Source organism: Phragmites australis, chromosome 6 (genome assembly GCF_958298935.1).
Source record: "Phragmites australis chromosome 6, lpPhrAust1.1, whole genome shotgun sequence".
Taxonomy (NCBI): domain Eukaryota; kingdom Viridiplantae; phylum Streptophyta; class Magnoliopsida; order Poales; family Poaceae; genus Phragmites; species Phragmites australis.
Window position 1 is genome coordinate 32381045 of NC_084926.1, and position 72089 is coordinate 32453133.

The window sequence follows — 72089 nt, forward strand, 5'->3', positions numbered from 1 at the left end:
GAATTTAGCGATCTATCGTCGAATCTCCGGGAGTGCACCGTCATCGAAAAAAGCTAAAATTCCTGCATAATTTAACACGTAATCAATGTTATGTTATCATGGAATTAAACTAATTACTGAAATTAGTTACGAATAATCTCGTATTGAACTTACATCAGGGGATTTGATATCCTTCATGCGGAGCGTGAAGAGCATGTTCCACACAACATAGAATCCGCAGACGTTTCCCGGTGGTTGCTAGTTGCACTGCTAAAAAGAAAATTTATTGTTAAATCAAAAGAAAAATAGCAAAAGAGAGTATTCGGTAATCTATTTGGTAACACTTACAGCGAACCCGGTCTTGTGTGTCATTCTATGGTCATCTTTCGAGTTGTAGTTAGGTTGAGTTCGAAAGTACTTATCAAAAGCCTTGCATAAAGAGGGACCGATTAGAGAGCAATTGAATGTTAAAAAAGTTAAATATGTAAACTAAATCAGACAGAACTTATGTGACGAGGAGTTATTTTACAACATTGTAATCACGCTATCTAAGTTTTCCTTTTGGTGCTACTAGTCTTGACGAGTCGAGGTATCACACCAAGTTCCACTTTAGATAAATAACCAGTAAGATTCAATGTCCACCAGTGTTGTGGGTGCCCAATAGATAGTATATTTTGGAATATTGTTGCATTACCATAACCATATGTTCACAACCTAGTCGGGGTGAAGTTGGATGACCGAAAATGTAATGGCCTTAGGGTCAAGAAATGCGATGGGCACATTGTTCTTCTTTGTTTCTTTCATCAAGTGTCTACAAATAAGAACATAGTTAGATTCAAGATTTAATGGTATTAATTAATGAATATACAATTTTAAGGGACTTACAATGTGAAGATCCATAATAACGATACGTCCAGACCATCAAAATTAAAGAGGTCATATAAATCATTGAAACCCACAATGAAGTAGTCATCGTCATTAGTTAAGAAGTGGTGTTGTTTTATCAATGGATTGAGCATTGCTGTTTCTAGCAGCCTACATGTAGTAATTATGTAGGTCGACAAATGTTTTTCCCACCCTTGCTAGGTCATCTACCCTCATCAAGGGCTTTCCGTATTGAAATTTTGTATTGGCACTAGTCCACGCTGCTCCAATATCCGTGGACTTCTTCGTCGGTACAATCGTATTCGACATCATTGGCATGTGCTTCTTAGAGCCTTTCTTCTTGGCTTCCTTTTCCTTCTTCTTTGGGCTCTTTGGGGGAGACGAAATTAGATCTAGAAGCAAGGCTACCGGATGTAGAGGAGAGGGCAGTGAAACCAGCTTCTCTGGAGGATGAGAAGACAGTGAAGCTGCCTTCTTTGGAAGTGAGGGGCGCAATGGTGGTGCACTTGAAGCTCGTTCAGACTGGGATGCATTGGACACCACGATAATATCCCTCTTCCACAAGATCATTTGACGAAGAGCTTCACCTAGAGTTGTTACTTCATCATTGGGGAGAGCTCCAACACGTGATCTATGGTATTGCTATGTACCATGTCCATCGTAACCACGACATAGCCATCACATATCGGGACCGTATGTAAGATACAAACATTTAGATGCACCTGGCCCTTTGCAACCTCGATGAGATACCCACCAGGCCTGATTACAAGGCTGCAGGGCGTGAGCCCTTCTAGCAGGTCAATCGTATCTGGCTCAGTCACAGCAGCAGCTACTTATTGATTGACCTTCTTGGAGGCGCAACTACTCTTCCCTGTAGCTCCAAGGCTAGCTTCATGTGGCATAGAAATCTCTATTTCCTATTATGCAAGTTGCCTCATGATCCTTGCATAAACTTTCGGTTGATATCCCATGTAATTGCATCCATGTTTACTACAGACCTCTTTCTATTCTTGTACATCCCGAGGTCTTCAGGAAAGCCGTATTTCCAGCCCTAAGAACTTGATACATCTCACACTCGACTTGGGTGCTCCGGGTTTCCCAGTGTCGCTGAGAGAATATCATGTTCCTTAACCACGGTGAAAGAAATTTGGCTAGCTTCAGCTGCCTTTTCTTTTACTTTTTCTGCGATTGACGGAGTTTCGCTGTTTCTGAATGTGATTTTCTCACTTTCAGACAGCTCACCCCTTGCATGCAAATATGATCGTGATCATCTCGGGAATTGCATCCAAGGATTCTCACGGCCTTCTCTGACTAACTTATCGTCCTCTACCTACCATTTCACCCTTTTCCCAGTGTACCCAGTTGTACTGGTCTTGTCGTTGTGCTTGTTCCTAGCCCAAAGCTATTTCTTCTCCTCACTCCTTTTTGAACTACACTGAGTTCTTCATCTGCACAAAAGTATCTCAATCTTCCTCTTTCAAGTGCTTCTAGCTCTCGAAGGGCGCCACCCCTTTAGCCAAGAACCGATTAACAAGCTTGCTCTTAAAGCTTCGATGAAGTTTCGCAATCGCTTTCATTACTGCATTGACCGTGACAATCGTTTGACACTCGCTCATGTTTCCAGGGTACTCCGGATATTCCTTGACGACATTATCGAATAAGTCTCTCTTTGCTTCGTCACTGAGGTCTTTGAACTTAATCGTTATCGGCACCCTCTCCTGAGCAATGAGTCATACGACCCTCCGGAATCTATTTAGAGCCTTTTCATCCATAGGTAGTTCGTCAGCATCGGTTCTCGTGATGATAACCTTGTCTGTCGGTCATTGTGTTTGTGACCTTGGTTTTCGAGCTCGTGTACCACTACTAGCTATCTGTCTTGGAGACTGCAATTCCTCCATCTAGAGAGAAAACCAGGGGAGTTGACATCAACAAAAAAATATTTCTCCATTCAAAAAGTATAAAATGTATTGACTCATATCAATACCTTTTCGGCGGAATTGTATTCTTCGCTTCTTGCCCAACGTCGGCACTCCTGCTCGCACGGAACAAAGGAAAAGGTGAAGCTTGCTCATATTTCTCAGATGACACATTCAATTTGAGGTTGACCAACTCAAAGAAAATAGTGTACAAACGGCATCGATGTTTTCTTCCCAGGAAGCACCCGTACCGAAACATAGACAAGCACTTTGATGGCATAAGGGAGAAAGCATTACCTTTGAGGTAGTTCAGCGGGGAAGATATCCATAATCAAGTTAAAAATATCAATATTGTCTTTGGCAAGCGATAAAAATCCTCTAAGGATGATAAACAAAAAGGAATGTGGAAAATGAAAAATATTATTCGAGCTAGCTAGAGTATTGACTCATATCAATACCTCTTCGGCGGGATTGTATTCTTCGCTACTTGTCTGACGTCGGCACTCCTGCTCGCACGAAATAGGGCTCGGGCTATGATACTAGCTTTCAGTGCTACCGGAGGAAGACGTTAGGTGCGGGTTTAGACTCCTATCCGTCCTATCTTGTACCAGGATGGCCTCTAGTTTTAGCATCCTCTATTCTTTTTGTTTTTGAGGGGTGACAATCCTTTTCTGCCCTATAGTTTTTTAGAGAAAAGAAAACGAATCAAAGTTAAAAACAAGATAGATTGTATATGTACAAAGCTACTTGTATATAAACGTTTGAAGGTGGGTTTGCCAATTGAGTACTTGTTATTACTTTCTAAAATCTTAAGTAACTTAACGACATATCTACTTTGCAACGCCTGTGTTCTTAGGTTCAACCCTCAACTTCTTTGAGGAATAGTCTAAAACTGTATTTATTTTATGCTCTAAATTAAGAATTCTTCATTCAAAAGAAATCATAACTCAAAACAAGATCTTGTACACTAAATACAGTTAAAGTATAAGTAATAAAGTATAATAGACTATACAATCAAAATATTAACTATCATACATATTTGCTATCATACATCTATTAAATAAAATCCAACTTTCAGAATATGGTTAGCTACTAGTGTGCTATTGGTGTGATGGTTGACCGACATCGATCTAGAAAGGTACTAGGCCAATAGGACCTATGTACGCTCCCTGAGTCAGTGATCCGTGAATCGATTGGTTTGGCGATGAGAAATGCTTCCAGTATCACGACCCACCACTGGTATATATGGCCCAATTAATTAAATACTAGAGCTTAACTATTTATTGCATATTCGTACTATTTTGCCTTTTATGTTTTACTACGTAGGAGTATTGTTCGAGAACGGGTGCTGTTAAATTCTACAAGTTTTTGCTACAAGTACATACAAAATTATATTGGGAAACTGTCTATCAAATTGCCACGATTTCAATATATTGTAAAGTTTCTGGTAGTGGTCAAAGACGTTAATTGGAGACAGGGTGGTGTCCTGAAGAACCAGTGAAAAGGAACTGAGGTACTTCTAGTATACAACACACATTTTCAATGACTCTACATTTTCTGCGGCTCCATATATATTTTTTAATTGATTTTGTGCATCTGAGTTGAATATCAGGGAAAAAGGACGATTCAACTACTCCCTCCATTCTACTTTGTTTATTTAACCATTAATAATCCAGATTATATATGAAAGTTATACTTATATATATGTCTGTATAAAGACTTTCATCATATTAATTATAGTTTACATTTTACAAGTGTAGATTGATCCTACAAAGTTATAAAAAAAGTAGTGATTAAAGGTACGTCTTAAAAACTACAAATAACATCAACCAAAAAGAGGAGGGAATAGTATTCTTATAAACCTTCTACTTGGAGGTTGGAATCAGAACCTGACTTTTATTACGAAAGATCACATCTGTTATGAGGTGTGTCAAAGTGCTCCTGCGATCTTACGAGTGAGCATACGGCATCGAGCGGGTTACTTGTACGGCTAAGACATGAACTTTGCCTACATGGTTCAGAATTAACATCAAATCGAGGACTCAAGGAAACTGCTGCCCCATCTATTTCTACCACTGCAGCTCCTACGTGCCTTCTCTCAAGGACAAGGATGCAAGTTGCACATACGAATTAATGATCCATGGAAAGATATATAATGGAAATGTTCTTCATTGCACTGCAGTGTGTTCCAGCCATAACAACACCACAATCACTTTCTCTAGTCGTGGATAAGTGTTTTGTCGGATATTTGACACGTGCAGATTATATTACAGAACACTTTGACTAGCAATTTATGGTAATATATTTGTAAAATCTGATAAGATGAGAGTTGTGATCTCAAAATATTTTCGATATAAATCTACCAATAAGATCATCTCATAGACCGATAATTAAAATCATCTAGTTACCGTGGACTTGATATCAATAGTAAGATCATAGTGATTAAACTGTCGAATTGAATAATGTTACCATCTTTGAGCATCAAAATGGACAAAATTTAAAACAAATTACTACGGCAGTTATCCCCAGCCTTTGATATCGACGTCACACAAACAACCAAGTTCTTACTGGAGTCACGGCGAGGGGGGGGGGGGGGGGAAGCGGGGAGGAGCGTGCGGCGGTCAACGGTCGTCGGGAAGGAGCGTGCGGTGTGGTCGGCGGTCGTCGGGGAGGAGGAAGCGGTGTGGTTGGCGGTCAGTGGTCGTCGGGGAAGAGCACGTGGTGGTCAGTAGTCAGCGGGGAGCTCCAGCTAGTGGAGAGGCAGCGAAGAGGCACCGGGTGAGGCGGCAGGGAGGCCCTGGGCAAGGCGGCAGAGAGGCTCTGGGTGGCAGAGAGGCTTGGTGGAGCGGAGCGACGGTGAATCCTAACACGAGCAGGTGATGTGGGCGAGTGAGATGGAGGCTAAGACTTAGACAAAATAAGACGGAGGAAAACTACCACCTATATATACAGTGGGTCATAGGTGACGGGTGAAAACTTTCACCTATCACTTATTATAATTCATAAGTGATGAGTAATACCAGTAACCCATCACCTATGACATGCAATAAGTGACGGGTGACGTGTACCACCCATCACTTATTATAATAATAGACGGGTGAACCGTATGGCCCGTCATCTTTTACTGCTGACACCTAAAATATAAATTTGATATTAATATTACAAATTCAAATAATTAGAAACATAAAATTTAAATTTGAAATTAATGTTACAAATTTGACAGCGATATTACAAATTTGACATTAATATTACAAATTTGACACTAATATTACAAATTTGACATTAATATTACAAATTTAATATATACAAATTCAAACTTGATATTAATATTACAAATTTAATGCTGAAATTCAATTTTTCTATTTTCATGCTTTCTTAACATGGATCCATTTGTTATGGTCGGAGCGTAGGTATGGAGTTTTCTTGGTTGGCAAAAGACGTTGCACGATTGTAGTAGCAAAAGGGGGGATTTCATCGAATTGATTGAACTCCTTCTCAATAATGATGTTTGCAACTCTAATTACACGTCTTTTCTTGGTGAGAACCGCATGGTGTTTCTTCTTTGTTGTGTCAATCACATAAAAGACTTGACGAGCATCTTTAGCGAGTACGAAGGGTTCAGACTTGTATCCGACATGTTTAAGATCAACGCTAGTGAATCCATACTTGTCATTAGTGACGCCATTTGCCCTATTTACCCAATGACACTGAAAAAGGGCTACCTTGAATCCCATACAGTGCAGCTTCCAGATCTTCTCTATTTGACCGTAGTATGTGCTCCTCTGCATGTCGTTGTCATAAGCATCTATATGGACACCACTGTTCTGGTATATGCTCTTCTCATCTTGGGCAACCGTGTAAAATGTGTACTCGTTTATATTGTACCTTTGATATGTCACAATTGTGTATATATGGTCCGATGCTATTTTTTATCAGAGCACTTGTAGGGGTACTCGATTGCCCGGTTCAATCTCAGAACCAAAGTCGTGAACTTTTGCATATGTTGCCTCGCAACCCAAGCTTCGGTCTGCCCCGAATTCTCTTCAAGTAGCATCTGCTTGTGCACATTGACATATGGACACACTTCACTCATTTGTTGCAGTACGAGGAAGTGAGCTTAGTCATATGCCTTCGGATCAGGAATTATTACCATTTCCCCTAAGACCCCTACTCCTACGAGCCTCCTTTTATGGCAAGACTTAGATATGCCAATTGGGTTATTTTGGTCAATGTAATTAATAGACTACTCTAATGCCTCCTCCATCGCATAACCCTACACGATACATCCCTCAGGAAAGGCTTGATTTCTTACGTACGACTTGAGAACACCTATATATCTTTCATATAGAAACAAGTGATGCAGGAACACGGAGCCAAGGTAGTGTATCTCCATCACAAAGTGAGCAGTGAGATGTACCATCGAAAAAAGATGGTGGGAAATACACCTTAAGAATAAATAGAGTCTCAAAGTTTCTTCTTTCTAGCTCCTTCAGCGAGTCTGGATCGAGCACCTTTTGTTCAATTGCATTGAAGAAAAAGCATAGGCTTAGGATAGCCTCATGAACCTTAATTGGGAGGATGTTCCTAATAGCTACTGCAAGTAGTGACATCATCATCACATGGTAATCATGTGACTTCATCAAGGTAAAATTCATTTTCAGCTCTTTCACTGAAACAAATCTTATAATGTTGGACGAGTAATCGGAGGGAACTTTCACACTGTGCAAGAATTCGCAAAATTATTTTTTCTCCTTCTTGGTGAGAGTGGTAGCTGGTGAGGGTAGGTGTTTTCCTTCGTCGGTATCATGTGCATGGAGCTCCAGCATTAAGCTCATTTCTTCAAGGTCAACTAGTGCGTTCTCATGATCCTTTCATTTTCATTTCATTTGGAGCAATGCACCAATCATACTCTCGCAGATATTCTTCTTTACATGCATATTGTCGATAGAGTGAAGAACATCTAATTTTTTCCAATACTCTAGCTCGAATAATATTGATTTCTTTTTCCATGTTCCTTTTTGTTCATCATCCTTAGAGGATTATTTTTGCTTGCCAAGGAAAATATTGATATTTTTAACCTGATTGTGGACATCTTCCCTGCTGAAATGCCTCAGAGGTAACGCTTTCTCACTTATGCCATCGAAGTGCTTGTCCATGTTTCAGTACGGGTGCTTCTTAGGAAGAAGACATCGATGCCGCATATACACTATTTTCTTTGAGTTGGTCAACCTCAAACTATATGTGTCATCTAAGTAACGTGGCAAGCTTCACCTTTTCTTTTGTTCTGACCTGACAAGTTACGAAGTGGTGGTAGATCATTGATGGTGATGAATAATATGGCATGCAATGTAAAGTACTCTTTCTTGTACTGATCCCAAACCTCGACGCCTTCCGACCAAAGTTTCTTAAGATCATTGACTAAAGGCTTGAGGTACGCATCAATATCGTTGTCAGGTTGTTTCAGTCCTGATATCATGATCGATAACATAATGTATTTCAACTTGTTACAAAGCCAAGGTGGAAGGTTATAGATTGATAATACAATATGTCAGGTGCTATGTGAGGTACTCATGTTACCGAACGGATTCATACCATCTGTACTTATAGCAAACCTAATATTTCTTAATTCTTTAACAAACCAACCAAATGTGGAATCAACGATTTGTTACTGAGCGAAATCTACCGGGTGACGTATTGTTATGTCATTCTTACGACCCTCCGTATACCAACACACTAATTGGGCCTCCTTTCTGTTGGCAATCAGACGCTTCAGACGGGGAATTACAGGAAAATACTACACCACCTTCCTAGGAGGCTATTTACTTTTCTTCCTCTGTCCTTGTCACCACCATCATTTCTACGCTTATATCACTGGGTTCCACACACGGGGCATTGATGTAGCTTTGCATACTCTCCACGAAATAAGATACAATCCTGCTTATATGCATGCATTTTTTCTATTTCTAATCATAAAGGATAAATTATCTTCTTCGCGTCGTAGTTGCCCTCGGGCATGATGTTCCTCTCTGGTAGCATGTCCCTTAGCAGATCCAGTAATACTTCAAAACTCTTATCAGTGTTGCCTTCAGTTGTAGAAGCTTTAGGTTCCCAAATATCCGTGTATAATTCTCATTACAGTTGGGATAAAGGAGCATCTTGGAATCCCTCACTAATTACTAGAATTTAGCCAACTCACTATTGTTATACTCGTTGTGCCGCTCTAGATCTTGTACCATCTGGTCTACATTCTCCACAAATTCCTCAAGATTATTATTATTAAAACTTAATATGTCATCGTCTCTAATATCATGATCCATTTCACTAGGTGTAAGTTCTTGATCCACACTGTTGGCATGGAGGGTCCGATCCATCTCTCCCTCGTTAAGGCCTTCCTCGCCATGTTTGTTTCAATATGAATAATTCCCTTTAAATCCACGTATGACCAAGTGTGCATAGATATTGTCTGGTTTCATGAACTTTTTATCATTCATGCAGTCGCGACATGAACAATTCATTGTCGTTTTACCATAATCTTTTATATCCACCAAGGCAGCACTCATGAAATTCTTCATCCCACTCAGGTACTCCGAACAAGTCTAGGTCTCAAGGTATATCCAACTTCTGTCTGTCATCTACAATTAATATAAAAACATTCATTCTTCATTAACAATTACCTTAATTTCGTGGTTCAGTATGCGATTAAAAATTCCATATAATTACACTAGATATGTGGCATCTCGTGGTAGATCGGGCAAACCTAGTACCAAATCTAACATAAATACAACTTACTTGTACTAAGATTTTGGATAAAGATGCAAAATAATCGACTACAACTCAAAACACAACAAATCTACCAAATAGGGATCAGAGGAGGAGGAAAGGGGGGAATGCAAACCTTCAAAGACCTAGCACCAATTCAAACTTTAGATCAACAAAATATTAGAGAGTTTCTAGGGGAACCGGAGAAAATCGATGATCTACTATGCAAGCACAGTGCTGGCCAGTCTAGGGGCATATAGTAGCAGGCCAGATCTTATAACAAATCCAAGTCATAAGTGACGGCTCATAAGTAGCAGGCCGGGTCGTAATGTGACCCATCACTTATAACTTGTACTGAGAGGCCCGTTACCTATGACCAGGTCATAAGTGATGGATTTAGTTATAACATGTCACCTATATCATAAGTGACGGACAATATTATAACTCGTCACCTATGACCTACAATCAGTGATGTGTCTATGCTTGGTCCCGACCGAGGCTATATAAGTGACGAATTATATAACGACCCGTCACTAAATCATGTCTTTATTATCCGTTTTTCACGTAGTGTAAGGTATCATAAGTTAAATTCAACAATCTATTGGTCTGAATATTTTCATCATTGTTTCATTAGGTGATTAAATTATGACCACTACCCTTAAGGGCTAATTTCGTCATGCCCGTCGGGAGCGCCATGGCGAGAGACCACTGCAGCACCTGCGCACCCGCCCTCGTCGCCCACCTCGCGCGCCAGCTGCAACTGTCCTCCGGGAACGCGCATAGATCCAGCAGTGGCATGAAGACACAGAAGCTCCGCGGCGTCACTACCACCATCGCACCAACCTCTCCCTCGCCTTCGACCAAGCCCTCCTCTGCGCCTTCATCCGACTCCCTGTTGCTGCATTCACTGGACGCCTCCCACTAGAGCTCGCCACCTTCTCTGCCCTTGACTCCCTCTACCTCGCCACAAACGCACTCTCCGGCCCACTCTCGCTCGAGCTCGTCAACGCACCCACGCTCTCTGTGCTCGACCTTACCAACAACGCCCTCTCCACTGCGCTCCCAACCTCCATATGGAACCTCTGCGACCGAATCACCAAGCAACGCCTCCACGGCAATGCACTCACCGGAGCCATCCCCACGCCGGCTGGGCCCAACACCACCTGCGACCGCCTCTACATCCTTGATACCAGTGCCAACTACTTCTCCGGTGACTTCCCCTCCTTCCTCACAGCGTTCCACGGCCTCCAATGCCTCGACCTCGGTGAGGACCGCTTCTCAGGGCCCATCCCGAAGGACCTCATCAGGATGACAGCCTAGCAGCTCCAGGCGCTCAACCTCTCCTCCAACAACTTCTTCGGCTAGCTGCCCCTGGGATTCGCCAACTCTAGCTTCACCGAGGAGTCGTTTCTTGGCAATGACCCCACATTGTGTAGCCTGTCGTTGCACCAGTGTGTGTTGGCTTCTGAGCTCAGCTCACATTTTTGTTACGTCTGATCTTTTTCAACTTGATTTCGATTTGGACTAACATGTGATGATGTTATATAGTTCTGGAGATGCATGTTTGCTGGTCTCATAGTGTGTAAATGATGGATACAATTTGGCGGTCGACGGTGGGTAATCGGGCCTAAGCCAGGTGCTTGGAGCCGAATGATCAAGGAGGCCAAGCGGAGTCAAGAATGATCCTATCGGTACACATGGACATCAAGCAAGGCAAGAGATGAAGGTTGATGAGGACGGCGTGTTGATAAAGTCAAGCGAAGGGGATACTGGAGCAAGTGATAATGTGGCACGAGGGATCAGAAGCAGGAGAGACTTGCCGGGGGTCGAGATTGCAAGACGGAGGACACGCGTCATCATCGGAGTGCTTGCTTCAGGTGGAAGCAAGTGACATCTAGTTACGCTTTGAGAAACGTGTTAGAGTTTCGCGGTTTGGCTTCAAAACCGTGGGAGGACTGGTGATCCATGTGGCATTATCATGAAGCTTGCGTCGAGGCGAAGCTAAGTCGTGAAGGAGCTACAGTTGTCCGATAGATGGAGGAGAAAATGGAATAAAATGCACTCAGTGGTAGGTATGAGTGTACTACAATAGAGTGGTATTTTGGGAACAACCAAGGAAAATTAGGGGTTAAATTTCCTAGACTATAAATAGAGAGGTATGACTGGTTGGGAAGCCCCCCACTTGAGCTATCAATATGAGAGACTTGTGCTATAATTTTAGAGGAGAGGGAGAAGAGTGGTTAGCTTATGTAATATGTGAGAGTTTTGAGAGATAAATCTTCGTAATCTGCCTAAAATAGGGTTGACCTCTTTGAGTAATAAAGTATAAGTTTTTGCACATGCTTGAATTGCCCTCCTTCTAATTTCCTTCTATTAGCTCTCTTACAAGTTTGTAAGTTCTTGGTGTTTTGTCGTTGATTTTTGTTTTTCTTTTTGAGCTGAAATTTCAACACCTTGGAAAGTTATTTTTCTTGATGCTAGAGGCATAGAATTCATATACACATGCATATGTGATGGAGTCTTAAATTCCCTTTCCTCTAGACTATCATCTTGGAGAGTTTATTTGCCCGGTGATCTTGTCTCTGTTTCGTCCATCTTCAAAGTTGCGAGCTTTTAAGCACAAAGACACATGGAATGGTTTTGAATGGAACCTATAGTTCATATTCCATCCGTGGAGTCATATTGCCTTGAAACTTTCCACCTTGGAGTTCTACATGCTCGTTTTGCCATTGTTCGTGGACCAACAAGGTTTTGGGATCAAGAAACACTCAGACAAATCATGACAGCTTACGTCATCATGCATAACATGATAATTGAAGATGAGTGAGAAGACTTCGATTACGATCATGAGCCGGAAGAGTCCCATTACCATCATGAGGGAGAAAGGGTGATAATTGAAGATGAGCACACCCCAGAGTTGTCTCAGTTTATGAAGTTTATTAAGAGCAATCTGATATTAGGGACCAACAAGCTCACTCTCAACTTCAAAATGATCTAGTTGAGCACATATGACAAATGTAAGAAGAGTCGTAGTTCTTATAGTGTAAACATTTGCAATAATATAGTCGGAACCTATCAAGTAGTGTTTTCATTATGGAGTGGTGTAGTGTTTTCAAATTATGTGTGATGATGCATGTAGTTCTTTCTGAATTAATGTATTATATTCTTTTGACATAACTTATAGTTCGCACAACAAATAGCTCATACAACAAATGACGACATGGTTTGGTATGTCACAAGATCATAAGATAAACATCTTTAAACTCTTTATAGTTTACAAATACAATTGTCATGTGTGATATCAAGAGACAGCTAAAACTATTATAGTCAGAATCTGGAGTTGTAAATACAATAACACAGATTAACTAAAACAAATTTGTCTCTATTCCAAACTGACAATATATTTGTAACTATATATTTTAGGCTCATACATAGTAGCATGAGGTCCTAATTCTTCGGTTAATCTCTCAGCTGCTCAAAGAAATATTGAGTCAACTCTGAGTGTACCCCTCACAACGTAGCAATGACATGCTCTGTAGATGACTTCAGTACTTCTTCCATTGACGGAGGGCCTATAAACTCAAACTTGCAACCAACATCACGCTCAAGTGATCTAATTGTCCTTTTCTGGCTGCTTGTAAACATTAAGAGTGCATTTCCTGCTTTCCCAGCCCATCCAGTTAACAAAAGTCTCTGAATCATTTGGCAATTCATAATGGAGAAAATGTCTAAGAATAATACAGAATGTGGACAAACAATCCCAAGCTATCTAAAAGTGGTAACTGCACAAAGTATAGAAAAAACTAAAGCCTAACTGGACCAATAAATTTTTTCTATGTTAAACGGACCTTGCTATGTACAACTTCTTGATTATGTAAGCACAGAGCAATCCAATCTGCCAATGGTAGAAGAAATTTGAAGTGTTCAGTGATCAAATCAAGTCAGTAAAACAATGTATAAATGAAACTTATGAATCAACTTACAAACACTCCAAGGAAGGTACTTGACAAAAACAAATAACATACATTCCCTAAGAATTTCAGCACAATGGCTACATTGCTATCACTCAGAAGATTGTTCCCATAACCAACTTGCAATGTGTAAACATAGTCTGTTGCAGAAAAGATAGCTCCAATTGCTGTAATTGTAACACATAAGAAAGAGATGAGGTTCACATTGTGACAACATTATTTCTAATGAAAGCATCATATCGTAAAGTAGTGATGGCTTACCAAGAATTAGAGACCCAGCTGAAAAGATCTGGCTCTGAATTTAGAGACCCAGCTGAAAAAGTGTACCATTCCTTTCTTGCTCCTTATACAAAGTAGGCACAAAAATAAATTATCCGAATTACCAAACTGCAGACTAATCCATGACTCCCCAACCCCAAATTGCATCATGCTTAACCCAATTCAACCTTTTTTTCCTGCTTATCCCGGTAAACGCACGCTCTACTTGACCAAATATCACCAAGGAAACAACAAATTAGTACTATTGGAACATCTGAAGCAATCCTGTTTCAGCGACAAGAATAATAAAACATGGAATCTGAGCTCCCAAAGCATTGTCGGTGGGGTCCTATCGGTCGATGGCTCGATTGCAAGCAGGGGATGAAAATACTCAGACAAGACAAAAAAAACTCAAGAAGAAAGGGAGCATACGGCCTCTTCAGAGATGATGCAGAGCTCGCCGTGGGAGTAGCCGCCGGGGTGGGTGAATTGGAGCGCCACGTAGTCCGTAGCGACGCAATCGCCGCCCAGGATTACGTACACGAACGCGCGCCCCATCTGGCTCCTCCTCCAAGATGCAGGCCATAGCTATGTAGTGAAATTGGCGAGGCCCCTCGGCGAGGCGGCGGTGCCCGAGATGGGGACCCAGTGGCGGCGGTGCACAAAAAACGGCAGATCTGAGAGGGGCGGCGCATCTCCATCCCAGTCCAGCTGCGAGGGCAATGGCTCCGGATGGTGGCGCGAGAGCACGGGAGAGAAGATAGTTGAGGGATGGCGTGAGGAGAGAGGCACGCCAGATTTGACGCGTGGGAGGCCGAAGTTGGAGGGCGCATCAGAGTAGCGCATGCGATAGAGGAGCCGTTGGAGATCCATTTTTATGACTATTAGCTAAAAAATGAGATGACAAGCAGGATAGAGATTCTATTGAAGATGTTCTTAGAGGCTAATGGTTTCCTTCTCCTCCTTCGCAGCACTGCATTTTAGTCCTTCCTACATAGTCCATCACTTCGACCCGTGTCTGGATGCATCACCATGGCGTCCATCAAGCAATAGCTGCCACAACCAGAGTCCCTCAAAATCCCCATGGCGCATGTGGGGCCATATATATGGAACTTTGTTTTTGAGTCGAGTTGAAGCTTCGAGGGTTTTAAGCTTTCCATTTTTTTTCATAATTTTTTTTGTAATTAATGTTTTCTGGGTAAAAAAGTTGGGAGTTGAATTTTGAGTGCCCAAGTTTTAGATCTTTAAAGTTGGAAAGTTCATTGTAGTGGACTCAGACAGTTCAAAATCCTTGATTGAATTGTTGAATTAATATTTGATTTCAAAGTTGATTTAACTTAGGGCTTGTTTGGGTCACCGGAATAGAAAATACACAAATGAGAGAAAACACGTGAAAAGACATAGGGATACAATGGAAAACGCAGGAAAGTCAAAGGAAAGGAATAATAAGAAATGTACTTGTGTAGCATTTAAAGGAATCAGTAGGATCTAAAGACTGAAGATGGATATTTTGTGGTGGTTGAGACCTTGAGGCCGTTTAGTCGGTCCGAGGCTCAGCGTCGTCTACTTGTGCAGTATTCGATCCCCCTCCGCCACCAACACAATTATCAAAGATTAAGTCCGTGCCCTCCAACAAAATTCAAACTCAACACACTGACATCCCGGTCCCACTTCCCTTCCTACCCCACGACACATACGATTCCCTCAGCTGCCACGAACTCGAAAACCTAATAAGGATTATGTAGTCTCAGCACCTGGGTTGCTGATATCTTGGCTGTCCGGAGCCAATACGCGAGACTCACTGTACATGTATTGGTCAGGTATAGAATAAAGGGACAAGCCTTCTCTCTCCTGTCACTCATTTTTCACACCATCTCTCTACTCACTCTCACCTCCTTTGACGGTCTTGTTGTCCTTTTCATGGTGCTGAGCTCGCTGTCGGCGAGCTGGTATGGAGCCATACAAGAGGAGGCGTATTGGGGCTGAGGTACACTGTGTGTGGCAACAGAGGTCGGGAAGCTGACCTCGACCATGCGCGGCGGCAGAGGCCGGGAGGTTGCCATTGACCATGAGATAGCAGCGTAGCGTAGCGGGCAGATGGTGATGGCGGTGTGCCTCACTGGTGCAACCTGTTGTATCCACCCCTCCCCTCGCGATGTGCCTCACCGGATCCGTGTGGGACGGCCTCAAGAACTGGATCCGTACCATTCCCTCACCGGATCCATGCGAGACAACCTCACGAGGGACGGATCCTCTCCTCCTGTTGTCGGATCTTCACCTCCCCTCATCGGATCCGTGCAGGACGGCATCATGAGGGATGGATCCGCTGCCTCCTCACTGGATCCATACAGGACTCCCTCACGGTGAGCTCCTCCACCATGACAACCTACTCCCCCACGGCGACCGGATCTATGGCGGCTGGTTCCAATTCAACTAGATCCATGGTGGTGGCCTGCAGCACGGCAAGCTGCTCCATCATGGTTGCCTTCGCTTGCCTGGTGAGCTCCAGCCCTTAGGACGAGGTCCCTTGCTATTTCAGAGATGGGCAGTAATGGTAGGAATGGCAGTGTGAGGCGGTACATCAGATTTAAGTAGGCCAAAATGAGGTGGACCGCCGAGTTCCACCGTAGCTTCCTGCAAGCCATAGAATGCCTCGGCAGCCAAGACAGTGCATTCTTCTTCCTTGCTCCTTTTGCGTCCCATGGCATGCAGTGCAGTGTTCATGGTGTCAAAGCATTATATATGCTTGTTTTGATGGGCTCTCGATCTCCTCGAGTCTGCTGTATGTGCCTTTTTTGCTAGTGTCTTGTTTCTATTTTTCGTTGATGGTGCTAGTTAGTGTCTTCCTCGGTTGTTTGATGCTTAGGTAGTAGTAGTAGTATTCCTGTCCTTGAGAGACTCTGAAGAATTTTCTCGGTGCCATGAAGTGCTTCTGCTTTTCATGCCTTTCTGTTCTTATGTTGGTGTCTTCTCTTTCTGTTCTTTTTAGTAATATTTTCAGCAGCCTAATTACTATCTTGGTGGTGTTAACTGCAGAGGCTACACCGAAGGTCATTCTTCGCTTCATGGGCGTGAAGGGGCTCACCATATCTCATGTCAAGAGCCACCTCCAGGTTCGATCTCTTCAGCACTTCACACTTGCAGGCCATATACTGTTTGTTTTTTGCACTTTGGAGGAGCGTATGCAAATGCAAAACTTTGATTCGTTCACGGTGGATCCCTCACTTGGTAACTATATCTGGGGATCTGGGATTGGACTTAGTCATAGGCAACTTTGTGCTAGCTTTTTATCATGTTTATGGGCGTGTAGTCATGTTCATCAGTGCCAATTTTCCATTTGTGCAGGTCTACTACGTACTGGATGAGATTCCAGGATATATCCATTGTGAAATCAGTCACTTGTCCACCCAGCCAGCTTCCTGTACGTATACTCCGTCATCAAGTTCATGAACGGCGACTAAGTCTTCCCTGCTCACGACACCAAGATCTTTCAGTTCATGTTCTCATGTGTGTTGTACATACTTGAATTTCATAGGAATTTAGTTTGTTCGTGTTCCTCTGTTTTTTGGTTGTATGGTGTGTACAGGATTAAATTTGTGAGGTGGTGGAGAAAACTGTTCTTATTTTGAAACTTTTTAGTGCAATTTTCATAAGTACAGGACCGTACATGATGATACATGATTTTTGTGTAATTTTGTTGATTTCTATGTAATTTAATGACTGCACAGGTGATGCTACTTGATTCGTGGTCAATAATTTCTTTTTTTCCTGATGTGTCTCGAATTGACACACTATGCTGATGCTACTTGATCATGATCTATGATGGTACAAACGTTTGCTCATTTTCACATTCAAATGTCTCTATTTTTTAGAGAAAATTTGAAAACTATGAAATTCATAAAAGTAAATAAACTGTGTCTAGGCTTATGGCAAGGGAACAACTTTCACCGCCGATCGCTGGCTTGGTGTTCCCAATGGTACTGGTTCAGCCGTGGTGGAGGTACTACTCCGATGGTATATGACCTAGTATTTCTTTAAATATCAATAGATATTACATGCCTCATTTCTTCAAATTTCAATAATACAAGATATATAAGTATTATATATTGAAAGTCTTCATGCATCATGTACCGTGTACATGTGAAATCAAGTGTTCATGCATCATGTATCAAAACAACTTAAATTTAAAAACTCATGTGACAAAAAAAAGATCAATAATGGGTTATGTGTTAATGGAAATAACGAGGCTTTTAGTTTTCTAGTGGTACCAATTGTGTTTGTTCCATTTTTGAACATCCAGGTTCAGCTAACTTTGTTATATGTATGGTCTTATTTGTTAGGGTTATGATCAATACATGTCCGTCTCATTTTCTTCTCTTCATGTTAGTCTCATTTTATGTTAGTGCTCCATTTGGGTTAGGTGTATGTCAATGTAAATAATATAGGGGTCCCCCACCGGGATGGTCCGCGACAGTCAGCTTTGGACAATACCCACTTTCGTTCTTTGACCCATAACCCCCGTGCGACTAGTCGACGCCAGCGCGACCACGACTAGGGCCTCCGCAGGATTCCCCGTGACCAGTCCTTACTGGTTGTGGGGCAAGTACTCGTCTAGGTCAGTCAAACCTCATTTATTGCCGCTACTCACGTCGTTTTCCTTCCTCAGGCAGTCCACTCCGGCTGAGGCAGCATGGTCGGCGTAGAGTTACCTTATCCCGTCCCGCAAACATTGATTGTTGCGAGACGGGCGCGCAGGCGTGACAGGGGGCGCAACAGATGCGCGTGGAAAGCCTGCGACAGGACAAGGTAGGCCGGGCGATTCGGGCACAACAAACGAGGGTGCGATCGATGGATGGGACGGCCACCGCATGGACCTAGGGCAGGCACATCGAATCTAGGCTTGTAATGATTAGTTATATCATTTTTTAAGGTAGGTATGGGTCTGTTGGTTGGGCTCACTTGTAAGACTTCCCCCCTGGAATATAAAGGGGATGTCTTCTGTAAAAAAGGAGGATGAAGAAGAATACACATGATGTAGGGCTATTATCTCACGAGGGGCCTGAATCTGGATAACCCTGGTGGTCTTGAGTAGCAAACACACACACATTTCATAGGCACACCCGGGACACCAATCACGCACCCACTGTCCAGCATACCCCGAAATCATTGTCAGTGATTTACCCTCGACATTTGGTGCGTTAGATAGGGGGACGCATTTTTGAGTTTTGGTAAGTACCGTTAATTTCTTATGGATTATCCATGCTCAAATCCCTAATGACCGACGAGTCCCACTCAGAGGATCCGAATCGTGCAAGGTATTCTTCATGGGATACAACTCAGACAAACCCAATATGTTCCAGAGTCAGCACATTGGACCGGGATCTGAAGACCTCAGGGTTCAATGAAAAGCAGCAGAGGCATCTGTATTCAAGGCGGCGACGGGGGCTCACGGATCGCAAGTCCCCAGGGAACCAGCCTCATCAATGGCAGCCCCACCCGGAGGAGTGCTCACCGCGTCGGGATGGTTGACACCCAGCCCTGTGGTGCAAACCAATACCATCGGCCAGGTATGATCCGATCAGGTAAAAGAGTACCCAGAAACTAATCGGGGGTGTTGTTTCTCCAAGTAGGTTCAACCTGAGGACGAACGAGGGGTCCACACTTTGCACTTCTGACATGGGTAATAACCACTCCCCGCTGGGGACCAGGACCTTAGAAAGCTAATCCTCTCCTCCCTCAGTACTGACCACCCATCAATAGGAAGAGGGAATCTTTGTCCTACCTTGCAGGATTTCAAGGCGCCACATGCACAGTACTGGTCTCTAAAGCGAGATACATTTCCACCGTCCACGAAGGAGCATAGGACCCTGCGTTGTTAGGTACATAGTTCAATTATATTTTTCCAATTAATAATAACATTGCGGAGTATGAGGGTCTCTTACCTAGAACGCGAGCAGCACCTGTGTGGAGAGTGTAACACCGACTAATGATGAGGGACTCACTACTGGGTGTGACCCTGATGCCAAAGGGCTTTCCAGTGCTCGGACCAGACGATGGGGACATACCACTCCAAAGTAAGAAAGCTAGAGCAATGCACCATCGATCAAGAAGTCACGCATGTCCATCGCCAGGACTACTTCCTTAGCCAATGGGCTGGTCCGTCCGTCCTCTTCTTGTGAACCCGCCCCAGTCGGAGTCTTTGGGAAAAAGATTCACACGACCACCCACCGCGGTCTCGGGCCAACGTGGAAGGGATATTCCGCTGGGAAACGGAACACCAGAGGCAACACCTTTGGAGGCAACGCTTCCCTCGGTGTCGTCGACCTCGGGTGGCCATCATGTGGTTGCCCTGCTCGGTTTGGGTACGACCTGGATGGATCAGATCTTGGACTACCTTTAGAATCAAGCAGACCCTGATGACGATGTGTCAGCAGAAAGGGTCACACGTGCAGACCGCGAAAATCCTCCTAGGTAGATGGATGACTCTGCCACCAAGGGAGCAACGACTTTTTACTGAAATACATCGCTCAGGATTGGGGAAGCACAGCGTTCCCTAACATCCTCGGAGGCATACGTGGAGGCCGAACCTCATACTGCCCTCCAGGATGCCTGCAAGTAGGTGAAACAGTGCGGGTCGTGCTAATACCATGGCTGAAATACCAACCTACCAGCCCAGACACTGCAAACTATACCACTCTCTCGGCCTTTCACTATCTAGGGGCTCGACACCATGGGACCTTTCCCTAAAGCCCCATGTGGTTTTAATTTCCTATACGTGGTAGTCGACAAGTCCACGAAATGGATCAAACCCGAGCCCGTTAAGGAGATCACCGCCACAGCAGTGATTAGGGTCCATACGAGCACTGGTAGTGTGACTTGGCAGTCCAAATCACATAAAATCGGACAACAGAACTCAATTCGCCAGTTAGGAATCACACGCTAGCCTCCTCAAATGGTCAGCCATTCGGGTCTGACCAAGTGGCTGGGTGGGGACGAAGATAAAAACTCGGGCGAAGAGTTCCGCGAACGTGCTCTAAGGCTTGAGTAGCCTGGTCCCAACAAGGCCTCAGGCGCCACCACGACCACCAAGCATGGGAAGATCACTGGTCATGGGCGACCTCGACCTGGGTTTAGTCCAAGGCTGGGCAGGTTGTAATAGGCTCCTCCGGGGAGGGAGGGGGTGCTCCAAAACGACCTACAGTTCCCCAGCCTGATAGGGTCAGGTTTGCAGGGAGGTCGGCCGCAAATTACACAACCCGCAAAACACCGGTCCTGTGTATAAGGCTGCTCGATGACGAGCCGGTTTTTCTATTTTGCTGGACTTCCAGATGAGCGTGGACATGAGTTGTAAGTGTTTTCAAATCCAAGAAACCAAGCTTTCTGTGTTGCAGGATTTCACAAACAAACGTGACCTCTCACCAAATTGTAAGCATTTCTGTTTCAAGAACTTGACCGCCTGGTCGACAGCTTCTTCCGTCGACCAGACAGTTGGAGGCTAGAATTATTAGGATATGTGTTTTGTTTTCTTGCAGCCAGGTCTGTTTATACCACTCATGATTGATGGGATGAGATCCAAAATTGATCCCTCGCACGCTGCTAGAGGGATGACGCCCAAGGATTAATGACCATAATGCTACAAGCCCTAACTCGGGTCAAGCGCTGGTCACCACCGAAAGGCTTGACAGGCTAAAGGTCATCCTTAGTGCCAAGACCTAGCTTGAAAGCGGGTCAACGTGATCCTCCCTGGGCATTACGAGCACTCTGAGGCTACTCGTCGCTCAAGCACAGAAAAAATCCACACAAAGATAAAGTATCCTTCGTTACAAAGTGACCACTCGAACGAGACCCAGGACTGGCCCTAGACGACCTCTAGACAATACTCCTAGGATCCAAAAATACTCCTAAGTGGGTCGAACCGGGCAGTCTAAAGGTAGGAGCGAATAGCATACAAAAATGAATCGGCACAGGCGCCGAGCTCCTCCGAGGTCATCTGAGTGCCTTCAAAACCAGCACCGACTACCGGCAAGAGGTACAGGTCGGGGAAGCGGGCACGGACGCAGGCGATGATCTGGTCGGATAGCACGATACAACCACTCAGAACTAGTCGAGATCGCGACAGACCTAATCGGGAGCTAGTCGAGGAACTGGTCGAGGAGCATGACCACCTATTTGGAATTGGTCGAGGAGCGTGGCCATCTGCGCGGGGCTAGTCGCGGTTTTGATTGAGAAGCTGTTCAAGGAGTTTTATGCGCACGACTTTGGATCGGTCTACTCCAACTATTCTTCCGCTACACGGCGTATCGAGTGGTAACGATCTATGATCTCCTACTAGCATGGTTTCCTAGGTGAATGCGGTAGAATTTTTTTTATTTTAGACTAGCGTAGCCTACCCGTTTCCCAACATTATTTGCACGGCCTCTCTAACTTCTATAGCTGATTGGGACATGATCCCTAACAAGAAGCCCGGATGTTGTCTTATACGACCCTAATACATGCGAAGGCTTCAAAGGCTTCCTAACTCCTTCAACCTCTATAATGACAAAGCATCTTGTAGGCAACTTGCTGGGACCTCAGTCATGCCTTCTCTGTACTTAGGATGTCTGACTATCTGTACTATCAATCGAGTTCTGAACCTCTGTCTGAACCTCGGTCTGAGCCTTTAGATCATCTGGGTGATCTAAGATAAGGTACTCACTAGGGCTACCACCGCTTCTTGAGCTCTTGTTTCTCATCTGTTCCATGTTTGCGTGCATATCTTTATCCGAGGCTATGCCTTGGTCCGAGGAGGAGCAATTTGTTTTTGGAGTTGTGGTTCCTACATATTAATTAATTTTCATCTGATGGACTTCTTCATGATAGAAACAAAACATTTATAACATCTAAGACCAAGGATTGACACCATAGTGTTCTTCGTTAGCGTTTTGATGCATCATTCACAATAGATCTCTAAAATACAATTATGTTATGTATTGTCAATGTCGGTGAAACGTTTTGCGTTCATTTCACTCAACATGTCATATAAAGATACATAAGTGAAAATGTCATATAAAGAGTTTTTTTCTTGTCTTATTTCCAGCTTGGACTAGATTCTGACTATAAGGATGAGCACAGAAAGACTACATGTTTCTTCATATCTTGCCAAATGCCAAATGTTGCATACATATTTTTTAGACTACAGACTACATGTTTTTTTTCAGAGTACATTACATGTTTTTTCATACTACAGACTACATATTTTTCAGACTACATACTACAGCTCTGTTGAAGCTCATAAAGAGAAGAGGTCGAACTCGGAATCCTTAAGGCGAAGGAGAGGCAACTGGGCCAGCGACAGGGCGTCAGGCCAACGGGAAATCGGGGTGGCGGACTGGCATCAGGGCATCGGCGGCGGGGCGTCGATTGTTGGGGCATCGGGGCAGCGGAGCACCAGGGCTTTGGGCGTCGAGGCATCGAGGCGGCGGGGCACCGGGGCAGCAGGCGTCAAGGCACTAGGGCGGCGGAGCAACGGGACAGCAGACGTTGGGGCACCGTGGCGACATGCGGCAAGCATCGGGGTAGTCGATTTATGTATTATCAGGTTGCATTCTGATTCGTCCAAGTAAACAAAATCAGTTTTTAAAATTTTCAGTTATGAGCAACTTGTGATGAAATTTTCAGTTAGGCCTCCAAAATTTCAGGAGTTCTGGTCTTTTGGATGTATCGACGGATGAACAGGTGCTTTAATTTAATTGTCAGGCATATGCAATCCAAATGTACAGCACATCCAAATATCACGTATGAATTGAATCCAAGTTTCAATCCAATCTGGAATACGTTGTTCCCTCAAGCATTCATTGTTCCCTTAAACTATTACAGTATTGATAAGGATCTAGGGATACGGACATCCGTTTCCCAGTGGTAACGTGACTTGAGTTTGCAGGGTAGAGCAGCAGCAATCATGGAGGCTTCGTGGTGGGAAGGTACTGGTGGCTAGTGTTGGTTAACTAGATGTATCTATTAGTGTAAGCACAGCATAATATGAGCTATCAAATTGTGCTTGGATTAAGATCACGATGGTGTATCGGTATGGCTCGACCTAACTACTCTCACCTCTCCGCCCCGCCTCCACCCCACCTCCTGCGCCAGAGTCCCACCGCCATGCTATGCTGATCATGTTGTAACCGTGGCTGAACCGATCCAATATGATGATTGATAGATTGTACCATAAACTATGCTATAAGCCTGACATAGTATGATCCGTTAATTTTACTGATTTATCAGATTGTACCGTTAACCTTGCCAAATCTACCGATCCGATAGGCTCATTTAGACAGCACAACCGGTGGCATCATCCGCGTGTCGAGCTAGAGCCTAGCCGCTGCCTTTTCTCCCACAAAAGAAGCGGCCCCACCAACGAGTAACGCTCCCTTTAAACCCTAAACCCCTTTTTCCGCTCCCACGCGACGCGAGTCGTGACGATTACAAAGCGCCGCCCACCCGAATCCACCAGATCGTAGCAGAGATGGCCGGCGCCGGCGGCTTCCTCGCCGACGTCAACGACCCCTGGCTGAAGCCGCGGCTGCTCCGCGCAGTGGTCGCCGAGCGGCTGCCGCAACCGGGCGGCGCCGAGCTCGCGCCGGCTGAGGTCGCCTCCGTCCTCGGGGCGGTGCGGACGCACGGCCTCCTCACCGAGAGCCTCCCGGACCACCCTCCGAACCCCAAGCTCGCCGAGGCGTGGCGTGCCGCCATGGACGCCTGGGTCGAGCGCGCCGGCGCGCTCGTGGAGAGCGACTCGGTACGGTGTCCTCTGACCCTTCTGCCCTCTGCTTCGATAAAATAGTACAATTCGAGGCGAAATTTGACACTCTTTTCAAGGATTTGGGCTGCTATGCAGTAACCTTTGAACATAAAAATTCCCCTTGGATGGTTTGAACGAATGTGTCATTGCAGAATGCTTCGAAAGGGGTTTCTTTAGCTGATCTAGATTTCATCTATGATTTAACTTGTTGTCATTAACTTTTTAATTTACACATATTGTCTTAATACCATCCACAAATCTGTTCTACAGGTCGGTTGGCTGATATGAAATGTCTCAGTACAACATTTCATTGCCTTTTGTGCTTCAACATGCAAATTAATGCATTGTTGATTTGCACACGTGTTGTCTTAGTACCATCCCCAAACAAACCAGTAGATGCATTACTAAGGCAAACCACATTCGCTGCTCTCTCATGCTGTATGAGTTGCCCATCATTGCCTATCACACATGTCATCTATTTCCCAATGCCATGGCCATCAACCCACGGCGTGTCGCCACCCTCCCTGTGCCTCCCACATGGTCATTTGTGAAAGAAAGTTATGTATATATTATAGTTAGCAAAAGCTATCTATTTTTATTTCTTGAGTCTTCACATGAGTTTCATGTGCATTGTATTCTCCTGCATATTGAGTACTGATGTCATCATAATACTGAACTTGTTTGCAGTTTTACCAATCTTAATGTGTCTGATGGTGTAGTTTTAGATAGCTGTTGCTAAATCACTGAAATTGCAATTCGGTGATGTTTCTACTTTCCAGAATACTTCTTCCCTGTTACAAAAATTGTTACTAAAAATGAATGACAGGTTTGAAACACAGTATAATGTTATACAGTTTGTATTGCTTCACTTCTTCTATTTGTGTATTGTCCTTTTGTTGTTTTTTCTTGCAGTTTACACCATCATTTGAAAGCAATATCTGCCAATCTATAGCCCAACCCTGATGCCGTCACATTTTTATGATTTATTATAAATGAAAAAAGTGAATCAAAGGGCCTTTACTAATATGTTTACCTTTGTATTTGACAATTCTTTAGGCATACAGTTGTTGGTTGGGTACTTGCTTTCTCGGTGTGACTTTCCAAGAGTGCAGCAATGAGCGCTTTGCAGAATCATTCTCCAATTGGTTTGAGAAGGTTCTGAGAAACTTGCAGGTAATGCAAATAATTTCATGCGTTATATATATAACTTATGTGCACAAATTTATAACTTATAGTATTCTCAGAATTTTTTTATTCGTCACTGTTTCAATTTCTGGGTCCCATTATTAACTTAGTCGAAGATGCATCTTACAATTACTTGATAATTAAATTACAATAGGAATATAGACCATGAAATTTATACTGGTATCTTTGGGTGGTATCGAGTGAACCAAAAAATTTCAGTTGTATTTTGCTAAAGCGGACATCTTGTAGTGGAATTTTTTTCTCTCTGACCTAGCAGATTCCAGACATACCTTGGCAGGAGTTACATTTGATGTTGTACTAGGTTATACCCATAAAGTCTTGAAATTAACTGTACCTATGAAAAATCAGATGGAGCAAACTTCTCTGCGGTATCATTTCTTGCGAGGAGTACTCATTCTGAATTTATTGTAGCTTGAGTTCACTTAATTTTTCATGTGTGCACTTTAAATGAGAAATCAAGGTTCTTGGAGTAGCAGACATGTACCATGAGTTGAAGCTCAAATGAAAAAGGAAGATTCTTTCCATAGGATCTAAGAAAAGGAGAACACAAATGAACTTGCTAGTGTAATATCACTGAATTTGCTCAACAGGTGAAAAGGTCATATCTACATGACAATATAGCATTTTCACATTTTTTAGCTGACAAATGCGATATGACTATTAAACCCATTGTTGCTTTGAGTCTGTGCAGCATCTTCAACCCCATAGTGATGTGAATTGTCGTTAGAATTGAATAACATACTCCAAAATAAATTCAAATCATTTTGGAAATTTTCGTAGCCTAACATTTATTTTGGTCAAACAATAAAAAGGAGCACAATCATATTGATTTGATACTCCTGCACCTTGCACAATCATAAAATTGAAAAAAGGAAAAAAGAGCACAAATGAGTAGATCACGCTTTGTATTCTCCAAGCAGATCGAAGCAAGGTCTCCATGTACTTGATTTTCTGTGAATCCCAAGCAAAAACAAGAACAATTATATTGATCTGATACTTCCGCTCCTCGCACAATCATAAAACAGAAAAAAGGAAAAAGAGCACAAATGAGTAGAGCACGCTTTGTATTCTCCATGAAGATCGAAGTAAGCTCTCCATGCACTTGATTTTATGCGAATCCCAAGCAAAAACAAGAACAATCATATTGATCTGATACTCCTGCACCTCGCACAATAAGAAAACTGAAAAAAGGAAAAAGAGCACATATGAGTAGATCACACATTGTATTCTCCAAGTAAATAGAACCAAGGTCTCCATGCGCTTGATTTTCTGTGAATCCCAAGCAAAAACAAGAACGGTACAGGTTGGGACACAACCAAGCAATGCATCTTGTGGATCTCGCAGGGTCTCTGTAGACTAAAGGTTTACGTGCAATACGAATGGACTGAGTGCAGAAAGGAAAACATGATGTGCTAGCTAACAGTCGAGCTTGATCCCATTTCATGATCCTGTCTTGCGATTCCTTCTTCCTGCACGTCGTAGCTAGTCTCGTCAAGCCGTTGGTCTCGATCTAGGTGCTACCGGAATCCATAGCCCAATTCTGGAGGAAGAATCAAAGTAACTAGAAAAGGAGAAGAAAAAGGAACCATGAGCTCCAAATAATTGTTGCTAGCTTGATTCTATGATTTACATGGCCCTAAAGTGGAAATCTTGTCTTTTGTAGCACCTCGTCCTTGCTCCCCAAATCTGATTGAAACGACAGAAGGAACAGATAGTCGTCAACTCATTGGTGACCTCAACATGCTTATTAACTCATCAATTAGCACAACAACTCACCGAACATGCGAGGCTCCACGCGGCTGAAGCTCTTGAGCAGATTGGGGTCGTGGTGGCTGCTGCTGGACCTGGAGCATAGCTTTTCCGATTGCTGATTGGTGATGCGCATTTCATCAAACACCTTGCAAGCAACCATGTTGAGTGGCCAGAGGGGTATGAGCAAAGGAGCAGCAATGGCCAATGGGCAAGACGAACCTTTGGGGAGACGTACAAGAAGACATGGCTCACGGGTGCAGAGTGGGAGGGGAGAGCGGAGAAGGGGGAGACACGACGTCCTCACAACGTTGGCTGGAGCTGGAGGCAGGGCCGTACGAGCGAACCGGACGGCGACGCGCTAGTGGAGGACCAGGGTGGCTGCACGGTGGTGATGGTGCACTGAGACAGCAACGAAGTGGTAGAGGACTGGAGCGGTTGCGCTGTGTTGGAGGACTAGGATGGTGGCGAACTGGTAGAGCACCGGAGCACCTCAAGCTCGCGGTCGGTTCGGTTGGGCAAGGTTCGGCAGGCCGGTGTTGGAGGGCTCCATCTTTGATTGTGCGACAGGATTGCAGAGAAGGTGGAGCTTGTGTTTGTGGAGGCGACGTGTAGGTGCGGTGGGTGGTTGGCAAGGAAGGAGTGGGCAGTTGTGATTACATGATTTGGGGAGCGAACTGTCGGGCGACGGGGAGAGGGAGAGGTAGTGACGCGTAGGGCCCACCTGTTGGCAGCGGGCAGAACATGGGGGAGGGCAGGACATGGAGGCAGAACATAAGAGGGTGCAGGAACCACTGTATTTTTTAAGTAGTAGAGATGGTACTTTCTTAGGGAGTCCTGTTTTTTGTTTGGATAACTCCGTGGCGTACAACTTGCTAACTTTCTAATGTTCATTGTTTATTTTCTGATACGTTGTGCTTGTTTTGAAGTCGAGTCTTAAGCCAAAGCACCAGTAAATGAAAATCTAAACCGAAACATGAAATGCCAACTGACATTTTCTTCCTTCTAGATCTAAATCCAAGAAGTACAACTCCACAACTAGTTAGACCTAGTTTTCAAGAATCCTGAGACCAAGCATCAATCCATTAAAAACTTCATTTGTTCACTTTGTCACTTCTCTGTAAATTAAGATCTGTTTGAATCTTATTCATATTAAGTGTGTCATGGCGGCCAGCTGGCTGCTCGGATGGGCCCAAGAAGCACCACGGCAGCAGAAAGCCCAAGGAGCACCACGGTCGGGTTACCTTTTAATTAGAAGATAAGTTTGATATGTTAGGATTCAAGTTAATTTGTTTAGAGATAAGTTTGGTAGAAAATAAGTTAGGAGTCTGATTGAATTAGAACTGCTTAGAGATAAGTTAGGAGCTAAAATTGATTTAGGATTGTAATTTCCCCTCTCTATATAAAGGGGTAACCACACATCATTGTAATCATGCAAAGAAGAATTAATCTAAGTCTTCCCTAATATTCTAAGTCTCCTTCATCTATAGTCTAATCTCCCCTAGTAGTCGACGCTACCCGGCTATCCTCCCGATAGATGTTTATCCCCCTAATGATCCTAAGAGCATAACATCTGGTATTAGAGACAGTTGATCCCGACCCATCGATTCAGCTGCATTCTCATCTTCATATGCGTTGCCGTTGCTTTTGTCGTCGCCATGCCCATGTGCGACACTACCAGAGCCAACTGTGGCGCTACCGCCACACCATCTGCAGCCTCGCTGCTAACATCCACACGGAAGACGACGTGGGAATCACCTTTTGTCGACATGGGGGCTACTAGGACTGCAACCATGGTCGCCACCTAAGCAGCTCAAAGATGAGCTGCATGTCTGAGGGGTGTAATGTCATGGTGACCAGCCGGCTGCTCAGATGGGCCCAAGAAGCACCACAGCAGCAGTAGGCCCAATGAGCATCATAGCAGGGCTACCTTTTTAATTAGAAGTTTGGTATGTTAGGATTCGAGTTGATTTGTTTAGAGATAAATTTGGTAGGAGATAAGTTAGGAGTTGGATTGAATTAAGACTGCTTAGAGATAAGTTTGGTAGGAGATAAGTTAGGAGTTGGATTGAATTAAGACTGCTTAGGAGGTGGAATTGATTTAGGATTGTAATCCCCTATCTATATAAAGGGACAACAGCACATCATTGTAATCAAGCAAAGAAGAATTAATCTAAGTCTCCCCCAATATTCTAAGTCTCCATCATCTATAGTCTAATCTCTTCGCTAGCAGCCGACGCCGTCCGACTATCCTCCAGCCAAATGTTTATTCCCTAATGATGAACATAACAGTACAACTATTTAATGTCCACCAAGCACAGCCAATCCATCTTGAACTATGGTTCATCATGTAAGGCTATCCATCTCATTCAGTATCTAGACCTAGAATTGATTAGTTTTTATGAAACAGTGCAGGTTACACCAATCTTCTCTTTATTTTACCTTTACCATTTTGTATTTTAGTTGTAACTTTTATACAGTACTAGCTACCTTCATCTGTTCTTCTAACATTGGTGTTATGTTGTGCAATAATAAGATTGAGTATAATCTTTGCACATGGAGGTGACTAGCTAATTAAAAGAATAATTGGTTACAAAAAGCATTAGGCACCAGGCAGCCAGCAGCATAGCTGTCATGGTGTTGATATCTCGTCGCCATAATGCCGATATATCGGTGTGGCGAAAACGGTCTCTCCACGGGGACGCCATGGCTCCGCCGTGTATGACGTCCACCATAGCGCTGGGACGGTCACCCTCCGCCCAACGCTCGTACTCAGATCCTCCCGTCGTGGCACTGCCTGTGCTCGGATCTGTCTGCCACTCCACTTGCCATGCTCAAATCCGTCCTCCTGCCCGAGCTCCGCGCGCACTTGCCGCTGCCCACGTTGAGCTCGGGGGAGAGAGAGAGAGAGGATAAGAATGAAGCCGTGCCGTGTCGTCCTGTGTTGAAGCTTTTGAGTCCATGGACCATGAGTCCCACATGTAAGACGGACAATTGCTCACTGAAAAACTCACTGAAAAAACAAAAAAAGCAAATCAGCTATTCCATTGCTATTTTGATTTACTAAAATCCTAACTATCGCTTTTGAACTACATTTACATTGTCATTTGCCAATATAATTTTCTACTAGCCTATACTATAATGTGTGTATTCGTCACACCGATGTGTGTATGGCGTTGCCGCGCCACGCGCCACATCGTTGTAACAACTATGGGCCAGCGGGGTGGCTCCTAGAGCCTACTCGCTGATTAGGCTTGCTAGGAAAGATGTTGGCACCGCTTAGGTGGGCTAGGCGGCCCACTTTTGAAAACAGTAGAAAAATTGTGGAGTATCATATACATTACTTATCAGGATTTGGTCTCATCGATATGCTTCTTATACCTTAACTCCTTGAGACATAATTTGTTTCGTTAAACATCATATAGATGTGCATCGTCATAGATTATTGTTATACTGACTGATGTATGCTCTTTTCCTTTTTGCAGGAGCCATCTAGCTTGCTACTTGTTACTACTGTCTCTTGTACTTCAATGTCTGATCTATTTGTGAGGTAAGTAATGGAGGATTAGTGTCCTTTGACTAGCTTAAGCTGCCGAACATATTTTTGGATTGTCTGTATTCTGTTACTGTTCTGTGCTGTTCATCAGTACATGTTTAACCAGATTAAATTATGCGGTGGTGTTTATCAAGTAAGCCACCACGGATAAATCACTTCTAAAAAATTTCTTAGTGTTCGCAAGGAATTTGCAAGTGGGACCAATGTCTGGATGGAGCTTCTTGGTTCTTTGAAATGTATATTTGGTTTGATCTATGAAAAAAAAGGATAAATATGTTCATTCCATTAGTTGTTATTTACTTCGAAGAGCAATAAAAATTTGTCTAACTAGTTCATATCTGACGAAAAAAATTGCTTCTTTTCTTCTTGTCCACACATTTTTCCTGATGATATTGTGAAAAGCTGACCTTCAAAACTGATGCCACTGCTACTTCCTGATAATATTATTACTGTCATAAAGTATAAAACCTTCCTTACTGTTTGCTCTTTCTTTATAACTGCCTCATTATGAAAGCATACACAACCCTTAATGTATTCAGGTCGAATTTCCATTGCATTTTTTTCAGAACGATTTAAATTTGTCCTGTGTTGCTCTGTAGTAGTTTTCTAGTAGTTCATATAATTAGGTGTGAAGTATCTACATGACTTTAACTAATGGCATAGCTCCTGCCACTATCCTGCAGTGATAAAAAAAGTTGTAAACTGGATGTTCTATCTTCATTTCAGTTCCAAACTTCAAATTCCATGGTTGTAATAATCAACTAATAGTTGATGTGCTATGCCATCTGTCTCAATTAAAAAGTATTGCAGCTTTGTAGGTTTGTCGCTTCAGAACTTCAATTTTGATTACTTGAAATGCTAAAAACTGAGATTTTGTTCATTGCGTTTTATTCTGATTAGATTGGCAAAGTTTTTGAACTTAAAGAAAGAGGCATCATCCTTTGCTGGAAGGGTTGTTGAACCGGTGCTGCGGCTCTTAAATGAGAATGGTCTAGTAACTGTATGGTCGACTCTTTTCATCTAAAGACTTATGTGTTTGCCTGCAACCATTCAAGAGGAATATCTTTAATTATATATATTTTTGCAGGACGAAGCAGTTGATTTGCTGAAGACAGTTATTAAATTGTACCCATCATCTGTAAATCGACACTACAATAAAGTGCGTCTTATTATTATGTTCTAATCCATTTCGTATGCTGGGTAAATATTTAGTGCTCAGTCTCTAGGGAGGAAAGGAAGAACTTCCCACATAGTTTAAGAAAGTTTAGCTGTTCACAACATTTTCTTTTTGCTCCTGGATAGATGTAGGCAGTAGGATCGTAGAAGTTGGAACTTGATATAACTTTATTTCTTGATGACCTTCTCAGTATATATGGATCAAAGAATTAAACAGCTGTTGGGCCTCTAGATTTTTCTGTTGCTACTCGTTATTTTGTTGATACTGTAAATGCAGACTGGCCGGGGATGCAAGAGTTTCTATGTTTATGAATTGTTCCTATTCTTTTTTTTTTGCTTTTCATCGCTAATTTGGTTTTTAGATAATACGCTGCTGCCTAAAAGAAAAAAGAAACTGCAGGATTTTTCATTAATAAACAGTGGTGTTGCACAAGTTTTCCTTTAATTTTTTTTATTCTAGTAATGATTGCTAGGAGACTGATATGTGATGCAGAGTTTCCAGAAGTTTGCTAATCGCTAGTGTCACTATGAGTGCACATGATTCTGTATCTCTGTAGTAATATTTCTGTCACCCCAATTGTTCTACTCGTACAGTTCTTGCACTTACATTTACAAATTTCAGGTTGAGTCTGCCATTGTAGCAAAGGTTATGAGTACAGAAGTCAATGTAAAACCATCTGAGGTGAGGGGTGTATCCCTTGATGCTTTATCCAAGTAATTTGAATTCAATAATGAGCACACATTAGCCTATGTGCTTCATTTCTCCTCCTTTTGTTTTCTTTCCTTGCTTGTCCCTTGTCATAAAATTTCCCCAAGTCCCATGACCTCTGCTATTCCAACACTCCAGAAATTTGCGGGAGCCTTAGCATTGTTACCTTATGTCCGTGTATCCGAGGACAGTTGGTCACTGATGATTCGGAAGATATTGATTACGGTAAACAATCTGTTGAATGATGCTTTTATTGGGCTTGAAGAAGGTAAGATATCACAGTTTGCTGCTAATCTTATTTCAGTGCTACCATTTCAGGGTGATTTTTAACCATTTTAGTGTTGCAGATAAGAAAGGCCATGATATTATGTTGCTACTAGTTCCACCTGGAACTGATCCTCCACCAACATTGGGAGATCAAGCAAGGTCTGGAGGCAATGTACATGTCACGAAGAAATTTCGTGTCTGTACGGTCCCTACCATTTCAGCTCTTATCCATTGCTGCAGTGTGATGCTGACTAGTTATTATCCAGTTCAGGTTTGGCAAACAGCAGAACTTTCTGTATATTATGTAGTGGCGCTCATAACCTGCTATTGTGAGATAAAATTTTATTCTAAGTTGTATCCTTTTTGTATTGACAAAAAGGTCAATGTTCCAATGCGTGCTTTGATAGCTTTGATACGAAGAGTGCTGTTAGTTGATGGATCGTTGCATAAAAAATTGTTCCCTTCAACAACTTCCTTGCATCAAGAGCTTATTTGCTTTGAGCTTCCGTCATTGCATTCGACTTTCTTGGATTTGCTCAATGCAGCTATTAAAGGAATGAGAAGGTAACTACTAACTAGCATTGTCTCTTTTAAGGCATAGATCATCTACATTTTGTACTTTATCTAGTGAAGGTGTGAAGAAAATATCATATACAGAAGCAATTAGACTATTTAGTTGTGACTAATTCTGGAAAGAAAATTGAGGCTTCTTTTTTAATTGATGTTTTAAAAGGACTAATTTAGACTACTTTTTCATCCTGCAGCCAACTTTTACCACATGGTGCTAGTATCATACGGCTTATAACAGAGTACTTCAAAATAGCAAAGTTGCCTACTTTGAGGACAAAAGTTTATAGCATTGTGCAGTTGTTGCTGACCTCCATGGGTGTTGGTAGGTTATTATTTATTTCTTGCATATTCCTTTGTAGTTGTATGATTGTAGTTTGAAACATAGTATAATTGATTATAAGTTATTGTCAGTGTAGTTATACCTTTGTTGTAGTAATACTGTGATAGCATCTCTGATAGAATTGTACTTGAATGCCTGCTTTTCAGAATTAGTAACAAATAGAGTGCAGCTTCCTTCAAAGGGTTTTTAATTTTGAAGAAAAATAGTCTTGACATATCTTCAGCATATTGTGTTAGCAAATTTGTAATGACTGTTACTGGTTAAGTTGTCAGATAACTATAGTTGATTATAAACCTTTGACAACCATGTATGTAGCATGCTCAGGGTGTTTTTAAGCATTGCTAATGGTGAACAGTGTGAATCTTGGAGATATGTCCCAATTGTTTGATAGGGTTTAACCATTCTTGCAATTCCTCAAAACTTCAAATGCTTGACTTTACATTCACTCCACCAGGTTGGTTATGCTTTTCTTTGGGAATTATTGAGCTGTATACATATGCATGTTTGGTACATATCCTTGCTTTTTTTCTTTTTGGTCAATTTCCAGTTGCATCCGCGCTGAACAAATGGTTTATCTTTTTTATCAGGGATGTCACTGCACTTGCTTGAGGCAATAGTCAACAATGCAGTTGCTGATCTGAATGATGGTGGTGGAAATGACATGGCTATAGTCAACACAAATCTATCAAAAGTGACTAGTGTATCATCATCAAAAAGTTACTCCAAGAAGAGGAAGCAAGAACCACAAATACAAAACCCAGCTGTCTCAGCTTCAGAGAAGGCAGCAATCAGCCCAAGGAAAAGGAAAAGTTCTTCCATGCCTATTGTATCAAAGGGAATGACTCCTGAAACTACAGGAGATGTTGGAACGTTAACTCCTCTGTCTGTCAAAATAGCTGTATTGGAAACATTGGAAATTCTTCTGAATGTGGTATGCTTAAATCTAACCTCCTTGCCATCATCCTATTATTTCTGCATGTCTTCATTTTTCTTTTGCCAGATCTTTGTTTTTCATGGCAATCCTTGTTCTTTATGAATGTGGATGTCCAAGAGAAACAAAATTTATATCTGATTGATTTGTCCGAATATCATTATTGTAAGAATCGCTTGGGCAAGCTCATGGCAACTGGAATCTTCTTTTTTTTTCTGTTAAAGGAAGGTTGAAATCATCTAAATGTTGGAAGTTTCAAGCAATGTACCAAATTGGATAGTCATGACTAATAAGGTATCCTGTAAATTTGAATGATTAAAAGGGGGGAAGTTCTTTTGAAGCAAATTGGTATCACATCGTACGGCACATTTTATGCCATCTAGTATCCCAAAACACATAGAATTCTTGGTGCTTGTGGATATTTATTTTTCAGACCATAGCTGAAGCAGTAGCTGCAACCAATTTGTAATGGTTATATTCTGGAGACAAATTTTGATAGATGAAAGTGCAATAAGCATCAAGTGCTTAAAGCATGTTCGATATCCATAGTATCAAGACTTATCTTAGCTTTTGTGGTTTGAATGGGAAGAAAATTACGCTCATGCTGCATGAACTGGTAATAGCATCTCTGGTGTTATTTTAATAATTATATCGAGTCAGTGTGTAAAGTCAAATTATAAACTTTTATCTCATGTAACAATGAAATTAGCTTTGAAAAGTTTGTTTTTACGGGAACAGTGAGTGAGGGCCCTCACTGACTTATATCAAATAATGTAATGTAATACAGAGATAAGGTGAAGATACTGCCAAGTGGAAAAAAAACTACTGTTTCAATAGCATTTGTACTTATTGCCGTTTGATCCAATTGTGTACTATGTTTGATTGGCCTCAGTTGTTGGAATTTACAGTAGTATCTTATGTTTTTATTGTAAGTACAATTGTTAGATGTGATGTTCATCTCTTATCAACTTATCACCCGGAGCAGGGGGGTTCATTGCGGGCGGATCACTGGAGGTCAGAAGTGGACTTGCTCCTAATTAACTTCGCTAGAAGTATTTGTGACACAGGAGGGGGTTATGAGCAAAAACCATCCACCGTTGGGGAGCCAAGCATATCAGACCTCCAACTTGCTTCATTGAAGGCACTGTTGGCATCTTTTCTTTCTTCTCCTCATGCCCGCCCTCCTTATTTAGCCAAAGGAATCGAGCTCTTCAGAAAAGGTAAAATCTTTTAGCATGCTATTTAGTGTTATGGATGAGGTATTTAAATTTTGATTCATAATTAATGTATATTTGATTAAAAGAAACGTTTGGCTGCATTAAATATGCACTGAATTGATATGCAATGTTAATTTGTATCTTTTGTTCATTACAGGGAAGCTAGATATAGGCACCAAGCTTGCAGAGTTTTGTTTGCATGCTTTGATGGCTTTGGATGTCCTTACGCACCCTCGAGCCCTGTCTCTAGAAAGAGCAGTTCCTGTAGGCACTGGGCTCAATTACGGTGCACCAAGAAAGGCAGTTTTTGGTGCTGGAAAATACCAGATTTCACCATCCGGACATCAGCCTGAAGCTATGGAGGTTGAAGACATGTATGATGATTGGTTGGCATCCACCAAGGACGATGAACTAGCAGAGGCTCCAGTGAATGATAGCGCCGTAGGATTAAGTACAGCGGTCATGATGTTGGAGGGTGAAAAACTCAACCCCATTACAGAAGATCCAAAAATTGATCCACCTCGAATTGCAGATGCAGTACAAGATGTCCTGGCGTCCAGCAAGAGTGATGTCAGAATGGTAGATGCAGCCGTAGACGAAATCATCATGCCAAATACAATGGATAATCCTTCTAGCTCTAATGCTGTTTCGACTCCATTTCCTGAGCAGAAGCGCACTGATCACGTTAGTCATCTTGAGAGCAAAAGCCCAGCTGTCGATGCATCATCCAGCAAAGTGGTAACTTCAGATGAAGTTTCAGCTGTTCCAGGTGTTGCTTCAAGCAGCCATCAAGCACCAGGAGGCTCTTCCACCAGTTTCGCAGAATTGTTTGGTTCGGAGTCTGGCGTCGAGTCGGAGTCGGAAGACTCGATGCCAGAAATTAATGACGGGGACCCTGACTCTGACTAGGGTTCATTGCTGTTTGTTACGTTTTATGGCTCCGTGAGTTCACCTTTTTAAGGTACAAACCAATGACATAACGGTTGTAATCTGTTACTTCCCAATGAAAATTTTGTGGTCTGCGATTTTATTGTATTGAACAAACTATACGATGGTGTCCACTGATATAGATGAGGCAACGTTGTTGTGCCTAGTGGAACGCAGTTTCTGAATCCAATGATAGTGGCAGCTGTGAATGCACCACAGTAGTTCGCTTTGTCTGTCAATAGGGATGAAAACGGACATGAACGGTTGAGAAAACTCTCTAATCGTTTTCACTTTCATATTTTCTCTGCCGGATGGAAAAGAAAACAGGATAGGCGGGAACGGTAAAAAACAAAAACAATCGGATATAATTGGAGGGTCGAAAATGAACCAATCGGATCGAAAAAATGCCGGTATTGGTCGGGATTTGTAGGGATATTTTCTGGCATTTGACCTCCAGTGTGCCTATGCATAATATTTTAAAATGGGTCAAAAATATTTCAAAATGGGTCAGAAACTGGGGTACTACCTGAACCAAATTAATTTGACGCCTTGTCCTTTATGATTTCACAGACGACTAGATTAAAGGTCACTCGGTACTTGGAAATAACGACAGGAGTTAAAGGCTCTCTCACGACAAAGATCGCACTTTATGAAGCTTCCATAAACGCAGCAACATATATGAATTCACTTCACAAATAACCAACAAGATGCCGATAACAACAGATCCATATTAATATCTCAACAAGAGAGCACAACTGAATTACTTAACAACCGTTGACCGTAGGCGGTAAGGAGACAAAAGAATCATAGTACCAGTCCCAGGTAAAGATAGCATCCTTACATATGTCAATAGTTCAACAGCGTACACAGCATGCCATAAATATTTACAGCTTCACCAAAATTGTCAGTTGGAATTTGATCAACCAGCACAGGCGAACATACAGTACATCGTACAGTTACAATCAAGCTCGGCGCTTGCTAAGACGCCATGAGTTGGGCTCATGGTATCTGTCGTATAGAGGCTCGATCCTCTCTTGCCTCTTCCTTTTGCTCATCTTGGCAGGGTCTGCCCCCTTGTAAAACCTAGGAGCTAGTTCAACCAACCATTTCGGATCAATCACGGTCACCTCCCTCATGTACTCTTTCGTCGTCATCACAAGCTCATGATAAATGACCCAATCTGGCTGTCGTTGGAACAAAGCACTACTAGGGTGGATGTACACTGGCTGGTTTTCAACCAAGGTTCTGTATCCCTCCTGGGGATCCTTCCTGGCAGCGTGAAAAAAGAAGCCAGCAGTGATCGCTTTCCTTATTTTTGTGAAGTTTTTCCCAGCAGACACGACATCAAGTTTATATCTGCACAGATAACAGCAACATAGGTTAGCATACGGATGAAACTCATTCAAAATAAGTTGTCTGAATGATAAAGCATAGATCTATAACTCATACAAAAGAGCAGTCTGGAGAATAAATGATGCCAGGAGGTAAAGACAATTTACTATAGCATTCAGAACAAAATAATAGTAGTCCACAATACTGGCTACTGCTACAGAAAGCAGGTACGAATTACACTGCAGTGTACCCATGGTATCCAGTAAATCCTGTACGTAGGCCAAGCCATTCATATTTTGCAACAAAATTACATATCTATTTTTGAGTTACTATACTAGTATTCCAAAAAAATAAGACCCGCACTAATTAGTTAACCTCTTATCTTGCCCTAACAGCGTACCTCATAATGCTTTGTATGTGCATTATGTACACTAGTTGGAATTTGTATAGTAATTACTGCTAGATTATATGGAATGCAAGGTCAATGAGTACTTTCCATATGCTACTTTGTCCTACTTGTTTGCTTCTTATTTGATTAAAAAAACCAGAAAACTCCGACATAACTAAGCAGGCAAATTCTGACAATAATCTACCCTAAGCATGCTCTGGAACTGTGAAGTAAAATGAGAGCATCATAAAGGCAAAACAAGTTTTGCATATATGCAAGAGCATAAGGAAACATGCCAGGAACAGATACAAGAAAAAGGCAAGAATGTACATAACTAATGCAGACACTTCATGCTTCTAGTTCAAACAACTGAAAATTAAACAGTTACCTGTCCATGATAGTGAGAAGCTGCTTCCTTACATCCTGCGCTCTCCTTAATGATCTTGATTGAACAAAGTTCTCAAAACACCAGGGCCCTGAAAAGTTCTTTGCCTTCCAAGCCTCGTATACAGCAAGTAGAGTAAGGTGATCCCCCTCTGGCTGAAAAAATTTAGCCCTTTTTTGATCAGCTTGAGCTTGTTTTTCTCGTGGCCTGTAGAATATATTCCCTGTTTGAATCATTGCTATGATAGTCAGTATCTCATCAGTGCATCCAAGGTCAACACTAGCTAGTAGCATCTTTGAAAGTGGTGGATCCAGTGGAAATTCTGCCATTTTTCTCCCTAGTTTGGTTAGAAGGCCCTCCTCATCAAGAGCACCAAGACTGTACAACTGTTCCATGGCAGAAATCAGTGCTTGAGGTGCTGGTGGATCCATAAAATCGAAGGACAATAGGTCATTTATTCCCATTGCCTTCATATTAAGAACTGTAGACCCCAAGTTTATCCTCTGAATTTCTGGAATTGTCGTGGGGGACATCTCATTCCGGTAGGCACTTTCAGTGTACAGGCGATAACACTTGCCAGGGCCAGTACGCCCAGCACGCCCTGCTCTTTGCTTCGCAGATGCTTGCGAGATTGGAGTAATGACCAACGAATCAAGCCCTTGTTTTGAGTTATACACATTAATTTTGGCAAAACCAGGATCCACTACGTAATATATGCCATCAATTGTCAAAGAAGCTTCAGCAATATTGGTGGCCACAACAACTTTCCTCTTACCAGGTGGAGCTGGGTCAAAGATCTTTGACTGCATCTCACTAGGAAGGGCACTATAGACGGGCAAAATTATCATCTCTGGAACATCCTTGCCTAGTCCCTTCATCCTCTCGTATAGACATTGGCAGGCATGGTCAATTTCCTCTTGTCCGGTCAAGAAAAGAAGGACATCTCCTTCTGGCTCTGTCAAGTGAATCTGCAACACAGTAATCAACGCTGCATCCAAGTAATCACTCTCAGGTTGTTTAGTGTAGAGTATCTCCACTGGGAACGTTCTTCCAGGAATTGTGAAGATGTTACAATTAAAGAAATATCCTGAGAACTTCTCAGCATCCAGGGTGGCCGAAGTAACAATAAGCCTCATATCAGATCTGCGCTTAATAAGCTGTTTCAGCAAACCAAAGAGCACATCTGTGTGGATCGTCCTTTCATGGGCTTCATCAAGCATGATAACCGAATACTGGGAAAGGTTCTCATCAACTAAAATCTCACGCAGAAGCATACCATCAGTCATGTATTTTATCACTGTGTCTGGCCCAGTACAGTCCTCAAAACGGATGGCATAACCAACTTCCTCTCCCAGCCGACATCCAAATTCTTCTGCCACTCTCTTTGCAACAGACATTGCAGCAACTCTGCGAGGTTGAGTACACCCAATTTTACCCCTTGTGGTGTAACCTGCCTCAGCCAAATATTGAGTCACCTGTGTTGTCTTGCCGGAACCAGTCTCTCCAATAACAACCAAAACTTGATTGTCATGTACAGCTTGTATCAGTTCTTTCTTCAACTTGTATATGGGAAGAGACTGCCTCTGGTCCTGTATTGAAAGCTTCGACCTTTGCCCAAAAGTTAAAGCCTTTCCATAGGCCTCCTTCTTCCATTCTGGCATGTCATAAGCTGAAAGGCCGACACCTCTCAGCTCCTGAGCAAGGTGTCGCTCACCTGTGTCAGGCATTGGGTCCTCCCATGGTCGATTCAAATCCTTGGGAATTGAGTCCAGCATTGCTCTCTGCTCCTGTTCCCGAACCTCACGGCGCTCCTTTATGAGGGCAGACTGTAGGGCTGCTGCTCGGCTTAATGAACCCTCGGGATTCTTAAAAATCTTAACAGGTGACATGTCAATTGAAAACCTGCTCTGGCCCTGCAAGAACGCTGGTTCATCCTCATTGAGCTCAATCTCAAGCTCTTCCTCTGCACCTTCCTCCTGGTACATCATACCATCCCCATCCTCATCAAACATTGGGTAATCCCTCACGTCCAGAACACCCGAAGCAATCAGCTGCTTTGCCTCCCATCTCTCAGGCGAGCTCATCCGCTTGAGTGGCCGCCGTGATGGTGGTGCAGCCTCATCCTCCTCTGTAATGATAATGCCCGACAGACCCAACCTCCTGCCAGATCCCACACCACTGCCACCAGATGGGTTGGCCCTTGGCGCATCATCCCCTCCACGCTGCATCGGAAGGAGGTCCTTCCCAGTATCCTGATCCACATCCCGCATTGATAAACTCAACTTCTGCCCCTTCACCGAAACTACCTTCACATAGACCTCCTGGTCACGCTTCACCACCTCCTTCGCATTGGCCACCCGTCTGCTTGCCATCTGCGAGACATGCACAAGCCCCTCACGGCCACCTTGGACACCCTCAAGCCTGACAAAGCACCCGGTATCCATCACTCGTGTCACCCTTCCTCGGTACACCTGGTACAGCTCTGGCTCCCCACTGGGATTTGCAGCAGCAACCTCCCTCTCCCTACCCCAAACTCTCCTATCCTCCTCTTCATCCTCATCCTCATACCTCCTACTCCTCCGGTCCCTATCTCTATCCCTCTCCATGTCTCTGTCCCTTCCCCTGTCCCGTTCTCGATCCCGATCCTGCTGCCGGTTGCCGTCACGATCTCGGCCTCGGTCATGGTCTCTATCTCGACGGCCGTCTCGATCCCTGTCGCGGCCGCTGCGGTCACGGTCGTGGTCCCGGCCGCCGCGGTCCCGGTCGCCGCGGTAACGGTCGTGGTCACGGCCGCCGCGATCGTAATCGCGGTCCCGGCCACGCCCGTCGCGGTGGCGGTCTCGGTCATCTCTGACGGGGGCGGCCGCGGCGGCGTCACGCTCGAGCTCGAGGCGGAGGTTGCGGGCATGATCGGGGTCGTCGGGGCGGGATAGCCCGGGGAACTTGGAGGTGCCGTCGCCCTGCTTCCCGCCGTTGGCGGCGGAACTAGGGCTGGCGGGCGGCGGGAGGATGGCGTGAATGATGGTGAGGAGCGTGCGGACGAAGTAGTCGGGGAAGTCGGCGCCCTTCTCCTTGAGCCTGGCGTCGAACTCGGCGACGGAGGTGGAGTCGCGGCCGAGCTCCGTGATGAACTCGGCCAGCACCTTGTCCCCAACGCCGATGTGGGTCTCCAGCTCGGAGCAGACCTTGGAGACCAGGGAGAGGTACTCCAGCTTCCGGAGACCATCGTCGCCGGGCCCCGCCGCCGCCGGCGCCATGGCTGGTGGTGGTGGAGGAGGAGAAGCTAGGGTTTGGCGATTCGGATTGATTCGGGTTGGATTGGGCTTGCGGCTTTGGGGGTGGTGCGTTTGGAAGGCTGGAATCGTACCCGTCCCGTCCCGGCTGTTTTTACCGTAGAGAGGAGGCGCCCGTTGGATTCCAGATCCGACTGGAAATGGGGGCTGTTTGAGATCCAGTTTGTTTTACCCGGAGCTATTATAGATTTTTAGAAGTTTATTGTAAAAAGTTGAGGTTATTGGCATCTTAGATTACGAAAGGACTGGATTGCTGTTTTTTATGCAATATCTGTAATACTCTAGTTGCTGTGAGTGTATATTTTTCGATTTATCAATTTGTATGTTGTTTTTCATATTTTTAAATACGAATTCGCAAATTGAAATAGCAAATAATACATTATCAGCATATTAAGTAAAGAGGTACCCTGACTAAACGGATCTCATAAAGGGTATAAGCAACTAGAGGAACATACTTCTGAAAAACTAGTCATTCGGGCAACCAGGATATGATTACTATGGCCAGGATAAGACCTCCCGCGACCAGTCCCACTGGTTGCGGGGATAGATTTGATACACCCATCTGAGGCGTTTTTGCTGGAATGCGCTTAAATGCATTTCTTCACCAGGCGTCGATTTCGATGGATAAAGTCATGGGTGGTACAAGGGAGGTAGTATTATCCCATCATGTAGCGATAAAAGGCAACGAGGTGAGGCTTCGCAGGCCGGTGCAGCGCCAGGCGACAGGTGGGATGTTATTGGGAACGGTGTGGAGATGCAAGTGGATGAGGATGGTGCAGAAGGGCATCAATCCATCTCATCACATTAAATGCTACGACAGAGGACTCTTCAAGCCTGGTTACGACGGCGGCACGGCATACGACACCATCTGAACAGGTGGGCATACCTGGTCCTCCATAATGATGATTTGAGTTAGATATTGGAACGGGCAGAGGTCATCTTGTAGGACCCACATGTAAGTCCTCTTTCATCCCTATTATATAAAGGGATGAGGACCCCATTCAAGGAGGGAGGGCTCCGGGCAACCAGCTAGAACACCATCTGTAACCAACTGAGATCTACAATAACACATAACATATGATTGTTATCATTCGGGAGACCTGAACCTATATAACCCCTTGTGTCTCCAAACCCATTGCCTACATATAGACACGTCCAGTCTCTGAAACATGGTTCACGCACCCACTGTTTAACATACCCCAGAATCACTGTCAGGATTTACCTTCGACATACATCATTCATAAAAAATACTTTTGTCCTTACAAATGACCTTTCAAGCACTATCTACTCTCTCATAGCAAATAAAGTATCAATAATATTGTCACAAATTCATGTCAGGAGTTTCATCTCCTAATTCATTGTGATCACTTCCTTGAGATGAAGATGCTTAGTCCGGAATGAAGTTTTCATCTTGATCACATATCTCAAAATCTTCATCCCTCAAAGCACTATCTCTAATGAAGTGAGAGGCATGTATGCAATGATTATTTTTGTTTGCTTAACCATAGGATAACTTGGCAAGCCTAATAATATTCTCTACTTCATCTTCAAAATACCAAATGATCATTCAATCACATTACAGAGAGATAAATATGAGTGGTTATAAATTTCTTTCTTACCACTAGGATTGTGGCCCTTGATGAAACTCTTGTAAATGGTACTTCTCTCTTTTGTATGGAGCTAGATAACCCGCTCGGTTAGGATAGTCCAAATAAACAAGATAATATTTTTCTGAAAGAGAACAATCGATCTGAGAAATAATTTGGACAATGTTACATGTGAAATGACAATGAGACCATATTTTATAATACCTTGTGGTAGATGTGGAAACTTATCGGCATATTTGAATAAAGCCTCATTGAACACCCTCATGTCATGTAACAAGCAGGACCATCCGGCAACAACAAAAGTGAACCTTATGTTAAAGTCATATACGATCAACACATTTTAAGTTGCATATCCATGACGTCCAACATGTGCAATCAAGTTTGTCGAATGCATACTAATAGGTATATGTGTACCATCTATTGCACCTATGCAGTTATTGAAATGTGGTACAAACCAAGGATCTTCAAGTTTAGCATGCACTGTCCTAAACTCTGGATCAATTGGTTTGATAAGATCTTGTGCAAGAAGATTGATACTATCCAACACTTCAAGAAATTTCTTACTAATTATTTTGGTTGACCTCTCAAATCAGTTTGTAACTTGAATAAATGATTGTGGACCATCAATGGTTCATAGAAACATGCCTAAACATTCAATAGAAGTCATACTTCTAGTTGACTTGAGTGGATTGTTACTACAATTGTTACTACCACCTCGCTTCTTTCTCGTTGGCCCATAGGGTTCTCTCCCTTTTTTCTTGGGCTATTAACACAATTGTTACTAGCACCTCGCTTCAGTGGATTGGCAACCTTTCTAGTATTGTTGCTATCCTCAGGTTCTTCATCTTCTTCCTTATCATTCTCATTGTTCTCATTTCTTTGCACTTCTTCACCGGGAACACAAGAAGAAGAACCATACACTGCACTATGATCAAACATCATCACAAGCTCAGAAAGACACTCAGTGGGCCATTTTGAAGCTTCTTCCATTCAGAATGATTCTAAAAACCAAAGAAGATAATGTTAGAGAACATATATGCCACAAAATAATGAATTGGAATAATGAATGTATAAAAGAGATTACCTTTGTGTTAACTGTCCACCAATTGTTGTAAGCTACAATTGTTTATTTAGTATTATCCCATCCAAATTTAGTAGCTTTATTGATAGTTAACTAGAATGTGTATAGACCCTTAAGTGCATTCTATTGGTTTTTTAATTGCAGTCTTGAATGATGTTTCCTTGTCCTTGTAAAGAACTTCTAACCAAAGTTCTTGTATGCTCTGTTAGTCAATAGTTCATGAGGGCTATTCCCAGCATTTATTTCATCAATACATATATCACAGAACACCCTATTATGAAATGAATCTCAATTGGCTTTATCGAAAGGACCATCATTCATCTATTGTTTCACAAATACAGACAATGCAGATGAGAAACAGAAAGTATAATCTACAGATCAACGTGCATTAAGTATCAAGGACAAGATGCTTTCATGTGTTTTACAGCATGTTCAGTATTTTGTCAAAGGGCCTATTTGCTTAGACGCTCCATTTTCAGCTTCAAAAGAAGCTACAACATGAACAGTATTCAGGTGCAAGATGAAAGGATCAAGAACCTGAGATGTCTAGCCTCAAACCTGACAAATCTGTATTGAAGCAAGATGCAAGGATCAAGAAACGATGAATTTTGTAAAAAGGATCAAAATCCCCTCGTATTTGTAAAAAGGATCTTCCCTTGCATTTGTCAGGGAAACGGTGTATTTGTGACTATACAACCAGAGGAAAGTGGGAACATGTGATTCTTGTATCCCAATGTAAATTTCAACTTTAGTTAAATTTTGGCTTGAATTGATATCGATCAAAATGTCCTTTTCAGTTCATCAGCGCCACTGAAAACTAGAACCATTTCTACTGGAAAATGCTAGTGTAAATCGGAAGGAGATGCTCACAAGCATGGCATACATAACACATCAACAGTTTCCTAACAGCAAAGGCTAGTGGGAAATGGAAGGAGATCCATGCTCATCTTGCGCGTTGGCGGTGGGGAAGATGACTGTTGGAGATGGGAGGACAATCAGTGGAGAAGATGACTGCCGGAGATGGCGCATTGTCGGCTTCTGCGTGGCGGCTATCGGCCAGGGGCGTCAATTGAAGGAGAGAGGGCCCCGGTGGTAGGGAGGCGCCTCTGCTGGGAGGGACGATCGATGGTGGGAGGCAGCTTTGACAGGGAGGAAGGCACATCAGCGGGGAGTCACGTGGGTGGGGAGGCGACAGCAACGAGGAGGCATGGTGAGATCTGGCCGTCTAGGGGGAGCAGGTGCGGGAGGGGGGAGCGCGATGGGGGAGGCAGATCTAGGGTACCTAATGCAACAACGCGTCTGATAGGAGGAATAGAAGGAAGGTAGCCAGTGAGGGGTAGAGGGGCTAGGAACTTGGATTAGCTATGGGCGAGCGGGCAAGAGGGCCAGGGAGCGTGGGGCGATAGGGGAAGAGGTTCGGGACGGGGAGCCTGGTCAAAGGGTACATCTGTGGCATTTACGGGTAATTTCACCCTAAGTTCAATGTCCATTTTCGTAATTGTGACTATCACAATCTGTGGAATTTGGTGAAACTCAGATTACTGAATTGTTATAATTTGAGGGTCAGATTAGCATAATCTGGGATCAGAATCTGCCTGTTTGGCACAATTATAGATTGTACAATCATAATTTCACAATTTGAAGTTAAAACAAACCAGTCCTGAGTTGTTTAGCGAGAAGGGCTTTGACTTTTCAGGCCATCCGGACTGCAAAACGGGAGTTTCCATTTTTATTTTTCATCTAGTCTTAGAGCTGTTTGGTTGCAAGACCAATAATTTCAGCATTCTTTAATTTTCAAAACCTTCTCATATTATTTTTGATTGTGAACATTTTTTGCCACAACATTGTAGGAGACGACGCTATTGTTTGCGTGATTCTACTTTGCCATGCCACGAAGAGCCTCTTTTTGTACGGAACAGCAGGGCAGGCTTTTTCCATTAATAAAAAGAATGACTACAGAAGGGTTACAAGGACAGCATGTCCCAAAAAGAAAGGTAGAGAGATACATCAAGGGATACTATTTAGCTAAGCAACGAGAAGAACTTTGACAGTGTTTTGCTCTATGTGCAACCAGAGCGAATTCATTTTTGAATGCTTTTTCCATCTATTCAAAGAGAGGTCACCTCCATGGAAGATAATATTATTTCGGTGACACCTGATTGACTAGAATGTTATAATAATAATCTCTCTGAAAAATAAGGATGAATCCAAACTCACCATCGACAAGCATGTCATGCACCAGTAGAGAGAGGTCCATTGAATGAGTAAAAGTCTGAATTGGGGTAGTTATCAAAGACTCCCGACGCCCTTTAGTTCCGTAGGTCTAGATTCGAGGACTGTCAGGCTCAGGACCCTTCCAGGACCTATGGCTTCGGAGGATCTCGGAGGCTATGCCTTCAGAGCCCTCTAGACTCTCGGAGTCATCGGTCCTTCAGAAGGATTAACCAGGAGGAGGCTCGTAGGCCGCTCCCCACTTGCAGTGAAGTGACCAGCATTCAATACCCGTCAGATGGTGACCGTCTGACATGCTGGTGCAAGTAGTGGTTGTTTGACACGTTGGTGCAAGTGGTAGCCACTGGGTACGCTGGTGCAGTGCAATGTTGGAATAGACGATCAGCCACTAGCACAACCACCTTACTAGCCGTAGCAATGATTTACGGGGTTATGCCTATGCCCTGCTTTATAGAAAATAATCTGTATGTCTACCAGCCTCATATGGGTACGTTTGTACATTTACACTCTAAATATCAGTATAAATACTGATCCTTGGCCACCAAACCAAGAGAGACATATTTCCCTGAGAACTTCAGGCACTCTTATCCTATTTACTTCTCCTCCAAATTTGAACCACACCTATGAGTTAATTCTCACCGTACTTTGTTTGTGAAAGACATTTTCTTTCTCCAATACTCTCCAACACTATAGACTAAAGGGGCATTGAACAAACATGTGCTCTCTTGTTTCTTCCACTGGTTCATTGCATAGAACACAATTGTTACTATCAAGGACCATATTCTTCCTTCGAACTAGATTTCTAGTATTCAATCGGTCCTTCAAAAGGAGGAAAAAAAATAATTTGTGCTTATTTTGGCAGCATGAATTCCATAACCATTTGAAGAGTGTGATGTTTGACGAGTCCCAATGAGGCATTAAATTTTTTGCGAGGAAAACCTGCTATCGCCCTAGTTGTATTATCACTGATCACTCATCTCAGTGTTGAGATGTAGGGAATGGATGAGACCAAGCAATTCATGAAGTGATGATGGGTAGTATATTGGAATATTTTAGGGTTTTTCTATATTCTCGAGGCATATCTCTATTTTCGAAAAAGAATCTCTAGACGTATGGAAATTGTCCGTAGATATCTATGATATCTTGTAAACAAGGAAGTTTATCTCTAAGAATGATAAGAAAGACTTCATGAGTCATACGATGACCCTCCTATATATACGGAGTTAGGGAACCCTGTAGAAGAACAAGCTATTACACGTCAATGCAACTCCTTTGAAGCCATTCAAGCATGCAGAAGCTCTGCACGCTCGAGCCCTCTGCAAGTTAGATCTGTATTAGCCACTCTCCCAACTACACACAAGAGAGCCATCCGACTAGGTTTAGATATATCTAGACTAGCTAAGCACCTTCTTGTAAGCAGTCCTAGAGATTAATACAAGACAAATATGATGTAGAGCTATTATCCTAAAGGAAGTCTTGAAGGTGATATACCCTAGAGGCAATCATATAGATGTTCATATACTTCTGAATAATATGTTATTCTTTGGATGACTTTCATTTACATTGATTAGCAAGTATGTGACTTGTTCGTGAAACTCTTTGTTTATATTATGATGTTATTCTGATTTAGTCCCTGGTCACATATCATTGGAATGATTCATAAGATCAACACATGTATTGATTAATGATCATATTTCACGTTCATAGGTATAGAGATACTGAATAAAAAATGTGAACACTTATGTTAGAGAACATGATGTTGGATAGATCCACTTTGCTACTGGGATTGTTATTTATGATGTGCCATCAGTTGCTATCTCAGATGATGTACCTGTAGGATCCTTAGACCTAAGATTGTCATTGATTCCAAAATGTGTAGTTGCATACTTTAGGGCTACCAAATGCTATTTCATTACTAGGTAGTCATTAAGATAGTTTTCAGGTTTGTCATAAAATATATCATGCTATGTGAGAGATCAAGATGAAATTTGCCCCTCCTTGATAACGGGAGAGATATCTCTGGACCCCTCAAGGTAGTTGAAATGAAAAAGTGCATGACCATGCCAATATGATTAAAGAGTTAATCATGATAAGTCCACTACTTGGTCGAGTGAATAGTCAAGCTATCACAAGGGTGACACATATCTCGCCTTGAGATTTACTGGTATCGTGACGTGAAGGAATCAGTGCATGTGTATATCAAGGTTCAGCCAATATGATCTTTTTGTATACTCGGGAGTCAACATGTCCTGCTAGGAATCACTATTGACTTCGGTTCAGAAAGAGTTTCCAAGTCGTAGCCATTTGTACATGAACCTAACGGGTCACACACTTAATGGGTTGGAACAAGACTTGCGAATTAGATTCGTATATGGGTCTGATTGGATTGTGATCCATGAGGTGTTAGAGTCCTAAAGGGCTTCCAACGTAGGAGCCCATTAGCAAGCTCTATATAAGGAGAGACGTGGGGTGGGGCGTGCGGGGGAGAGCCACTCCGAAACCCTAGCCGCAACTCTCCACACGATCTCCTAAAAACCCTAGCCACGTGTGTGGTGCTAGCACATCGGCACTCGGCGATTCCGTCTAGTACGTGTGGATACCGTAGAGGTGCTGCTACTATTACGACATTGATCTCCTTGGCGTGTAGATATTAACGCTACTTCTCGGCTGGTCGATATTCTTGCTCGGCGCTGGTAGTGGAGCGTGACACGACCACTCAGAGCTGGTCAATGACGCAACAGATCTGCTCAGTGGCTGGTAGAGGAATTGGTCGTGGACCATGATGTGATCACTCGGAGCTAGTCAAGGACGTGATAGATCCACTCGGTGGCTAATCGAGGAACTGGTCAAGAAGCATGACCACTTGCTCGAAGATGGTCAAGGAGTGTGACCACCTGTGTGGGACTGGTCATAGATCTAATTGAGAAGTTACTCTAGGTGTTTGATGTGCACAGCATTGGATCGATCTACTCCAACTCTTATTCTACTGCACTGCGCGTCAAATGATAACGATCTATTATCTTCTACTTGTATGGTTTTTTGGGTGAATGCGGTAGAAATTTTTTGTTTTAGGCTAGCGTAGCCAACCCATTCTCCAACAAGTTTGAACCTATATAAGATCGTGTGTGTAATGTGTGATTTGTCTACTCAAAGCTTCCTCTACTATTTCTATAATTTCGTAAGATCGACGGTTCACCAATCACCGACATGAAGGTGTGCAGATGTAGTCATCAACATACGTAGATGGAATAGATCTTAGACATACAAGAATCCTTTCACATAAATGTTTGATTTTTGGTATACGAAAAAAGTTATGGGAACCTCCACTATAGAACCCCAAAATCCCATGTATCCTTGCAGAATATGACCATGGAACCATCCTCATGCAGCAATCATTATGTAGTTGTCAGCCAAAGATAGTATGTCGTGCCACCAAAAAGAACCAACTTTTCTGTGAGCACGAGGTGGAGGAGCATTGGTCTAAAAAGAGGCCCATGTTAACTGCACCCACGAAAAATTTAGCCTATTAAAAAACTAGGGTAAATTCTTCAGCAACAAAGCTTTATTTGAGATCTAACATCAATGACACCAAGGCCACGAGATCTTTTGGTCGACATGCTTTCTTCCAGGCAACCAAGCACCCTCCTCCTTTGTTAATATCACCATGATTCTAGAGAAAATGTTTTCTATACTTGTCTAGCTGCTTAATCACCGAGAATGGAGATTTGAGGGTACACATGTAGAAGGTTGGGAAGGTTGAGAGCCCTGAATTTACCATGTAGAAGGCGTGTCATGGCGTGTGGGATGGGAGGTGGCTTGGTTCGACGTGAAGCACGCATGGTGGTAGGAAGAGCATGGCATGCTGATGCACCACTTGCGGGTGATGTTGGATGAGGAGCAGGCCGCTACACCGACATTGGATGTGCAACTACAGCAGCTGGTGGTCATGGCTAGGACACATCGTGGCGTGCTGGTGGAGCTGATGGATACCTTAGAGAGGTTCCACACATTTCCTCCACGTGTCCAGATCGCGGGTGTCCGACGTCGGGCACTTCTTCCTGTGGATCAGTGGCTTTCGCCACTCAGCGCGTTGTTGTTGCTAGGCGTCGCTGCTCTCTAGCCTCTGGCTAGGCGGGCTGACACACGTGTGGCCGTAGCTCCCTGGGCAATGCCGTGCTGAGTGTGCCACTCCGGCCTATGGCCATGTTCATGATAGGTCAGACCGTGCTACAAGGGGCTAGGGTTGGGCTGCACTCGTTGTGCGCCAACGGGATCCCTTCGTCCAGCATTCTGGGTGGGGCTTGCTGCCCGAACTAGTGGGGATGGGCTCTGCCTTCCTCCTGTAGGGTGCCTCTAGCGTGTTTCCCGTGACTGCAGGCCATGGCCGGCGCTTGGAGGATGCCTTGGCTCCCATCCAGTGCTTCTCTGTGGCCTTGGGGACACGCTTAGCCGCGTTCCCCATCGCGCGTGCGTGCAGTCTTCACTCCTTCTATGGTTGTTTTGTCACGCTCGCCATGTGCCGCGTCGTCGTGTGCTGTCGTGCTAGCGGTGGTGCTCATTGTGTGCCATGCTGTCGTGGTGCCTTTACTACTACTCATGCATTCCCTCATCAGTTCTTTTGTGTTGGTCCTAGCCCCTGGCGTTCTGTGTAGCTCCTCCCCTTACCTGGCCTCCTCCTCTTCTACAGGTTGGGCCTGTTGGGAGCTTCGTGACACTAGGATGGCCGTGGGACAGTGTGGCTGCAAGAAGGTTGTGTTGCTGCTGCTTTGGTCTTGGCTCACGTAGGGCTTCCTGTACCACTTTTTGTGCAGGTTTGTAGGTGGGGAGTCACGAGCAAAAGCTCTACCTGGCTTGCTGGTGCCAATGAGAAACCTGTATGTTGGAGCATGAGAGGAGAGCTTTTTATGCTATATTATCCTATTCTTGATTGACGTGATTGCATTGTTGCACCGATTCAGCTTGGTTTTTGCATGTCTTGAAACGTTTAGCCCTGTTCGGTTTAAATTCACTGTAGGTGATCATCCAATCACTGATGTTGAGATCCTGAGGACCGCTTTACGTCCTGGTGTCTTGCTATCCATAGTTGTTCTAAGAGGGCATCTGACTTCTATTACATGCTTGGGGTTGAGATTGAGTAGGCTTCAGAGCGTTGAGGTTGGCCCATATTGGATATCTCTTAGGACAACATCTCACAAAGTGTCATTCTTCCATGTAATGGTAACATCCTTTTCTTGAGGTGAGAATAGATAGGCTATTCTTGGATTGAGGAGTGGCAGGTGGAATAGAATGGGGTGTTTGATAATCGGAGTGATGAACAAGTGCTTGAGGTTGAGGCCTATACGGATTGTTAGAAAGAAACATAGGCCTTTGGTGAGGAGTTTGAGTTGACTCACAGGGGTATGTGTTACTTCCTTTCCCTTGGAATGGCATCTTTCTCTTCTTCCTGTTGTCCTACTAACTATGTTCGTCTTTTGCACTCATAGATTTAGTGATCTGTAGCTATCTTTCCATATTCTGAGCCATGCTTTGGAGGATCTGACTCTGTGTTGCTAAAAGTTGCTCTTTGTTGAACTGTTGTGGCATATACTGGTTGTTGCCATTGTTGTTGGGGTTGATGTCCTCACTATACTAGTCATTCTTTGAGTTCACCATCTGGTCAGGATTGAAGAAAAAGGTTGGAGCAAGAAGAGAAAGGACTAGAAGGAGAAAACCTAGCTATACTATCAACTATAGAGATATATAAGGAATATCGCTGTTAGCAGATGCTAAAGCATCTCATAATACACTCCAGCACTCAAACAAAAAATCCAAATCACTCAAGGCATACCACACAAAAGCACACTACTAACAACGCTCTAATGTTTCTGAAGAATAAGAAAAGTCCTCCTATGACTCAAAAAACTAAAACTGGGAGCGACGCAGAGATAGATCCTCATGTCTTCAGTGTTGTGGTAAATGATTTCTTCCTTATAACAAAGTGTCTTCAACTCATCATCTGAATCTTCATTCGAGGTAGACGCGTCAACTGAGATCTTCAATCGGAGTAATCGAGATTGGTTCAACAACTAAAAGTTTTGAAAGGGGAAGTACTGGAAATTTATTTTACTCAATAGTTTGAAGTAGGTAAGTAGAGAAGAGAGACTAGAAAATCATGAAGATAACTTTTCAAAATAGGCTTTTAAAATAATTCTTTATACCATGATCATTCTATCTAGGCTTGCGTCCTACGGTCGATACGGCTCTGATACCACCTCTGTCTCACCCGGTTTTATAAAGGGACAAAATCAAATGTAGATCACATGTATGCTGAGCTCAAGTTTCATACATGGAGTGACTTCATCAGTGCGTCACACACAGTGTCATTATTACAACGTTTAACTTGCTATTTTCATCCAAATGTACATCAAACACTGCTCAAGCAATGAAGGAGAACCAAACTACTACATCGATGAAAATGAAGATTGCTAGGCTTAATTAAATGACATGCAAGTGTGGGAAATAAATGACATGCAAGCTTAATTAAAGGAACAAGTTGTAACAGGTTAAATTTGCATAAACGTCAACTATGCCATCGTAGAGTTGTAAAAGCATCATATTTAACTATGTAATTCATCACTAGACTTTCAACTCCTAGAAACATCTCCGCATGTTTCCCAATCACATGAATCACATATCAGGTTCCCAAACCAACCAACCAAACTAAACCCATCCATTTAATCATGTGAGGATCCAAGGCTCTCATGATCGTGAGCACGGCTGATATATCAGAGTTTATACTTTGCAGAGGTTGTCCAACTTTCCCCACGAGTCGTGAATTACTTGTTGCTGTGTCCACGAAACACTTAACACACACCCATAGTGTGTTGCCCAAAATATTACTGTAAGGCCGTTACAAAGTTTCATCCAGTGCTAGCACACCCGCTAGGTTTCACCGTCGTCAAAGTGGTTTTCACGCCACCCAGAAGCCCTATTTTTCGCCTTCTAGTTTCTAGCAAGTTTTCACCTTTCCCTTCCACTACACATCTTATACCACTAACAAAATGGTTATGCCCTTATCATCCCCACACATCTACTCTTCCGTTTGGTACGCATAAAAAGTGGAATAGTTGATAAGCAATTTATAAAATGTCCAAAGTTAATGAACCTTTTATTAGATATCTCACATAGATTAGTTTGTAACAAAATTTCATTTTAGATAATGCAACTAGATCCCTGTACATCAAATGACTCTTTTGCTCCTCTGCTACCCTATCCTGGTCAACGTTTAATTGACTATATGTCCTAAAGTTGACAAGAATTTGATAAAATATCCAAAGTTAATGAACCTTTGATTATATATCTCACAGAGACTAGTTTATAACAATTTCATTTTAGGTATTGCAACTAGATCCATGTCCCCTGTTGCCCTATCTATTTGACTCTTGCCCTACCCATTCGACTCCGTTTGGCCACCATCGACTCCTCCTCCACCCCCGCCGAGGACATCCGCCCCGGCGAGCTCAACCAGCTGCCCGCTGACGAGCTCAACCAGACGCCTCGGTGAGCTCAACCCGCCATCTCACCTGTGTCGCCTGTGCTGCTGCGCATGTACTCGCTGGACAGGTTCTGCCCGGAGATCCCTTCTGCCCATACTCGCTGGCGGGCTCACTGAACTCAACACAAGTAGGATTAATCGATTGTTCGATTGAATCCTTCTATTTAGCTTCGCGTTGGAGCGTTGAGTCTCTACTTTGGTTTTGTTGGAAATCAAGAAGTGCATTCTTTTGCTTGATCTGCTTATACATCCGTGTACCTTTGTTGATTTGATTCGCATAGTGGTCAGCTCAAAATATCTGGTTCATACATTTGTGTTTATTACTTACTAGATTTGCGCGTTCCATACATTGTATGGAAGAACAGTAAACCTGAAATTGTACTATTTTATTGTGATGGGTAACATCAATCTGTGAGGACGATATTGAGAAGGAGATTTAGAGGGCTTGAGGAGCTTGAGGAGGAGATTCAAAATAGAATCGTTCTGGGATAGAGCAGAGCAGGAACCGAATGGAGAGACAAAAGAACAGGCCTGCAACGGCGCACTGCACTGCTGCCGACTAGACCGCTCCATCCATGCTAATGCTGCCAAATGGACATGAATTTGGATCTTTGTGTAGGGTAAACTTGTCCGTTTATAGAGTTATTTACTCCCTATTTGTCAAAAAGACATTGTAGATATATCATCAAACTATAGAATTAATTTTAGACATATAATCGAAAGTTTATCAACTTTGGATATTTTATCAAAGGCTCAACTTCGGGACATATAGTCAATTTTCCTGATGTGCTGCTCTATCTCGCCGCCATTGCGCTGGCGCATGCGTGCCGCCGATGCGCCGCTCTGTCTTGCCGCCGTCGTGCTGGCGTGCATGAGCCACCAACATGCTTCTTTGCTTCGCCGCCGACGTGCGTGTCCATCCCGAAGCCGTCGTGCTGGCGACGTGTTCGCTGCCGTTGTATTAGCACGCGCGTGCCGCTGATGTGCTGGCCGCGGTCGAGATGATGTGGTGTTGGCCGCCGCGCGTGTGTGTACTTTGGAGGTCGCGTTGCGCATATATGCTTCTAGTCTCTAAGGTATTCAGTCCTGGACTTAGGCTCACCGCCGCTGGGATGCTCCGGCTGGCCACATGAGCGTTGCCGCCGTTGAGGTACCCAACTGGCGCGCGGGTATGGTCCTGACCTCTGCTGGTCTCGGTTGGACGGTGTCCTGTACCTACTGTTCTGGAGTTCAGTTATCATCGGCTTGTGGTGATCTCCCCTCCTGAAGGGTTGAGTGCTGGGTATGAGGGCTCGGTTGGTCTGTTTGTTGATTAACAGATGTGTGTTCATGCTGACCGTGTATTGACCTGGCTATCTGCTGCCGGACGAGGTGGTCTATTTCCCTTCTGGCCTGGTAATTGTCAAGGCTCTTGTCAGGCGACCGGGATCCCCTGGTGTCATGTGTCGTCGCTGACCCGTGGAGCCGGACCTACGTGTCGGTGACGACATCACAGTGACTTCGACGTCAGGGATCTCGGTCTAGGAGTCTTGTTCCCATTGTCTTGATGAGCAATCTCCCTGTATGTTGATGGCCTTGTATGCTATTTATGGCATTCCCAGTCTTGAGATGGCACGGCCTGAAGATTGGTAGCTTGTTCTGGGAATCCTATTGCCAGTGGAGGCTGTTCCCTTGTCAGCTGTCTTCTGCTGTTGTGGGTTTGGCCTGGAGTTCCATTGCTGTATGGCTAGCGGTTGGTTTGTTTCTCTATTGCCGTCCAGTCGGTGGCTGGGCCTGATTATTATCTGTTGTTGTCCTATGGCTCTATCTCTATTGCCATCCTTTGGCATGTTACATGATGGCTTGATGTGGATGTGGTTCCCTGTGTTGGCGGCTGTTGGTGAAAGGTTTCAGCATGGTGGTTCTGTTTGTATGGTGGTGGGTATCTGTTGATGATACTGACACCTTATACCACCCTGTTGCCTTCTAATAATGAGGCTAGGTGTCAATTCTGTTACCTGACTTGGCTGCCATAAGTTTGAGGGTGGTCATGCTGTTTGGCACTTGGTTTGTTATCGATGATCATACCCTTTAATGTTTATGGATGGATGAAGCTTATGGCCGACGATAAGAATTGTTGCTTGTGGGATATGTTGCCTATTGTCTGAGGTTCGGCAGCACCCGTCGCTACATCCGATGAAGATGAGGCTTGAGTTGGAGAGCACCCTAGTGAGTTAAGCGCAATGATGGGGTCCTGGTTGCAGCTCGTCTGCGATACCGGTTGTAGCTACGCATACGTCGTGCTTCTAGGTGTCGTCATTGCTTTTCTCTAGCTGAGGTCAATATGACCGATGATGCTTTGGGTTGCCTTGTTGCCGCAACCGAGGATGCTACGGGCTGAGGTCTAGGGTAGTTGCGAGGGGTTGGTGACGTTGTGCGGATCGTCAGGCTCCCGCTAGGTCGTAGCTACGCGAGATGCCATGCGCCTAGTCTTTCCCTCCCTCCGTTTTTCTATATTGCTTAAGGCTGAGGCCGGTGATGAGCGATTATATATATATGCTGAGGTCAATATGACTGATGATGCTCTAGGTTGCCTGTTACCTTGGGATCTGGTCGATGATGTTATACTGAGACAATTTTTCTAATTCTAACCCATTTATTATATTTTCTATCATTTGTTTCTATTTACAACTATGCAGGGCTCAAAAGACCATTGATGAGATGACCATCACATGCAATTTCATCGGAGGTAGTCTGTGAAGATGGACATAATTAACCCATGACCTTCGTGAAACCTCGAGAACCAGGAGAACAACATGATTGTCGGACAGTCAAATACACGTGTGCGTGTGTGTTATGTGGCACATGTGATAATGCGTTGGAATTCAAATGAATGAATAAACATCAGTGTTTTCCTTTACATATTTGACTCTTTACTTGCTCATGATATATTACATCCTAAGAGAAACACCATCGAGGGCTCGTTTCTCTCGCGTGAAATAGGCTATCAACTGAGTATCATAGACGAAGGGATGCAATGTATATAGGTTTGGACCTCCTGGAAGGTAAAAACCATACATCCTTTTTTTGGTGCTGTCTACCTCGTATTATCTCAAGAAAAAGAGGATTATAATATGGTATGTCTAGATTTAAACCCTATCCTACTCAATGAATTCTTGGCTAGATCTTCGTGTTGTATTGCATCTTCTCCTGTCTTGTAGGTTTGGAATCAGATGTCTTGGCCGTACCCTCTATCCTTGCTTATATACTCGGGTAGAGAGGGGTCGTGTTCTATTCGGAGTCCTGAGTACAATCGACTTAGATTTATCTTCCTCGCGATACCCAGGGTATGCTTCCTTTATTTGGAAATAACTTTCTTAGGGAGTGTGATTTATACTTACATAAGACTACATCGTACCTTATCTGATTCATAGGAGTTTTATTAACCTACCAAAGATTTATGGGACCCGTGTTCAACGGACATGTCATACTTGTATTTATATGGTATTTCTAGTAGTATCCGTATTTATGTATATACAATACTCATCAAGTAGAAGGATCACTGAGCCGTCGAAACAACCATATTCAATATTCTTTGTCTACATATATGTGGCAATCTATCTATTTGTTGTCATGTTTTCTTACAGAATACCTATTTGTTAGTATTTTCTTAAGTAAAATCACAATATGCTTCCTCATAACACATGACATTCGAATACTTCAGAGGGATGCCACTCATTCAATCATTATGAATACTTCAGAGGGATGCCACTCATTCAATCATCATGTATCATATCCCACTTTTTTCTTCTCAGAGTCGAAATAAGAGACTAATAGTTGTTGCATCCCATATTTGCTCAGCAAGCCTACAAAAATTATCCGTCCTATTTGCACTCCTACTGGCATGCTGCGAGGGGCTTTCTATTTCAAAGAGAGGGATGTGTCTATGCTGAACACAGAAGCAAAAAAAGCAACTGTCTACGCAACTCTACTACTAATGGGTGTCACGGGCGAGCCGCGGTTAGGATTGGTCATTTCATTTCCTTTGTAGAGATACATTCTTTTAACTGCAGGGTACTACTCCTAACGCAGTAAGATTGATGTCTTGCTATTTTGTCACTTCCTTTGATTCCTAATATAAATACATCTAGCGCTTCTCGCAATGCACCAAATATAAGTCTATATACAACTTTAAGGCATCTTTTTTTACATTTATTTTTCTGTTTTGCCCCTATATAAATGCACCTAATTAATGGAGTAAACAAGCCAACCACCTTAATAATGATAATAAATGAAGGGCAATAGGATCTTTGCGTCATTTACCTTAATTCATGTGCACAAGTCCAAATTATATAAGAGATGAGAGGAAGTAGAATTCACAATTAAGTAAAAAAAAAGACATATTGAACTTTAACTTTAGCACAAAATACAATTTATCATTCAAACCACGGAGGAATCATGAGACAGTGCACTGATGGTAGATCTTGGACTTCACCTCTTACCTAGGGTTGTGCACATGGGGACCAAACCAAAAAATTGAACCAAATATACTGAACCGAACTGGTCAACTCAGTTTGACTAGTTTTTGGTTTTCAGATACGTAAGCAAAAAACTTTGGTTTCCAATGTTCGATTTTTTCGATATTAACCGGCTAAAAACCGAATGAACCGAAGAAACCGAATTCAGATTTGTTGTTGGGCTCAAATGCTCGATGGGATGTTGGCTACTAGGCTCAGGCCTCAATCAACAAGCATAAAGCCCGATAGGATAATGATGTGTATTGAGTTCTTCTATTTGGCCTACTACCAAGTGCGTGGCCTTTAGGCCTTGGGCCTTGGCCAATTTGCTGAACAGTGAAGACATGAAGTGCAATGATGCGTATTGGCAATTTGGCATGGGCGGCTAGGGCATGTGTGAGGAATAGTGACGTCTTAAGAGGGGGGAGGGGTGAATTAGGACACATAAAACCTAATTAGCTCTGAAAATTTCACAAGATAAATCTATCTTAATTTCTATCTAAATATGCTCTAGATTTATCTAATGTGTCTACTCTACCGCTTAAGAGGATTGCAACATACTCTAGCAAGTTAAATTGCAAGAACTAAATACGAAAACATAAATAAGGTAGAGAGACAAACTCGACACAAATGATTTTTATCTCGTGGTATTGATGGCATGAATGCCACCCTAGTCCATGTTAGAGCTCCACTAAGGATATGCTCCCGATCGACATCCAATCATGACTCTTGAGCCACCAAGCCTCCAAAGCAAGGCCTCAAGTCGGATGAGCCACCAAACCACTAAGATAAGGTCTCAGCACTAGCCTCTCTTCCGATCACTTACCGCCGTGATCACTTGCCACCGCTTCACTAGCCGAATGAGCTTAAGCCACTAAGACAAGGGTCTTTGCGTCCCCATATACGTGTCTTGCTACTGCTCCATAACAAGTCGGAGAGTCAATAAGCTTGAGCCACTAAGGTCCAAGATGTCGGTGAGTCACCAAGACTCTAAGGTGTCGACGTACCTCTCGGTACAAGCTAGGATCATTCATTGATCCATTCTCACGCAACCATCACCTAGAAACACTCTCTCTAGGTATATAAGCACTAATCACTCACTAATCTTGTGCTTAATTGCCTTGGATGATCACTTTAAGTATTTTGGTGGCTTAGATGTCTTCTCAAGTGTGTATAGGCTTCCTCTAGACTCTAGCAGTATGCCACACCATCAAATGACTGAGTGAAGGGATATTTATAGCCTCAAACCCATCAACTAACCGTTCTTCCAATATCTCAGAAAAGTTGTTAACACCGGATGATCTGGTGAGAACAATAGTACTAACATCGGATTATCCAGTGTGTACAACCTCAGAAACTAGTTGTTGGAACTTCACTCAATACCCCTGTGAACATCAGGCACTCCGGTGTACCTTCAAATCTATCACCAGACCTTCCGATGAGTTATCTTATGCCATCCGAGCCTTTGTAGTCTCTCTATGTAAAATATTCCGGTGCATTCATCTTCAGAGCACCGGACCTTCCAGTGGGTTGTTCTTCATTCTTCAACACTTGCAGTCACCTCTGTAAGAAATGCTCTGGTGCTATATTCCGGTGTGCACAAACCAAGCACTGGACCATTCGGTGATCTTCAGTCTTCTATTTTTCTGTACAGAACATACTCTGGTGTTACCCAGTGTCGATCACCGGACTATCCGGTGAGGTCCTTAGTCTTCTCCCCCTTTGTTAGAAACACTTCAGTGGTCTCATGTTCTATTCACCGGACTATCCGGTGAGGCTATCAGCCTTTGAAAACAATACTCTGGTGAGTGCAAACTCTTCTGCACCAGACCATCCGGTGAGACAAATCTTCTTAGAACTTTTCTAATTCAATCAAACTATATCCTGGCTGCAATGGCTTCTTAATGTATTGCATCTATGAGACCTACTAACATACATTCTTGACAAATATTTTAGTCCCAATAATTATGTTGCATTGATCACCAAAATTACAATCATGGTCTAATAGAGCTATTTTCGCTATAGCATGGCTTTGGGCTCTGTTTGGTATAGCTAAAATTTATAGGCTTTTGTTGAAAAGCTGCTTTTTTAAAATGTTGCTTATGGCTTTTGAGAAAAGCTGTTATCTTATGGTCTTAATTTTTAAGCTCTCAGCACACAGCTTTTTAGAAAAGCCAGTCTCAGTCAGCTTATCAGCTTTTACTTTATTTCATCAAAAGCGAGCTTATCAGCTTTTCAAAAGACAGTATAAGCTCAATTTGTTTGGCACAACTTATAATTTTTAAGAAGCAAAAGCTGCTGATAAGCTGTGCCAAATAGGACCTTAGCCTTGGTTGCTAGCTTGCTACTTAAGTGCTGACTTCAATAGCAGGAGTGTATGCTTTTATCATATTAGCTATTATCATATTATGTTCCGCCTCTTTGCGCTACATCTTCTCAATTTGCGTTAATTTGGGTAGGAATGGTATTTACCGATCTTGAACTGTAGTAAATTGGTCTTTACTGATCCCAAACTAATATTATACAAAATACCATATTAACCGAAGTAGCAACACCATGCTACCCAAAATAATGTATACACTGAACCGAAGTAACCGAACAAACATGCCTACTCCCACCTCTCCATTTATGGCATTTTGACCTTCACCAACTCGACATACCTTTGGTAAGACTTGTTTTCAAGGGTTGCAAGAGACATGTTAGTAGTATAGACATGTTTGGATACTCTAGATCCCATTTTCAACGCATGAACTTTCACGCAATCTCATGAGAGTTGCACATAAAACCACTGACGTGTTTTAGAATTATGAAGACTACTTTCCCAACATGGCCATGTTACCGATCAAGAGGATACATGTAAAAAACAAGACTTATCATGTGCATCACAAATATCCCCGCGCAAAATGCTCTACCCAGTGTGAAATTACTGTAAAACTCTAACTTTAGGCTAGTGTTTAAAAGACGCTAGGTGCTAGTCGGGCATTGTGTGGTCGCCTAGTCGGAGATTAGGTGGCTGCCGAGGCGGTACAGGCGGAGATTAGACGTTAGGCAAGGGGTTGGTGCCCAGCCTCGGCGACTATTTTTTTTTTTTTTTGTGAATCGGCGACTAATTTTTTGAAACAATGCTTTAAGCACATGAACACTCGGAAAACCAAGGTGCGATTCAAAGCACACAATGCCATAAATTTGGTACTAATACACAGTCGATTCAGCCGTCATGCCGAAATTGGTACGGACTACACACTTACAGGATTGTTGTCAAGTTTCTAAAAGTATGCGTGACAGAATCGATTGATCATTTAGTCATTCACCACATTTTACCAAGTTAAAATTTTCACCTTCTCTGAGAAATTTTGTCTTGGACATGTGTTCTTCTGTTTGAGGCCGAACTTGTTACGATGCCCATAATTTTGTTATCATGATCAGTAATTTGTAGCCCAGGCCCGAACTGTCCCGTCGGCGCGGGCGCGGCCCCTCAACGACTTTCGAGCGGGAAAACCCTACCCGGCCTCGGGTATTTCGGCGGCCGACTGCGGCGCGTTGAGCCAGAGGTGGTCCCTCAGCCCCGGCTCCTGCTCGGCTGTTCCAATCGCTCGGCGGTCGCGGCGCAGCGCAATGCAGAGGGTCGCTCGCTCGGCCCCGGAGGGCGCGGTTCCGGGCTACGGCCATCGCAGCGGCGAGCGGCGGTGGCGGCGTTCTGGCACAGCACAGAACAGGGAGTCCGGCTTGACCGTCGGGGTCTTTGCGGTGAGTCCTCTTCCCTTCACATCTCCCAGTTGTGATTTGACATTGTAAACCGCTAGTGAGAGGACTTGTGGTGTTTTTTTGGAAGGGGTTTGGGGTGAGTTGCCAATTGAAAGTTCTATATGTTTCTGCGTGGAGTTTAATGGTCTTAATATTGAATCTTATATGAATATTGAATTATTAATTATTTAGTTATCATCTACATGACCCAGGTTAGTTTTCAGAGATGAAGAGGTACTACCAGCCTTTGCCAAAGCCAAACCGTGAAATCGTTGCCAGCAAGACTCCAGAACCTCAGAAAAACGCTGCCCTAGAAACCAGAGACCAAGTTGGTCGAGCTAAGGGTACCCGCAATAGGGCAATGCAAAATCGTAAAGGTTTTCACAATCAAAGGCGAAGTGTGTCACCTGCGGTCTCTTCTGTTTGTTCGGAGAGCGGAAACCCGTATGGAGTTTGTTTGCGTGCTTCTTGACTGTGCAAAGTATCTCTTAAGGCAAGGTTGACCTTTTTATCACCTTGATCCATCTTTGGATACTTTCACGATATCTCCTAACCCAAAACCCCATCGATCCAATAGTGAAAAGTCCTTGCATCCGTTGGTCTCCCTCTTGTCCTCCACACGTGCACACTGTTGAAGAACATGTTAGCTATGTTAGCTTAAAATAAAAAATTTCTACCATATTCATCTAGAAAATCATGCAAGTAGCAGATCATAAATTATTACCACTTGACACATAATGCAGCGGTAGAAAAGTTATAGTAGACCGATTCAACGTCGTGTGCGTCAAACTCCTTGAGCAGTTTTTCGATTAGATCTGCAACCAGCAACGCACAGGTGGTCATGCTCCTCCATCATCTCCGAGCAGGTGGTCATGCTTCTCGAGTAGTTCCTCAAGCAGTTCTGTCACATCATCGACCAGCTCTGAGTGGTCACGTTGTGCTCCATAACCAGACGAGTAGGTATGTTGATCAGCCGAGTGGGTCCTCGACCAGTCGGACAGAAGCGTCGCAATCTTCACGCCGAGGAGATCAACGTCGCAATAGCAGCAACGCTTCTACGATATCTACACGTACTGGGTAAGATCGCCGAACACCGATGTGCTAGCACCGCGCGCGTGGCTAGGGTTTTGGGAGATAGTGTGGAGGGTTGCGGCTAGGGTTTTAGAGTGGCTTACCTCTCCACTAATGGGCTCACTAATGGACTCTCACGTTGGAAGCCTTTTAGACTCTTAACACCTTATGGATCACAATTCAATCAAACCCATATACGAATCTAATTTGTATGTTTTGTTTTAACCCATTAAATGTGTGGCCTGTTAGGTTCATATACAAATGGCTACGATTCGGAAACCCTTTCCAAACTGAAATTAATAGCGGTCTGTAGTAAGACATGTTGATTCCTGAGTATACACAAAGATCATATCAACTGAATCTTGATATAAACATGCATCGATCCCTTCGCCTCACAATACCAGTTAAGTTCAAGGCGAGATACGTGGCATCCTTGTGATAGCTCGACTATTCACTCGATCAAATAGTGGATTTATTATGATTAACTCTTTAATCATATTGACATAGCCAGGAGATATCTCTCCCGTTATCAAAAAGGGATAAATTCCATCTTGATCGCTCACACCTCACGATATATTTCATGACAAACCCAAAAATTATTTTTATGACTATCTAGTTATGGAATAGCATTTGACAGCTCCAAAATATGTAACTATACATTCTGTGAATCAATGACGATCTCAGATATAAGGATCCTGCAGGTACACCATTTAAGATAGCAATTGATGGTACATTATAAATAACAATATCAGAAGTATCTCAAGGTGTGTCTATTCAATATCATGTTCTCCTACATAAATATCTACATTATTGACCTGATATGCCTATATCTATAATCCGTGAAATATGATTATCAATCAATATATGTGCTGGTCTTATGAATCATCATAATGATACATGATCAAAGATCAATTTAGAATAACATCATGATTCAAACAAAGAGTTCCACAAACAACTCATATACTTGTCAACCAATGTAGATGATAATCATTCTTAGGGCCTGTTTTGTAGAGTTCTCCCTGATTCAAATTCTCTACGGAGAGTGATTCTCTAAGGAAAGTAATTCTGTGGCTGAAAGTGATTCTCTAGAATAAAATATATGTAAGAAGTGATTCTGTGCGGAAAGTGAATAAGGGGAAGCTGTTCTTTTCAGCTCCCCAGCTTCTAGTTCATTTCAGAGAATTACTCACATGGATTCCACTCAGGGAGCTAAAAGCTGAAAGTTGCTATTTGACAGAGCCCCCCTAATTCCAGCCGGGAAGTTGCTTTGGGATGTTAGAGTAAATCCTTGTGTAGTTAGTTTAATCTCTCTCTCTCTCTCTCTCTCTCTCTCTCTCTCTCTCTTGGCATTGTCGCAAACCGACTGTAGTAGAGGTCACTGCTAACATCATCGGTACTGTAGCACCGACCTATTGTAGCAACAGTAGGTTAGTTGGTTTGCTATAAATAGGGCAGCACCCCCTCCCCCAGTAGACACCAATTTAGGAGAGCTTCAACCTAATAGAGGCAGTAGAAGCTCAGTGTGAAGATCTCTCCTGAGTTTTATACCAAACAAAAGTTGTTTTGTTTATCAACGGAAAGAAAAGACTCCTTCTGAGAAATTCCTGTGTCCAGTGTGTGCTCGCGTGTGTGTTCTTACAACCCACCTCTTGCAGGATCGATTCCAACAATTGGTATCAAGAGCCAGGGTTGATTGATTCCGGCAATGTCGACTCCTATGAGTTGTGTGGCTCTGAGTCCTGGGAGGCAGTTCAACTGCCGCAACTCCCCATCGTTGCCGCCACGACGATTGCAACATCAAGACGTCAGTGGTCGCGATGTGGTCTTCTATTATGTGGTCAAGGAGGTTGGCGGTGCGTCGCACCTGATCCTCACACGGAGCAACTACACCGACTGGAGCCTACTCATGAAGGTCATGCTGCAGGCTCGCAACCTATGGGACGTAGTGGAGTTAGGCGATGCGGACTTCCAAGAAGATCGTATGGCGTTGGAGGCCATCCTCTGTGCCGTGCCCCAGGAGATGATCAGCATGCTCGCTATCAAAACGAGCACCAAGCAGGCTTGGGACGCCATCACGTCGATGCGCGTCGGCAACAATCGCGTCCATAAGGCCTCGACATAACAACTTCGAAAGGAATTCGAGGCAATTTTGTTCCGTGATGGGGAAACGATCGATGATTTCGCAATGTGTCTCTCCAGCCTCGTCACCAACCTCACCACGCTCGGAGACACAATGGAAGAACAGAAGGTGGTAGAAAAATATCTGTGAGTAGTTCCCAAGAGATTTTCACAGATTGCTCTGTCCATCGAGACTCTTCTCGATCTCTCGACGGTCACGCTGGAGGAAGTGACTGGGAGGGTGGAGGATCGTCTCGAGCTGGAAGAATCCCATGCCGTCAGTGGTAAGCTCCTCCTCACCGAGGAGCAATGGCTCGAGCGCATGAAGGAGCGGAAGCAGAGCCAAAGGTCCTCAGGCAGCGCCAATGTCTGTCGTCGTGCGCTTGCACCGAGGAAGAAAGGGGGAGGCGGCGGCTCAAATGGCAAGGTAGTCGCGCGCGATCTCTCCCACAACAAGTGCCAAAATTGCAGGCGCTATGGTCACTAGGACAAGGACTACCGATCGCCCAAGAAGGTAGAGGCTTATTTGGCCCAGGGCGAGGAAGAAGACGAGCCTGTGCTCCTGATGGTGCAGGTGTGCACTCTCAGTGATGCGCAGGAGCCACCACCAAGCTACATCCACCTCGACGAGCCGCGCGCGCAAGTTTACCTTGGTGCCAGCGATGACGGCGACCACCTAGAGGGATGGTACTTCGACACCAGCGCCACTAACCATATGAAGGGTCACCACGATATCTTTGCGAAGCTCGATCGAGGCGTAGTGGGCTTCGTCCATTTCGGAGATGGCTCGGTGGTCGACATCCGCGGCTGTGGCACCGTCCTGTTCGCTGGGAAGAACAGAGAGCATAAGGAACTCTCTGGTGTCTACTTAATCCCACGGCTGAAGAATAGCATCATCAGCGTGGGCCAGTTGGACGAGGGTGGCTCCAAGGTGCTAACCGAAGATGGTATCTTGTGGATCTGGGACTGCCAGCGCCGCCTCCTCGCCAAAGTTCATCGTAGGTGCAACCGGTTGTACATCCAGCGCTTCGACATTGCCCGTCCCATCTATCTCGCGGCACGCCACGATGATAATGCCTGGCGATGGCACGCGCGCTACGGCCACATAAGCTTTGACGCACTCCGGTGGCTGGCGTGCCATGAGATGGTGTGAGGCCTGTCGCAGCTGGAGCACGTAGAGCAGCTGTGTGACACGTGCGTCACCACAAAGCACCGCGGAGCTCCATTCCCGTCACAGGCCAAGTATCGGGTGAAAGAGCGCCTCGACCTCATCCATGGAGATCTTTGCGGTCCCATCACACCGGCAACACCAGGTGGACATCGTTTCTTCCTGCTGATGGTGGATGACGCTAGCCACTATATGTGGCTAACGCTCTTCGCTGCAAAAAGCGATGCAACGGTGGCGATCAAGGCGCAGGCAGAGGTGGAGAGCGGTCGGAAGCTTCGCGTCCTCCGCACCGACAACGGTGGCGAATTCACGTCCATTGAATTCATGGGCCATTGCGCGGATCATGGTGTCCAGTGACACTTCTCCGCGCCATACAACCCACAACAGAATGGCGTGATGGAGAGGCGCAATCAGTCGATCGTCGCGACGATGTGTACACTCCTGAAACTGAGGGGCATGCCAGCGGAGTTTTGGGGAGATGTGGTGACCAGCACCGTCTTCTTGCTCAATTGCGCACCGACAAAGAGCCTGGATGGCATGATGACGTTCGAGGCGTGGCACGGCTGAAAGCCGACGGTGAACTTCTTGCGCACCTTCGGCTGTCTGGCGTACGTCAAGGAGGCATGACCGCATCTACGGAAGCTTGATGACATAAGCATGCCCTCTGTCTTCATCGGCTATGAGCGTGACGTGAAGGCATACCACTTCTACGACCCGAGCACCAAGTGTGACCGCGTGTCGAGAGATGTATCTTTGACGAGGACACCGGATGGAGCTGGGAGGCAGATGCAGCTGGGAGCGTGGCTCCGTCGAGTGACTTTGCCGTGGAGTTTATGGTGAGTTAAGTCCATATCCTAGCGGCGGACGGACCCACCTCAATTGGAGGAGAAACACCCGCGGCAAAATAACTTGCACCAAGTCCAGCGGCGGCCGATGCGTCACCTAGTACGCCGAGTGGCGAATCATTCGAGGAGGCGGACTTCGTCACACCACCGCCGAATGACAGCACCAGACTCGACGCACACCATGGTGACAGCCCAGTACGCTACCACATCGTTGACAAGCTACTCGGCGACGAAGGAGCTCTAGTGGGATACGCTATCCACGTCCTGGATGACGCCGAGCTGCACCTGGTAAGCGCGGGAGAGCCAAGCTCCTTTATCGAGGCAAAACATGATGTGGCATGGCGAACAACGATGCTGGAAGAGATGAATTCCGTCGAGGAGAATGGGACATGGTCATTGGTGGAGCTGCCACATGGACACCGCCCAATCGGGCTCAAGTGGGTGTTCAAGCTCAAGAAAGATGAAGCTGAGGCTGTGATCAAGCACAAAACCCGCCTCATCGCCAAGGGCTATGTGCAGCAGTCGGGCGTGGACTTCGACGAGGTATTCGCACCTGTTGCTCGGCTGGAGTCCGAACGCCTGCTGCTGGCGCTAGCTGCTCAACAGGAATGGCCGGTCCATCACATGGATGTGAAATCAGCATTTCTGAATGGCGAATTGGAGGACGAAGTGTATGTTGCGTAGCCGTCAGGGTTCGTCATCGCCGGAGAAGAGCACAAGGTCCTACGGTTGTGAAAGGCACTCTACGGCCTGCGACAAGCACCGCGCTCATGGAACGCGAAGCTTGATAGCACCTTGAGGGCTCTCGACTTCGAGCAGAGCATGCACGAACATGTGACGTACCGGTGCGGCCATGGAAACATGCTGCTGCTCCTTGGGGTCTACATGGATGATCTAATCATCAGGATCGGCAAAAGAGGAGATTGATCGATTCAAGGCAAAGATGAAGACACAATTCAGGATGAGCGACCTCGGTTTGCTCTCCTTCTACCTTGGGATCGAGGTCCAGTAGAGCAGCAGTGGTGGCGGTATGACATTGTGCCAAGTGCACTACGCCGCTCGAATCCTGGAGATGGCAGGGATGAAAAAATGCAATCCCGCTCACACCCTGATGGAGGAACGGCTAAAGCTCAGCCGCGAGAGCACGTCGGTGGAAGTGGATGCAACAGAGTACAAGAGACTTGTCGGAAGTCTTTGCTACCTCATCAACACACGACCAGATCTAGCCTTCAGCGTTGGGTTCATAAGCCGCTTCATGGAGCGGCCAACTTAGGAGCATATGACGGCCGTGAAGAGGATCCTGCGCTTTATTGCTGGAACAATCAACTGGGCTGCCGCTACGGGAAAGCAGAGCAGGGACAATTGGTCGGCTACAGCGATAGCAACCTCGAAGGTGATATTGATACGCGGAAGAGCACCTCTAGCGCTCTGTTCTTCTACGGCGACATATTGGTGAGTTGGCATTCCCTCAAACAGAGGATGGTGGTCTTGTCATCTTGTGAAGTAGAGTATGTCGCTGCCACCACTGCAGCTACACAAGGTGTGTGGCTGGCTCGATTGCTCGGTGACTTTAAGGGGAAGCTTACCGACACCATCAAGCTCAAGGTTGACAACCAATTAGCTCTAACACTGAGCAAAAACCCTGTGTTCCATGAGCGCAGCAAGTATATCAATGTGCGCTACCACTTCATCAGGGAGTGCTTGGACAACAGGAGTGCCAGTGCAGACTTCATTGGCACCAAGGACCAACTCGCAGACCTCTTAACAAAGGCATTAGGGTGAGTTCGATTCCATGAGCTTAGAGCTAAGACTAGAATGGTCCAGATTAAACTTAAACGAAACACATAAGGCTTAGGGGGAGTATTGTTATAGTAAATCCTTGTGTAGTTAGTTTAATCTCTCTCTTTTTTTTGCACTGTAGCAAACCGATTGTAGCATAGGTCACTGTTGACATCATCGGCACTATAGCACCGACCTACTGTACCAACAGTAGGTCAGTTGGTTTGCTATAAATAGGGCAGCACCCCCTCCCCCAATAGACACCAATTTAGGAGAGCTTCAATCTAATAGAGGCAGTAGAGGCTCTGTGTGAGGATCTCTCCTAAGTTTCATACAAAACAAAAGTTGTTTTGTTTATCAACGGAAAGAAAAGACTCCTTCCGAAAAATTCCTGTGTCTAGTGTGTGCTTGCGTATGCTCTTACAACCCACCTCTCACAGGATCGATTCCAACAATTGGTATCAAGAGCCAGGGTTGATCAATTCTGACCATGTCGGCTCCTACGAGTGGTGTGGCTTTGAGTCCCGGGAGGCCAGTTCAACCGCCGCAACTCCCCATTGCCGTCGCCACGACGATTACGACATTGAGACGTCAGTGGTCACGATGTGGTCGTCCAGCGTGTGGTCAAGGAGGTTGGCGGCGCATGGTACCCTATCCTCACACGGAGCAACCACGCCAACTGGAGCCTGCTCATGAAGGTCATGCTGCAGACTCGCGGCCTTTGGGACGCAGTGGAGTTAGGCGATGCGGCATTCCAAGAGGTATGTGAATCCTGTGGCAAACAACCCTGCTATGGCAGCCTAGGTATTGGCCAATGCTCGTGTGATTCCTCCAAGCAATGAAGAGAAGAAGCCACTGTGGAGGTATGTGAATCTGAACGTGCCACTGCCCTTGTGAATATGTGAGTCTGAACATTCCTATGTTCTTAACCATGCTCTGAGCTGATTTTTGTTTGTGTTTTGCACGCTGATGTGAATCTGGGTTCTGTAATGAAGTTATTTGCTGAGGAATTTAGGAAAGATCCTACTATTCAAGCTACATATTGCCGTTCCTTCCGGCTGCTGTTTCCTCGACAAGGTAGTACTATGAAATTTCCTTATATGTGTGTGTTAATTTCTGTATTTTTCATATATATATATCAACGTATCCTTGTATCGGTGTTTTTAGAAAAATGGCGTATCGAAGTATTGCCGTATTGTGTATCCGTATCCATATCGCCGTATCCGGGCAAGATAGCTTATCAATGAGATCACGTATTATATAGTTTCTTTGGATCACTGGACAAAACAAGTGTCTACTGTTGTGCATTGTTTATAGTCTTTGATGTTATCAGTATTTCATTAACAGAACCAGAAAGCCATTCTGGATGACGTTATAATCTTGACACTACAAGAAGTAACGAAATGTTCTGTTTGTATTTTTTTATTTCAATAGTTTGTATAAAATATTTATAGAATGATGTGGTGAATATCTACATTCAAAACAGAATACGGTGATTTTGATGCTTTCATAGTTGTAATCTTGAGGAAGCTTACAAATGAAACCAAGCACTGCTAAGCAGCAGCAATGATGCCTACGAAGGGACGTACAAGGTAAGCAGTTGCTGCAGACAGAGTCACAAAGCTACCAAGCATATGGCTAATTGCAATGTCAGTTCTTATCGGCAGTATGTTGGGTACTAGGGAGTTTGTCAGATCTTATTTCCTTCAGTTTGACAAATTTAGTTAAGGTTGTGTTTGGTCATAGAAAGATGCTGAGTGAGGCTTTTCTTCAACCTCTTTTCTTTCTTCAGAGTTTATCCATTTGTTTTAATTTAATTAGTA

At 43.9% G+C, this 72089-nt stretch overlaps 2 protein-coding genes across 2 annotated transcripts; one reads left to right on the forward strand and one right to left on the reverse strand.

Moving 5' to 3' along the window:
- Window positions 1-24157: 24157 nt before the first annotated feature.
- Window positions 24158-37313, forward strand: LOC133922241 (uncharacterized). Its single transcript, XM_062367478.1, has 13 exons — window positions 24158-24542; window positions 25602-25718; window positions 30986-31050; window positions 31957-32056; window positions 32144-32215; window positions 32855-32914; window positions 33080-33209; window positions 33289-33479; window positions 33588-33772; window positions 33973-34100; window positions 34706-35049; window positions 36035-36269; window positions 36424-37313. Exons 1-13 carry the CDS (start codon window positions 24270-24272, stop codon window positions 37173-37175), a joined length of 2652 nt encoding a protein of 883 aa, XP_062223462.1. The 5' UTR covers window positions 24158-24269; the 3' UTR covers window positions 37176-37313.
- Window positions 37314-37997: 684 nt separating this feature from the next.
- Window positions 37998-42739, reverse strand: LOC133922242 (probable pre-mRNA-splicing factor ATP-dependent RNA helicase DEAH5). The gene is made up of 2 exons (XM_062367479.1): window positions 39302-42739; window positions 37998-38549 (listed from the first exon to the last, which is right to left on the reverse strand). Exons 1-2 carry the CDS (start codon window positions 42553-42555, stop codon window positions 38156-38158), a joined length of 3648 nt encoding a protein of 1215 aa, XP_062223463.1. The 5' UTR covers window positions 42556-42739; the 3' UTR covers window positions 37998-38155.
- Window positions 42740-72089: the final 29350 nt, after the last annotated feature.

Excerpts from the sequence above, each read along its gene's own strand:
- LOC133922241 (XM_062367478.1), top strand. The coding sequence starts at position 24,270 with ATGGCCGGCGCCGGCGGCTTCCTCGCCGACGTCAACGACCCCTGGCTG. Across the intron at positions 24,543-25,601 it reads CGCTCGTGGAGAGCGACTCG|GCATACAGTTGTTGGTTGGG; the intron begins GTACGGTGTCCT and ends ACAATTCTTTAG. Across the intron at positions 25,719-30,985 it reads AGGTTCTGAGAAACTTGCAG|GAGCCATCTAGCTTGCTACT; the intron begins GTAATGCAAATA and ends TCCTTTTTGCAG.
- LOC133922242 (XM_062367479.1), bottom strand. The coding sequence starts at position 42,555 with ATGGCGCCGGCGGCGGCGGGGCCCGGCGACGATGGTCTCCGGAAGCTG. Across the intron at positions 38,550-39,301 it reads CTTCTCACTATCATGGACAG|ATATAAACTTGATGTCGTGT; the intron begins GTAACTGTTTAA and ends TTATCTGTGCAG.